At 39.5% G+C, this 72089-nt stretch overlaps 1 protein-coding gene across 1 annotated transcript; it reads left to right on the top strand.

The window, feature by feature from the left end:
* The first annotated feature begins 21512 nt into the window (after nt 1–21512).
* MMP2 (matrix metallopeptidase 2) lies at nt 21513–50835 on the top strand. The gene is made up of 13 exons (XM_010396599.3): nt 21513–21840; nt 25292–25518; nt 26939–27087; nt 29215–29343; nt 30909–31082; nt 34957–35130; nt 36996–37169; nt 38260–38415; nt 40188–40335; nt 44251–44387; nt 46186–46345; nt 48961–49070; nt 49817–50835. Exons 1-13 carry the CDS (start codon nt 21697–21699, stop codon nt 49918–49920), a joined length of 1986 nt encoding a protein of 661 aa, XP_010394901.1. The 5' UTR covers nt 21513–21696; the 3' UTR covers nt 49921–50835.
* The last annotated feature ends 21254 nt before the right edge of the window (nt 50836–72089 follow it).

Here is a 72089-nt window from a genome sequence, read left to right as displayed (position 1 = left end):
TGCACTGTAAGAATTGTTCCATTTCTCCAGAGAACTACATAGCAAAAGAAGGCATGGAAATTTTAAGTACATCTCACCCCCCATACTGAAGGCTAAGGACGCATTGTAGACACCACAACAGAATGTTCTAGGAGATACAGAGCCTCTGTATTGCTTCTGGGAAGTTCCCTGGTCCGGTTTTATGCACCTTGCCAAAATTCATTGCTAGGAATGCAGCTGCCCTAGGCTTCCTATGATAGAAGTGACTCTAAAAGTGTTTGGTTTGCTCCATCAAATGGCCCTGCTGTCCCTTACTCTGAAAATAATTTTCTTGTTTTCTTAAATGAAGCTCAAAACACCTAGATGGTTTTTATGTTTATATGAAACCCTACAAATAAAACTAACACAAAAGATGCTTTGTTACTTTTCAATAAACAAGACATCTGAGGCTGAGTGATCTGTTCTGCCTGCAATTATCCTGATGTAAATGAAGAAGTTGGGGTATTTGTATGACATGACTAAATGTTAGCCTTGATCTGATCAGATGTAACTGAAAACAGAATTTGGCCTACAGCTACAAAGTGTTCAAGTTTAAAACCTAGCTTTATCCTCCCAGGCAGTCTGCACTGCACAGACAAATGCAGTAACATGTAGATTTGGCAAACAATGTACTGCTGCAGAGGGAAACGTCCCACAGCAGCCCGCAATAACAAGTTGTCACTGTTCAGGCTAATAAGAACAAGCACTTAACAAAGTTGACATGGAGAACTAGACTGATCTTTACATGGTAGCAGGTGACAGCAACGACAGAGACGTTTATGGAATTTGGAACAGTACATGGAACAAGGGGACCGCTGTTCCTGCCACTGTGACAGTGCCTTAGGCTGTACACAGAAGCATCAGGCTTTAATCTCCTCCATATTGCTCAGAACTGAGACCATAATCAGTATTAGATAAAGAGGTATTTTCAAATTTATTTACATTCTGGATGGCAGAGAAACACATGCCATCATTTGAAGCCTTAGAAATCAGATGTACTGGGGGTTTTGTGCATGTGTCACCAAGCATTAAAGAAAAGTATCTCTCATTAATTTGCTAAAAGCTATGCTAGGCAGTTATAAAACAACTTTATAATCATCTGTTTGTGGTGACTGCTCCTTTTCTCTTTGATGTTGCATCCCAGATAGTACCCGACAGCACAATACCTAGTGGGATCATCACGCTGCTGCATACCTAGAGTTCACCTGCTTGCTCTTCTCTCACAACCAGCAAGCCAAGTCTTAGCTTCACCCATTTCTTACGCATGCTGTCCATTAATTTCACTGATCTTACACAGCAGAACAGAAGAGTCAGAAAAAAACTTTCTTACCACAGAAGACCTGAAAAGACCATCACTCCTTAATGTCTGAATGAGAAGTTGAAAAAGGATAAGGATGAGAATGAGGGATGGGGGAGGAATGTTTTGTTCATGGTTAGACAAGCACAAATGGAATGGCTAGAGGTTATAAATGTTTGCATTTTTTACATGGTGCTTAAAGGCATTTTGAAGAGAAATGCAGACAAAAAACGCATGCTTTGAGGAGCTCAAAATCTAAACATTCAATTTTGGGCAACTGTTCAGGATACTGTTGGACTGTCCTTTGCATTTTGCTGGAATAAAAAGATCCTTCTTAACAACTGCTAGTATGTCCAAAAATTAGGAGTTGTCCTCTTGTGTTGCCCCTCTGACCTGAGCTAGTGAGTGCAGCAGAGTTGGATATAGATGTTGTACAATGCTCTCCCTCAGTGTCTGAGGAAGCCACACAGAAATCTGGAAATCTCAGAGTTCCCTCTGAAAGGCTGACCCTGTAAGCCAGCCTGAAGGGGCCTAGTTAGTGCAGAATGCTTCTCTTGCACCAATACAGTATGGGATACCTGTCCTCTCAGGTCTGCTTCTGATTTACTGATTCATACAACAGCAAATGATCTTCATCTAAAAAGACTAGTGTGGTGGGCTTCTGCTAAGTCTGAGAAACTGAATCTCTCTCCGGAGTGATGTCACTGCCAATTACATTCTCTGGGACATACATTAAAAAGTTCCTGAATTCATGCCAACAGGCATTTCCTGTTTCTCAACCCTGGTATTCACATTTCTTCTTGGAGCAAAAGTTAAGTGTAGAGGGTGCCTTTAGCTTAAGAACATAAGAAAGGCTATAACAGTTCAAAGAAAATGTCACATCTATCTCTGTTGGGGCTGTCCCTGCAGGTCAGGAATGCATGTCTAGAGAACATAAGAGACAATAAGCCCATAGCATGATTTTTCATGTATAAACTTCACGAGCTTCTAAGAGTCAGTGGTTCAGGGGCCACCAGAGCTGGAGGATGCCTTTAGACCACTTAGACAGCAATGGATTGATCTCTGAACACAATTAGTATTAACTCAACAGGCTTAGTAGTAGGGTTAGGAACAGGTATGTATGTACATGACTGTATGCATATTAATTCCCATTAACATTTTCTACCTAATCTGTGGGCTGCAAACACCATCTGCAGAGGCTGTATTTCACTCCTTAATGCAAGTAAACAACAGACAGTTACACAGCCCATCTTGACATTGTTACTTTGAGGTTGTTCATAATCTTTCTTGCTCAAGAGTTCACAAACCTGTAGCAGAAGGGTTTTCATCACCACATGCTCTTAATGGGCAACTCAAGCACCTGAGAAAACAGAGCCTACTTGGCAGTTCTAATGAGCCATCACTCTCAGATATTCTCATGGCTCAGTGATGTGGTATTGAGCACACTCACTGTGCACACCCAGAGGAAGCACAAAGTACCAACAGAGCATTTGGGTCACAAGAGAGCTTACAAAACTGAGGGATAGTGCTAGCTGCCCTCCAGATGTGTTTCCTTCACTGTGTACAGCATCTGTATGGATTCCCATGAGTATTTCTACTGTCAGTTTAAGGGGAGTAAAGGCCATGTTTGTCTTGGTTAATTTTAAGTTTGGAACAAGGAGACAAAATTGCAATTTCCTACTTTCACGCTATTTCCCTGTGTCACAATCCCATGCCCACTTACCAAGTCTGACAACACTTAGCACGGTTCCTTTCTCCTGACACTTCAGCAAGGGAACTTTTCAGAAGAAAACCTGACACAGGTACCTCCAGAGTGGAAGCATTAATGCTGTTCACTTACACACTATCCAGGTGATGTCTTCTGCACAAGTGCCTGAAAGTCACTCACAGCTGGCTGTAGCAAACTTTGATAGATCTTAGTATCCTTTCAGACATTTGTGATGCCTTCATTAGCACTTGCTGCCTGCAGAGAGAAAACCATCTGGCACTGGTAGATACAGAAGACAAAACAGATGACAATGCCAAATCTTTAGAATGTCTCTATTTCTGCTGTTAGTTTAGATGATCTCTGAGTAAATACAAGCCTGGAAAATATATACTAACTGTAACTTTAGCCAATTCTGTTGTAAGATAACAGAGATAACCTTTTTTACTTGCCAACTTCACCCGAGTGTTGAAAGTATTTAGATGAATTTAACATTCTTGAATTATTTGGGCTCCTTTTTCTTATAAATATTTATACTCAGCGTGAATCTAAGAGAATGTCTCCATCTAAAAATAGCATTCTGATTTGCAGCTTTGCAAACATGAGATGTGAAGTCAGAGCATCGCAAACTAAATACAGCAAGTGTGTGTAATTATCCTCATTAAAACACTTTGAGTGGAAAATTTTCATTACCCTGGGATATAAGAGAAAGCAAGGCAGACATCTCCTGGATCCTGGTTGCAAGAGACTTTTATGAAGCCCATGCAATCCCGTATTTCTAGTAATTTGCTCAGGCTTTCAGGGACTTGCTTCCAGCCCTGAAGCTAGGACCTGTCCATGCAGAGCTGAGGCAGATGCATGGCCACTTCCTGAGTAAATCCCTGGAAAATTACTCCATGGGTTTCTAGGATGCTAGTGGAGAAACTCTGGTCTGGACTTCCAAGTGTCAGAGTTGGAATTTGAAAAATCCTATGCTAAAGCTCTAAGCAGGACATTTAAAGCCCTGGTGTTCCAATACTTCATTGTTTTAAAAGCAATTTGCTTGACTACAAGCTGAGTATTTGTTGTTTCCACTCAATGGATTCTGCCTGCAAGTGGGATCTGGAAGCAGAAGTATAAATGAAAACATCACCATTCCATAATTGCCATCTGTCTGATATTTGCAGCTGCCTTCAGGAGAATGGACATTTTATTCTCATTCTCCTACTGTCCAGTTTAGTGTTAAGCCTAAACCCTCAGCACACATTTTCTCTCCTGCCCATTTAGGCTTTTTCCTTTTCCCCTCCAAACACCTTCACAATGTTTCCCCGTGAACCCAGGATGTTTCTGCCCTACTGAATGAGAGGGACCACAATCCTTTTCACTTCTGCTCTGAATGAAAGCACAGCAGGAAGAACTCCTCTGGTAATGTTTATGCAGCTGTGAAACCCTTCTAGAGGAAGTAGCAGAATTGCTAACACCTGAGTCATTTTATCACCATACCCTAAGTACTGCAGAATCTATGTCCTCCACTACCAGAGTAGAGCTGATCCTGCATTGTAAAAAACTCCAAACTCATACTCCCTTGTTTGAAGAATGTAAAATAAAATACAAATTTTTTAAAAAATAGAAGTTGTGCATCAATTCTTCTTACTAGGCAATAAATGCTTTGTTAAGCTTCTGATTCTTGTCCTTTTCCAATCCGTGTTACATGGAAATGTGCTCAGTTTGTCTCTCCTCTTGATAAGGTGACTGTCCATCTATTGATGGATACTCTGGAGTACACATACTTAAGGAATGTCTCAGGATAATTAAGTGACTGCAGTTTAACAGCTTTAATCCTACAGCACACTTCCCCTTTAAGTACTTAGTTACAAACCTATTCTTCTTGGTAAACTACTCCACTTTCAGGATGTCAGACCAGTGTTCAACACTTCTACTCATTTCACTGGCGCATATCTGTATCCACAGGAAGCAAGGCACATACAGTGGAAGCAACCATAGTCCTAATACATGTTTACTGTAGTGCTTCTGCTGTACCATAATGCTTTGGTGTGGAGCAGAAGTAGAGATAAAAGATGGGAGATAAGGAATCCAATTCACATGGCTCTACAATGCCCCTTGCCTAACATTTTCTCATGTTCTCACCCATTCTCCACACATGCATGACAGTAATCCAGAGGAGGGTGCACTTACTGACTAGTCAACCTTTGAAAGTGTTACTGGTCCTGTTACTGGATTGCTAGCACTGCAGTGGCACATTTTAATGTAAATCTTTTTAAGTCATTTCATGTTGCTGTGAATGCAGAACATTTATATTATCTCTGGGGTTTTTTTCAGGTTGAATCTTCAGAGTAAGAAACATCACCCCATTCTGCACTTGCTGAACCAATTCAGGCTCCAAACGGTTAAACTCTTACAGGAAAAAAAAAAAAAAAAAGGGCATTTTTCCTTCTGGGCTTCCTCACTATAGTTGAAACTGAAAACAGAAAGGCCAGAATACCACAATAAAGGCTGCTCTTACCGTATTTTTGAACTGACTAGAAGAGACAGGAAGATCAAGAAATCCTGTGAGAGATAATAAAAGACAAGCACTCGAAAACTGAATTGTGATGTGGCCACCAGAAATACCACTCCAAGAAACAAAAATACTTGCAAGTGTATCCCTAGAGGATGCACTGCCAAGCCCTGGCTCAGCAGCTCTACTGTTTTTTTAAGACAGATTATGCAAGAATCTTCTGTGAGCACATGGAAGGGAAAAGCAGCAGTGGATTTTGTCAAGCATCAAGCTATCATGAAAATCTACGAATTACCATATTAGATTAGGCTATGCCTCCTATCAAATTCCTCTTAGTAGTCATTAGCCCCAGATGCTCCAGAAGAAACAGACAGTTCTAGCATATCATATCACCCAGGAGACCTTCCAGCCCTGTTTCTCATAGTCAGTGTTTGGATAAAGCACTGAAGCATCAGATGAGGACTGCCTCTCTCTGTGCTCCAAAGAGCTCCGAGGAAATGCATGTAACTTGGCCCCTAACTGGTAGGTCTCTGGATCTTTTCAGAGTAATTCAGGGTTAGCTCTAGTCCAAAGAACATTTCATTCGTAAATGTTTTCAATAAAGCAGTGGAAGCCACCCACACCCTGCTGGGCAAGTATGGGTTTGTGTTTCTGAGATCTTGAACGATTTCAGAAAAAAATGATGCACACCAGAGTCCCTTTAAATGTCATATCAGGCAGTAAGTGACATTTGGCATGGTGAACTAATTAAGTTTTTAATAAAAAGGAGTTATCCAACTAGATTCTTTCTATGAACACACAACAGTAGCCCCAGCTGAAATGTTTATGCAGGATAAGTACACAGCCCAATTTTTTCCCTATTACCTTTTAAGAGGCAGCAAGGCAGCCTCAGGCAGGCCTCTGTCTCCTTGGGAACATCACTAGGGAGCTGTACCACTTCAGACTCCTTCAATAGGAAAGCATTTCAAAACCAACCACACACTTTAATTACTGGCAATTAGAAATTCCTGGGTTTGTGTATTTACAGCTGAAAAATGTTAATGTGTGCCAGTTGTGTCAGAAAGTTTGATTAAGCTCTTTAAACTGAATTTGAAAAACTTAAAACACTCCAAAGACTCTGATCAGAGTATCTTGGGGGGCTTTCCAAAGTGACATGTAGAAATCAGAACTGCTTTAATAGTCTCCTCACTGGTCCCAGTGGACCACAGCTTGCCTTCCAAAGACACACACCCAACATACTTGGCAGGAGAGGTTTCTATCTGGCAGTTTCACAAAGACTAAGCAGCATCTTAATCATATCTAGGATCATCTATCTGAACGGCAAACTGGAGTTACAACTGAGGTTCCAAAGACTATATTTGAGTGGGGTTTCATATGAGCAGCTATGAAATGAGATAAAGGTGAGTAAAATCCACGCATTCCACTGTAGGGGTTAGCTGCTTTTTCAGCATACAGCAGAGCTGTGTTAGTAGTTTTCTTAGAAACTTAAAAGACTGCAATAAACACCAACAACAATGGTGATGTTAGACCAAGTTCACAGGTTAACTACAAAGAGAACAAAAGGTACTTTCTCCTGGCCTAACAGAGATGATATTTCCATAGACACATAAGGCTGATGACAAATTCCTGCTACAGAGCTCTCCATGTGTCATAAAATATGAGCAATAAAATAAAGTCAAAGAATTGAAAAGACAAAAGCCTCTATGCATCATTAATGAACGATGAGGATAGAAAGGCAGAAGATAACCCTCCATGCATATAATGATGTCTTTGACTGGTGCTGCTTCTCTATGCCTGCACGTCTAATAAGATGTGTTAGAATTAAAAATTTAAAAATCAAGTCCATGTGCTCCATAAAATATGAGGAAAGAAGCAACTCTAGCCTAAGTTAAGATCTTAGCATTGTACATCCTATTAAAGAAGGAGATGTGTTGATTTATGCAAATACTCATAAATGAAGCATGACAGTATTCTAATTCTGATAACAAACCAAGTCATACAGTCAGTAATCTCATGTCTCATCAAAGGAAGAATTTTGATACTTAGCAAAGAGTTGAAAGTCCACAGGAAACCATCTGTTATTGTATCAAGTAACCTTTCTTCAGCTGCTTTATACCCAAAGTTGCTACAGACCCCAGGCTGACTAGTGGGGTTCTGTATTTTTTCCTGAATAACATGCATTAGTGAGAAGACACTAGGAGTTCATGTTTTTCTCATGACACTGTCCATTGCAAAAGAACTGAACACACTATTTAATGAGAGCAAACCTACATTCTCCAGACCTCTCAGTAGGACAGGTACTTTCTAGTGGAGAAATGAAAGTTCTACATGACAACCTTTTTTTTTTTTTTCACATCTTTAGGAAGTGTCCTTATGCTGGGCTCTCTATTACAGTGGAATATAACCTAATGCTATCCAATCCAACATGCCTTTACCTGAGGTCAAAGCTGTATTTCAAACTTTTTCCAGGATTATTGACATAACAGGATTAATAAGTGTTGAACTCAATAATCTTAAAGGTCTTTTCCAACACAAACGAGTCCATGCTTCTATGATCCATTATGTTCCCAAAGGCATCCTCAGCCAAACATACACAAAAGAGTTTTCCAGTTATAAATATTTAGGGGGCTTCTGAAAACTAAGCCTTAAAAGGGAGATGTCAAAGACCTGGAGGAGTGGCAGTGATGATGGGGTGGAGCTGAAGTCCTGGAGAAGAGGCACATCATGTAACAGGCAACAGAGGAAGATCATGTAACAGCTTTTAAAAAGAAAGACCCACAAGCCATCATGATATCTCCATACCTTGACACATTTTTTTCTACAAACACCATTAACAACTCTCCTTGCTCCCCACAAACTTTGTTTGAAGTTAAAAGTAAGGAAAATGTGCTTTAACGAACCATTAGTGTCTCTCAATATCTTCCAGGCTAAGTCTACTCAATTTATGAGGCAAGAGATTTTCTTTTCTCCTTTTTTTTTTTCTTTCTTTTTCCATGCTGTCAGCTGTGCAAATGCAACCTGGAATCAGAAGTCTGATGCTCAGGGCTCAAATGCCATCACCAATAATAAAAACCAGTAACTGAGATTTACCTGAGTGATGCTGTTAATATGCCAGACAGAGCAGAAAACCAGCTCACTTTCCCACAACTACACTGTCTCTTACTTGCTAGCAATAATAAAAGCTCAGTTCTGTTAAGTAAGCAGATATGTCAGACATATGGGGAGCAGGTCTAGGGGGCAAGTGCCATTGTTTTATAGTCATTTCCCTCACTGTAATGGCATTTAAGAAGAAGTTATTTGCAGCATGTAAAGTAGAAGATGTGCATGTGGGCATTGTGTGAGAGACAGATGGACTAAGAAAAGCATCTGGCTTCTATACAATAGAAATATTAAACCTTAAAGCAATCAAAGATCTTTAAAGTAAGGAACCCTATCTTGTTCCCAGCAAAGTGAATGACCAACATTCTACAAAGGTCTACAAGAGGAAGAATCCACCATCAAAACTTCCAGGAGTAAAGCACCAGCTATTTGTTTTTTACTGCACTTGAAAAGTTCTTGGTCAAAACACATAGGTTGTAAACAACTCATAATTTTAAGGTTCTTAGGCAATTTTCCATAGGATCTAGAGATTCCAGTTTGCAACATAATGAGAAGAAAATTAGTGTTACATTCTATGCAACAAGATTGTAAATGATTCATTCTCATGACTCTCAACTGTCAGAAGAGACCTGCAGGGGCTGGGAGAGAGAGAAGTATCCTGAGTTGTGTGATAAAAAGTTTCTGCCCATGCTTCAGGAGAGTACATTACATGTCTTCTAAATGTACATTGCTGCACAGCTCTCCCAATGAGAAGCAAATAACAGACTTCACATTTATGATATGCCTGTAAGTGGGAAACAACTTTTCCACAAAGACCTGCCTATTCTCACTTTTATTACAGCAGTGTCCTAACCCTGGATAAATTGACTTGGCCAGCTCAAACTTTTTGTTTGGTGGAAGTGAAAAGCAGAATGAATGCAGTAAACTTTAAATCCAAGTCTTGGTGTCATGGGAGACAAAAAGGCAAACTTCTAATAAAAGGATCTTGGAGAATGGTGAGCAAGAGCTGTACTGAAATAATATTTTTAAATTATTTTTATCCAGTTGAATGACAGAGCTTGTCATTTCTATGTAGTATAAATGACTGAATACTTCATATGAGCAATAATACTATGGCAGACTGAGGCAAGCCAATATTTGATTCTTAGCTCTGCTACCAATTCATGCAGATAAATCATTCAAAGTCTTTGTGCTTTGACTTTCCCATCTGAGAAAGGAGATATTCAGCTTAGTTCACAGAAGTGTTGAAATGTTGATCATTTTTATGCACACAGCAATGTGAACTCATTGGGTGAAAGGTGCTTTGGAAGTATTAAATATTCTTCTTGCTATTATGCCTGCTTTCCTCTTCATACTGTTTATGAGTAGTGCTATTCTTTTCACTGAACTTCAGCCCATTAGAATTTGACAGTATAGAATTTACATTCTTTGCAATGATAAATGAATTTAATTTTCTTCAACAAAATACATTCCAATCCAGCATTTAAGCATAAGACTAATTTCTTTTGTTTCACATGACTATTGAGTAAAAACAAGTGCTCAAGTGCTCTGTCAAATTGAGGCCATAGGAGTTTTTGCAAGAATAAGCAGCAACTGGCAGTTGAAGTCTGTGATTTGAAAAAAGTTCTCTTCCAAATCTTGGAGAAACTATCAATAGCTTGGTTGCTATCCCACCAAAATCAATGTGGTATCGATACACACAGGTTAAAAAAATTCAAACAAATAAGAAAAAAATATATTCATTTCCCATCATAGACTCAATTCTTCCTCTAGAACTTCAATATTCCCTGTTACACCTTGTTCTGACTTTGGAGGGGAAAGCAACACTAATTGCAAGTCTAAGAAGTTTGAGGGAACAGGAATATTCTTCCCTTCACCTTCATCACAGGGACCAGGTTTTCTTCTGCAGTTTTATCAATTGTGGTGCATTCCCTGCATCTACAAGAATCTAATATACCAACAACGTCTCTGGCCATTTCTGCTGTCTTCCTGTTTTACTCATCACTAGTAATTATATTTCTTATATAGTCAGGAAATTGATCCAGGACTTAAGGAGGTTTGTGCAGCCTGTGAGCTACAACTCATGAATTCCTCTGGAGTGCACACAGTGTATCCATATTTCATTGATTCTGATCTGAATGTTCACCTTAATAACAAACAACTGCTATAAATCAGTTCTCATGCTATCTGCAATAAACCAGAATGTAACATAAACTGAACTCACTTAGACTGGTTTTCCTGAGATGGTGCATTAGGTCAGAGACTCACTGTGAGAGGGCTGCAGTTTGTAATCTGCAATGTTACAGGTTATTGGGATTTCATCTGACTTCAAAGGCAGAGGATTATCTTCCCTTCTGCATATGGTATCAGGGAAGTTCCTGGAATGATCTCGCCAGCTTTACTGTAAAGACAGACCTGATGAACTTCAATGAAACAAATGATAATGGAAGTTTCTGTGCAAAGGAGGTAATGTACCTATGAAACAGCCTGGCACATAGTAAGATTGAATTAACAATCAACATACTTGCAAATATTTCTTGAAATGGTGAATTCTGAGTGGCAAATCCAGGGCTTTTCTGTCTGGAGCAGAAAACTGGAAGAGCGAATGTATAAAAATCTCCAGTGGACATGCAATGCAAATCCTAATAAAGCTGAGACACCTGGAGAGCCCTCCTTCCCTGAAACTTAGGTATTATTAAGCAAAAATTAATTTCTGCCAAGAGGAAAGGTATTGGATCTGTTCTTGTAGAAATCTATTTAAGATTAACTTGCAGTTGGCAGCAGCAAATGCTGAGTGTTACTATGCTCAAAAAAGAGGTGCCAGAGAGGTAGGACTGGATCTTGGACCAAGAGTGTGCAAAGGCTTCTTTTCTTAATTTATGAGATCTCTGAATTAAACAGATAAGAAATCACATATTTAATTCCCCAAAGAAGACTAAATGTCCTACCTCCCCCTTAGGGAACTCAGAGGGTTGGGGATTTTAAGGCTACAGATTTCTGCTCTGTGAATTACCTGAGAAAGATTTGTAGACTGCAGGTACAAGCATCAGAGTGGACAAACTCTCAATAAAAGCAGCATTCAGAATAAAAGCACTGTTCTGGGTAAAACATCATCTCAGGTAACATGAGGACTGACATTCCCAAAGCTACTAAGGAGATCAAGCAGGAAAACACAATTAGCTACAAGTGTGAGGTTGTAAGGCTCCAAAAACTCCCAGTGTGAAGAGCTGAAAGCAAGACAACTTGATGCATTTTAAAGTATGTCTCTTCCTGGAATAGGAAGATGACTCCATCACAGATGGTAATGCTAAAAAAAATACAATAAGGTAAACTTAGTAATACTGTACAGGTGCTGCAGCTCCACAGAAGATGCCATGTTTTCAGTAATGCCTGTTAATCCATCATTTTACACAGAAGTTCCCCCTGCTTATCTTACTATCATCAGAAAAACATGTATTGATCTGCTTATGATCATAATTCCCAATTCAAATCTTTGTATATTACATCACAGCAGATTGGGAAGGCAGGGAGGCTAGGAAGTACAGAGATAAAATCAAAATAAATCTTCATTTAAATTTCAGAGTAAAACCTTAAGCACTTTATTCTTTGAGACAGAGAAAAAAATATATGATCCAGATTTTGTGTGCAGCAGCACACATATTTTTTAATATCATCTTGAAATCAGGAATAAAACCCAGTATAAACTTGTGCAAATGGCCCTCGAATCAGTCTTCCTGACAGGAAAATGTAGATGTGCTGTATGGTCCATCAGGATACCTCTGGAAGTAGTTTAGCCATTTATTTGCCCTGTATTAACAATGGTCAAGTATGAAAGAAATTAAGGGCTCATAAAAAGCATAGGAAGAGTAATAAAAACATTGAAAAGCAAAAAGTTGGAATTTAATCCCTTTAGAGAAACATTCTCCCTGCCCATTAAAATGCTGCCTTTATTCAGTCATTACAATTAACAAGAAACTCAGCCTGCTGGAGGACAGGCAGGTGGTGCCTCTCCTTCAGGTTTCCAGCTAATGGAAGTTTCCCTTTGAACTCGACACCACCGCAGAAGCACTGCGGGTCTGTAGGCTTTCCTCACTTCTCCCCTTTGGGATTTCCATGGAGCCCTTAGATTTTTCTCCTTTTTGGCATCTTTGAGGTTGTGATTCTGTTCCTGAGATCTCTGTGATGAACCGATAACCTGGTATGACTTGTTAAAGGAAAAGAAGCTGACCTCAATACCTAATTATACCAGCAGGGAAGTCACGAGTCTGAGTCCCTGAACAGCCTTGCTCCAGCAGCTCCTGCCCCATGAGCAGTGCCAGGAACAGTCTCATCAGGCTTGGTATAGACCCTGAGCATCCTTCTGCATACTGCAGATGGAAAATCAGCCAAAGCTCTTCCAGCATGATGCCACAAAATACTGCTCAACCAGAGAAGAGTCTGCAATTCTATGACATTTACTTTGGTTTAGCATTCTGAAAGCTGAGCCTCCGCTGCCCTAATGATGGTTAGATCTGCAGAAACAGCCCAGTGCTATTAAGACTCACATATAAATATATCTGCCAGCCAAACAGCCTTAAATAATCCAGTATGAGTAACACTTTGCTGTAGCAAATTGACAGTAAAAACAAAAGAAAAAAACTTCAACTAAAAATCCCCCATGGTTGTGCTCAGGAATTCTATTTTGACAGTTCACAAATTGTAGTTTTAGCAGTTGGTTAAAGTACTACATGAAAAGTTAGTAATATGAAACAAGTGAACTTTTTGCAACATTACCAAGAGCAACCACTGAAGAAATCCTTTCCTCCTTTCCAGGAGAAATTATTGCTACTGTAAAGATGGTAACTATAGATGGCTGAATTATGTCCAATATTTAGCAAAGACATTTTTAATCATATTTTCCTACTGTTAAACCATTTCTATAGCTACTAAATAAGACATTTCTGATTTTTTAACAGCTTGCAGTGACTAATTTATTCAAATGCAATTTTTTCGATTATTCATCTCCCTCTCATGGCAATCTTTTGAAATATCTTGACATGACTTATTGACCAGTTTCCCTTAGCTCTATTAAATAGTAAATTTTGTTTAATTTATTAGCTTTTGTATATGTAACAGATAGTTATTCTTGTTGGTTGGTTTTGTTTGTTTGTTTGTTTGTTGGTTTCTGATGGTAAGATCATAGATCCATACATGTTGTGGTGAGCCACAGCTCCCGCCAGGGTGTGCTGGACCCCATGGGACAAAAGGTCCAATGGTTTAACCCCCCAGGGGCCCAGGAACCATGAAATGGCTGCCTGCCTTGACATGGCCGCCCTCAGGCAGCCCTCAGGCAGTTTGGCGGGAAAAGCCGTTGGCCCTGGCGGGAAAGATGTGACAGCTTGCGTGTCTGCAATGGCCGCCAGCCTCTCCTCCCCTGGTTATGTCATTGCTTTTTAATTGGCCCTGGTTCACCCTCCCTGCCTATCCCGTCTCCCATCGGTCTTGCTGTATATTTCCCTCCCTCGGTTCCTCCCCTTTGCCATGTACCTGTTGGTTACTTCTGTGTGTTCCGCCTCTGTCAGGGGCTCCATGGGGCTTTTTTGGAGTTTTCCTTCGACCCTCAATAAAACTGCTTCTGTTTCCCAGAAAAGCCTCCCTCACCTCCTTCTTCTCCCCAGCACCTTGGTCAACAGTGATTGAAGCGAGCCTCACCGCAGTTCTCACCCAGCCTCCCGCTCCTTTGTCGAAGAGTGTCCTTTGCTGCAGCAGCTGACAAAGACTTGCCCAGAGCTCGACCTCAGAGCTAGCCACTCGGTGAGCGTCTGCGGCACATACACGCACAACAGGGAAACTTGGCAACCTCAGACAATCAACTAATCCCACAGAAAAGAAGACCCATCCCTTAGTAGAACAGATGAGATAATAAAATTTAAAATACAACTCAAAATTGTAAAATCAAAGCCACAAATATCTTCTATTTACTCTCAGTAAGCAGAGTAACCAGCAAGACCATGAAATCCATTCAAAGAATGCCATGGAAGTCACTGCAGTAGTGGGATAGCAGTATAAGTATGCTAGGAAAAAAAACATGTTTTGTAAGAAATTTAGGTGAACCCAGTTAGACAGTAAGGCTAAATAAAGTGAAATAAATTCAACTGTCATAAGAAAATCAGGCTCCCTGGCACATTTAACCTACAGCAATGATTCTGCTACATATTTGCTTAAGTTCAGTTATCCCAACATGGGCCAGAAAGACGTGTACTCGATCAGTGAACCAGGCTGAACTCTTCAAAATTCCATTAACTTCTCCTGCATTGTCCAAGTGAAAGCACTGCCTCAGTTTCCCTTTATGTGAAGTAAGAATCCTCCTACTGCTTTGACAAGAGTCCTGGAGTGAGTACCTGAACCATGCACAGCATTTTTACACACCACCTCTAAAAATAATAAATAAGCATCACACAGAATTGTGTCCTTTTTTTTTCCTTACCAATACAGACATTTAAAATACATGAGGATTCTAGAGGAGGAAATGGGGGTAGGAGAGGGAATCAAATCTACAGGCCTCTTGACCTTACCATTTTTTCAGTCTATAACAACAGAGACCTCTCTGTTTCAAAGAAAAAAAAAAAGCCCATTCTGTTCTGAATCTCCTGTGATGAAATGGAATTTGCATTCAGCATCCATCACCAGTGGTCAGAGGAAATCACTGTCTCCATCGAAGATTGTGCACTTTAAATCCTCTGCTAGTTCAACTGCTATATATTTGATTTTAATTAAAGTTCTGTCATGAATTATAAAAGACCATATCTTCAAAGTCATTAATTAAGGCCCCTTGGTGTCTGAATACCAACACTATAATGACAAGTGAGGTGTACAGTGACTAGCAACAAGCGGCTGCCCAGCAGCAGCAGCAAAGCAAGCAGAACTATTATTCTGACATATTCAGGATTGCACTTGCCCATTGTTACAGCGAAGAGATCTCCCATGAATACAAACAGAACAGCAGTGGGGAATAGTCAGGCTTTGGTGTGGCCCTATTTGTAAGTAATGTGCCTCTTCATACAATTTGAGAAATGGGTCATTCAGTGCAGTATTCCTTAGGATCTGTCTGAAATCTGAACAGCAGAAATGCCGTAGCTCTGTTCTATGGGCTTAGGAGCTGATCATGCCATCACATCAGTTTAGCTCTTGCTCTTACTATGGGGGTAGGGGTGGCTACCTGGCTAGAAAAGGGCTTGGTCCCATCATCTTTACTCACATTTTACACTGCAAGGTGCCTCATGGAGCTCAACAGGCCCATTCACAACATATGGCACAAGGCAACACCGATGTGGATGGCAGGATCCATTCCCAGTGCTACTGAGGATCATGCTGAGTTTACCAAGCTTAACCAAATACAGCAGCATCAGGACTTCTTCTGAACTACCAGTATGTGGAAGCACCAGTATGGAACCACCAGCATGTTAGTTCTGCACATTGTATCCACAACGTCCAGTTCATTATTGAATTTTAAAAAATTCATTTCTAATTTAGTAGCAAGCTAACAAATCATATCTATGTGTCAGCAGAACTTCACATCCTTAGAACCTAATTTCCTAAAACAGAAAGGATGAGAGAAACAAAAGGAAAAATATAATTGCTACCTTAAATGCTGAAAACCATATCTGGTACCAACTGTTGACCCGTTGTACATTGTCCCACTCTCACCCCTCCGTGCACACACACACACATACTGATTTCCAACAGTTTAAAGACTCCCTCATGTGGTGGTCAGATATGGTGAATTTGATCACTGAAGCCTGAGCCAGCTGCTGAGCAGATAGAGAGCACATCCAGATAATAAATGATGTGGATGTTTAAACCTTACGTTCTGTTAGGATCAACCCTTCAACATACAGGGCTTAGATGAGCTCACTTGCCTGCAATATAAATGAGTTCTTGCTGAAGTTATTAATCCTTTTAAACTCATTGGGGACTGCTGTGACTAACGATTGCTTCCTAGAGACAACCTTACTAAAACAAATAAACTGCTAGTATCATGCCTTCCTCTGTTCCTACAGGGGCACACATCTTCAGCCAGCTGCAGCAGGCGCTCACTATTTCTGTTACAGGCACTGAAAGGCAGGTACTTGGAGCTTAGTGACTTGCCAGTGTCAAACCCCAGAAACAATGTAGTCCCTTAGTATGTCACTACTGTTACTCATATAGATGGTCCATCTTCAGCACAGGTACCACTAAGAAAAAGCAGTGAGTGAATGATTCCTACACACCTCAAGCTCAGGGGGGGCTCAGTCTGGCAACACACTAGTGGCCTTGCTACTTTCTACCACAGTGCCCTACAAGTCAGACATGTGGCAAAAGGCATCAAAATCTTGTTTTTAGCATTGTCCAGTCCCATGCTTTCTTCTGTAAGCTCTTTGGTTTCCTGGTACTTATAAACTTTTCTTCCCCAGACAAGAAGAAAGAAGGCTCTGGAATGCTGATCCAGGAGAAATTGCAAAATGGGATCTCTGAAAAGAGAATGAGTCACAAGGCAACCCTGGAAAACCAAAAACTAGCCAAGGTCTGGCTAAACTAGACCTTGGGATAATTTCATTGGCACTTTTCCTGAAGTTCAGGCAAACTTTTCCATCACCAAGCTTTGGGTTTTCCAGTTCTGTTTGAAACACTCTGACAACACCATATTAGCTCTAAGAACTTTAATTGGTTCTTTCTTTTCCACAAATCCTGCTAAAATCAATGCATGCATCTGCGTTAATTGAACTTGTTTTGCTTCCTAAACCAGACACTATAAACTGACAGCACATGACCTAGAAAACACATAAGAGGTTATATACACATACTGAAATAGTTTACTTGCAGACACACATCGCACTGTACCCAGTTAGAACCAGCTGAGTTGGTAATCAGAGAATCAGCTGTTTTCTTAAGACCTTAATTGTCCTGATGATTATTTACTTCTTCAGCCTAGCAACAGGTTTCAATTTAAAACATGAAACTCCACCAGGAATAAATCCATCATCCTCCCATGGCCTGTGCTCAGGACACTCTGCCTGACATACTCCTCTGGAACCACAAGGAAATCATCAGCTTTTGATAAAATTTTGGAATTAGTGACAATAGGAATTGCTACAGTACATTTCTGGAGGGATGACTACTCTGTGAGCAAATTACCCAGGACACCATTTGAAGTCTAATCTTGAAACTGCTGAGTGCTTCTGAATCATTTCAAAAATCATTTTCTGAAACAGAAAAATCCTTTGATAAAAACAGCATGTTAATGCCTGCTCGTGTTTCTCTTACCACAGTCAGATCTACTGAGAGATGTAGCTTACAGCTCAAAAGACATCATGATTCCCTTGTTACTGTTATTATTGAAGTATGCCCTCAAAAGAGGTATTTGCCCTCTCAGACTGTGTGGTGTCTGCCATACAGTAACTATTAATGCATGAAAGTAGACATTTAAAAAGTAAATTTGGTATCTTACTCACAAAGTAGATAGTTTAAAATTTTCAATATGGAGTTGTTCTGACCTGAAACAAACTCAGTAACTATAGAGGAGCTTTTTATGATTAAGGAGAGATAAAGCAATGTGTATATCATAAAAATACCTAATCTAGAAATTATATGCAACAGGGAAATTAATTTTTCCACAAATACATAAAGGCAATAATAGGAGATATAACTGTTCCTTTTCTGTAGCTAATCCAGAGGTAGCATCTGTTTACATAGACAAAATATCTTATGGAGGATTATGGTAAGAGAAAGGAAAGCTAGGTTATTGCTTCAGCTCTTCCATAAAGTTGGTAGATGGCCTTGGATTCTCTTCTCAGCAGGGCCTTTTCTTCTTTCCCTTCATTTTGTATTGCCTCTTTGCTTAACGTTTAACTTCTAGGGAGTCTACCCAGAATTAATTATTTAATTATTTAATCTAATTAATTACTGTCAGAAGTAATCTCTTCAGGGTATGGAGGGCTGAGGAATGTTTATGCACTAAACACTAACACCAGTTAATCTGTCAATGTCAGAATATGTCACTTCAGTTGCTTCAGAGTCTGTCTCCCTGATTTAACCTTACCTAGTCTGAGATAAGAAAACACATCATAATGTCTTCAAACTCAGCAAGAGTGGCAGGGTGACGGGGTAATTTGGGCTGTAACTGACCTCAAGAGTCATTTAGCCCAACCTCTGAGTCAAAGCAGAGGCCAGCCAGCAGCCAAATGTCCCTACTGCCAGGACTGAACACCACTGCATTCCCAGCCTGTAAAAGCAGCACCTCTGTAGCACACTAAGAACAGGATGATGGCTTAGAGCTTAAAGACATAGAGCTTAAAGACAAATACAAGGAGATAAGAAACATTTTACCCCAAATTTAGTCTCAATACAATAGGACTTCTACTCTCACAAAGTGTCATCAGCATTTATTTTGCATTGCCAATCTGAAAGAGGGGCAGCTCAGCCAGGATTTCTGATGTCATGTGCTAATGAAAGAGAATGCTTTTCACTGACTGCTCAGAAACTCAATCTATTGCTTCACCCAGTACCCATAAATCCAATATTCCATTATGTATTATGTTTCCTAATTGAACATAACTTGCTTAACTGCTCACTCACTGAAGTAGTATCAGCAAAAATGCAAACAAAGGTGAGAAACAATGCTTCACTGCAGGTCTGCGTGGTTTCTGTTGCTTTGCCAGTTTCTTTTACAAAGTGTATTTAAAAGGTGACCTCAACCTACTCTCACTGCCAGCAAAGATAAGAAACAAAATACAGTGAGATTTTCAAACTGCACAGACCTCACAGTCCATTCAAAAGTTTCCTCATCCATTTCTGATCCAATATTCATTAGGACAGAGGGAGAACAGAGCATTCATTAGTTTTCAATGAGGTGTATGAGTGCCACTGAATGTGCCAGGACACATTTGGCTTTAAACGGCTTCACCACAGTACCCTTCTAAATGAAAACTGCTAAGCTGTCATAAATTACATTAAAATTCTTATGAAAATGGCGTGGTTCTCATGACTTAGGATTTATGTCAGCCCTTGACCTAACATGGAGCACAGAAATAACTGCAGAATTTGCAACATGATACCTAATATTTTTACTTGCTTAATTAAGGAGACCTAAGACTAACTTGGCACACATAGTGAAGCCTTAGCCTTTGTTCTCTTACAGTGTCACATGGCCAGATACAAATATGAGCTGTCATCACAAACAAAGCAGAAGAGTCATTCCCCACAACCAAGTACTGGGCACTGGAAAACCTGGATCATATTTCCAGAACTGCTGTTTATTACAGCAACACTTTAAATGACCATGGATTTTTTGCTGATGGGGAAATGCTACAAAAGAATGTGTCATTTCAAAGTTGAACCATTAGGGGAAAGTTGTTCACTCTAACTCAAGTCACATTGGATTCGTTCCTGAAAGGATGAGCAGGGATAAATACAAAACCACTTGCTGACAAAGACAGCTCCATTCATGCACAAAGTTCCCGTAACTCCTCTTTCTCTCCTGAGCGTCAAGTGACATTTCCCATGGCTGATTCACCCAGCAGCCCTGCATATAGTTGCTGTGTTGGGCTCTCATTCGAAGTATATGGGCAGCACAAGCCCCTGAAAATGCTTTCTCCCTGAGCCCTCAGCCCCTCCTTTGAAATCCTTGCCTTTATGTAAGACTATTCTCTTCATGGATGATGGGGCACAGTTAGCAAAATAGCTTGATATTAACATAAATCAAACAACTGCCAATATTAACTATTTGCAATCTATTATCAAATATCATCAGTAAATTCCAAACACCTGCAAAGTACCTTCTTTTCATTAACAGCCCTATTTGTTAACAGGGGTCATATCTGGAAAACTTTTCATTTAGCATTCATTGGAAAGCCGTGGCAATCTTTATGGTGACATACAGGTCAGAGGAACTTTCATAGCTGGACTTGTGTTTAGTAGAAACTGTAGACCCTTGGCTGGCCAGAACACAGTTTGCAATCATGCAGAATTACCAGCCTCCCATCTTGAAATGTGATGAGCAAAACCCCCAGATTAGGGATATTCAGCTAAAATAATATTTCACTTGTAATAGCACCTCAAACCTGGCAATATTATGAATGACACAATAAATGGACTGTCCATGACAATGGCCATATTTACACCAAAATTTCAGATTAAGGCAGCTGCACCAGGTGGTCAAACCCCCCTTACAAGCAAACACTGAATTTTGTACAATTTCCCTGACATCAGTTATTAAAGTTAATTTCTACTGCTGAATCTGCCTAATTGTATTTTACCCTGTAGGGGTAAGGTGACACGCTGTGTCTGTTGGTGGCAAAGCCTCAAGCTGGGTCTGAACCCAAGGAGCCGCAATAATCTTACTGAGAGTTCTGCAGGTTGTGCAGAGAGCAGGGAGGGAGTGAGGCTCACACAGAGCACGCTGAGCCCTGAGTACAGACCCACACTCTGTGTAGTCTCAGCAGGAGGGGGACAAGAAGCCTCACTCAGCTGCACTGCCCTGTGCAGGGTCTGTCTCAAAATCCATAATCAAAATGTTTGCTGCAAGGCACTGTGTGGAAGCGTAACCACATGACTAAAGCATATCATTATGTCTGTGACATAAAAATAGGCTAAAAAATAGTAAAAATTCCTAGCCAGGAAAATAATGTTTAGTAATTTCTTTCTCTCTCTTTTTTTTTTTTTTTTAAATAAATGTGGGACACTTTGTCTTCAAGATTGTCAGGTTTTGTTTTTTCTTCCTCTCTGGCATAAATAAATGCTTTCATATATACAAATGAGGAGAAAATGTGGCCTCTTTCAGCAATAATAACTATCTGCCTGTTGCTACCTTAAAATCACAGCAATCACATCTGGTAACTGCCCTTTTCTCATGTTTCCACTAGTTTTCAGACTTCCTCTTGTGGTAGCTTGAGACTGCGCATCTGGATGTTTTAAACATACAAAGGAATTGCTAGAGCAAGCAAAAGGGAAAACGGTGCTGAGAGTTAAGATGTGCAGATAAGCAACTGGTGCACTGCAGCTAAAGTAACGGAGAGGCAGTGGGCAAAAGCTTTTTCCAAAGAGGAGAGTGCAAGTTTAGGCAGCATGAAGACTCACATTGGCTGTGGCTTCATTTTTAAAGTACTATTCATCCAAGTATATCTTTTTAACAAAACTTTAGCCGCACCGTCACCAATCATTAAGTTTCCTGGAGACAGCACTCCCAAAACAGACAAAGAACTAGCAGTGGTAAGTGTTGGTTTCATCTTTGCTTCAGATTTATATTGTTGTTTCATAAGCAGATGTTTCTTTCTTGTTTCAGCTGAGGCTAAGGAATGAGTGTAGCATTCTTTCCCTAGAGTCTCTGGAAGTGCTAGCTAGCTAGCAAAGGTATCAGCTTTCAAAAGTTAAAACTGGAGCCAAGTAATGTTTCCTCTCTTAAAATTTTTAAAGCCAGCAAAGAAAGTCAGTTTTTTGGGTTTTTTTTTCCTTAGGTCTCAAGATACAAAATATTTTTAGTAAATCATCACAACTATAATCAAAAGATTGCAATGGTAAGAGGGGAGAAGGGCAAATAAGAGACATGTAATTCTTTTTACTTAAATCAAGTAGACGTGAGGGCAGTCGAGACTCTCTTAATGCATGTATCACAGCTTTCAGAAGTGTGTTTTCCAGATTGTTTACCATGCATTGCATAAACACAGCTTTAAGGGACACTACAACTGAAAGCTGGCTCGAATTTCAGAAGCCATTGTGACTAGTTTTGACTTTGGAAAACAATCTCATCAAAGGTTTAAAGACATTTTTTTCCCAAATCCAATCTGGAACAAAAAAAAAGAGTTTGGATTTCTGTGATATGAGCAAATTATAGCTATAACTCTACAGCATTTTATTCTAACCTTTTTTTAGCCCCATGGACCTTCATAAAAGTGACATTATGTGGAAGTCCATTTAAAGGGAGATTGAGACAGATTATCCTTATTTAGCATGTAAATTATAGACATTTCTCTTCTTCAGCAGTAAATCCATTTTAAGGAGGATTGAGATAAATTACTCTTATTTTAGGACATAGAGATTTGAAAGTTGGTCACTTCTCTTTAGGAGTATGCATCTTGGGAAAGCTTCCCAGGTTAAAGAAGGTCTGGGGGAGGGTAGAGAGAGAATTTCCAGTTGGGAGCTGTGTTGGAAAGTTTAGGAAAAACAGACAAACTGACCCAAAAAGGGCATTCCTCAGTCGTTAACAAAACAAATTCACCCACAGTTTTGCCCTAACAGCACAGTAGCCAAGGGCTGGGGGCAGGGGCAGTGCATTTGGGAGAGGAGAGAGGGGTCCCACATGTCTAACAGCAATTTAACCACTCTTAGAGAATCTATTTTCTTAGACACAGCCAGGCTTTTATTTAATAACTGCAATCCACATCTCCCCTCATCTCTGTTTCTTTCAAACAACCTATTTATTATGTGTACTCAGAGGAAAATTACAAGCTGGTTTAACTCTGCACCACTTCTTTGTCTTTCTTGGGGTATTCTTGGGCAATGCTTACTGGCTGCATTTCCTCACACCCTCCATCAGAACAGCCCCAACACTCAGCATCAGAACACAAATTGCTATGTTGCAGCTGGACCCTGTTTCATTAATGGGCTGGATCAAAATTCCAGATCACCACAGCTCCCTGCTGACTCTGGGGAAACAGCGTTTCACAGCCTAGGCCAAGATGTGGTTTGCATAGACATTACATTTCTTCAAGATTCTCTCCTCATAGAACAGCTGATCATGGTCATTTGTCATCTTCAATAAAATCTCCATTTTAGGAAAAACTGAAAGGGGTTAGCTTTTTATTTAGAATTCTATCAAGTAAAATTCTTTATCATGCCACAGATTATATTTTTGGTTGTATAGCTTGCTCCCAAACCTAAAATGGCAAGAGCAGCAGCCTGTTTCTTCAGTAAACTTCAATCCTGATATACAGTCTATATTATACTATGGTACATCATTGGGGGATGCAAGCAGAGGCATAAGAAAATCCATCGAACTACATGAAAGTGAAAATCAGGATAAGAACCAAACTGGCTTGTTTGATTATGTTCTTAATGCATTTCACATCATTTCCACCAGGCCCCATTAACTATGTGTAGACAGCAGCTCAGTGGAAGCTAAGATGAAACCACTCTGTGTTCCTTATTTGCCAGTGCCACAGTCTCCACTGGAGAAATACCACATCAGAAGTCCATTACAAAAATCACAAAAACTAGCCACAGTCTGTGCTTAATCATGATGAATGGAGGACCTTCTGAAGGAAATGGTGTAACATCTTGATTAAATCCTTTTCTGAGTAAGCCCTGAACCATTTCCTATGCTGGGCAGATGAGGTTAGCCTGGACTTTGTGAGGAGAGTGGTGAAATCTAGGCTTGACCAACAGCAGGTATCAAATATCCTCTGCTTTATATTCCTGATGTTGTGGTAATATCCCCAGTCTCCTGGGTGTATTTCAGCAATTAATTAGACACATGAAACAAGGTTTCTCTTGGGAATACTTGCTGGCGCAAGAACTTAAATGTGCAGTCTTTTTGGCAGGCTTCTTGTAATCCTCAGTTTGAAATAGTTCTCCCTGATATTCCTCGTGTATTTTTGGCAAATAGACCTTTACCTTATTCAGGTGTTTTCCTCCCTTGGACTTGTAGTTAATATTTGGGATACAATACCTGAAGGGTTTTTCTTCCTCAGCTGCAGATTGTTTTTACCAGGAAAATCAGTAACTTGCAACCTTCCTGTCTCACAGCACCATTGGCATCTCTCAGCTCTGGGCAGTGCCAAGCACCCATTTGGGTGCAGTTTGGGAGTAGCTGCCATTTCACACAGCTGAAGCTTTTCTTTCACAGAGAGGCATAAAATACTGTAAACTCATCCTTAAGAGAAGGGGAAGAGACTTTGGTGGGTATTATTTTAGGTAGGAGATGAAAATAATGGGATTTTTGCCATCTTTTGGATCTCTTATGATCACTCTTTTTTAATGAGAAAGAACTGTATGAATTGCCATCATGGCTGTATCAGAAACATCAGTCTGGCCATAATGTGCTGGAGCATTCAGTGGAGTTTTAAGTATGCAAATATTGATTGGCTGCAGTGTCCAAGCAACTGAAATGTTACCAAATACTTTCTTCTTCAGTTCTTTGCAATGTTTGGCTCAAAAACAAACACATACAACATTCAAACAACTCTGTGTGGTTTGAATAAAGAATGGGGTTTTTCTTTGCAATCAATGCGGTCTCATTTGTGGGGTTGCTTTGATTTCTTGAGAAGTTTCTCAATAATCCAGATTCTTCCAACACCAATTACACAAAGTCTAAAACTGTAAGCAGATTTATACATCATAAAGAAAACAAAAAAAGACAAACCCATTTTTACTTTGTAGCTCTACATTGAAGTTCTATGCTCTAATAACTAAAAGCAATTCATTAAGTAAAGGTGATAGCTAATAGTGGAAATGACTGTTTAATTAGCAACATCATGTGATCAAGGATGCTTTGTGTCAATTAAGATGATTCTGCTGGTCCCTCACTTACTAATAATAGTAATTTTGAAAACTTAAAAATTACAGGTAGAAAGCTAACATGGAATTACAGTATTTATTTCTTTACAATGATTAACTATTTATTTTATGAATTTTAAATTCTTTGTTCTGTGCTTTTTTTCCCAAGCAATACCTGAATAAATACTATGGGTGCCCAAAAGACAGTTGCAATTTATTTGTCCTGAAAGATACGCTGAAGAAAATGCAGAAATTTTTTGGGCTGCCTGAAACAGGAGATTTGGATCAAAACACTATTGAGACAATGAAGAAACCTCGTTGTGGTAACCCTGATGTAGCCAATTACAACTTCTTTGCAAGAAAGCCAAAATGGGAAAAGAATCATATAACATACAGGTACTGACTGGTACTGACTGGTAATGCTGGGTTCTGTTCACATATAACCATAGCACTTCCAAGACCCAAAGGCTAGACAAGACTCCTTGAATTAGAATCCCCTGGTGTTTGGATAACTACCAGATGCTTTAACAAATACCTCTGTGATTTCAAACTGTAATGTATCAGGAAGAATCATCTCGACATCAACTTTCTGGTTGAAACTAAAGAGATTTTGGGTTTACTCTTTGATCTGCAGCAAGCATCCTAAGGGAGTTGGAGCAGGAGTATCTCACCTGCCCACCTGCTCCAGGAGGATCACAGTATTTATTGATTGCAGAGGCCAAACTCCTCTTCATCCTGCAGTCCTAAAAAGGAGATGATTAAATAAATTTTAAAATCAAGCAATTGTATTTCAGCTATATACAAATACAAGTTATAACAAGCCTATTGCAATAAGTTTGGCATGTTCTAATTTCATATTCTTCTGAAGAGTTAGGGACCAATACAGCTCTCATTGTAGTAAAAAACTCATTACCTTAGGTGGTCCATGAGCAATCATTTACCACCAATGAGAAAAACCAGCAGATTTGTCTTAGGTGCTTGACTTAGTCTGCTGTTCCCTCACACGTTTGGACTCCAAGCGTTCGTTGGGCTGTGACTAACCTAATAAACGCTGAAAAAACCCGTGGCAGCTGCTCTTGCAGCCCCTACTTGCTGATGTGCTCCCTCTGATTCTTCCTCACTCTCCTTAGGCACAAAATAGTTTCCCTCACTATGCACAGTCACAGCAGCAAAGAATTGGAAACTTGTCTTTAGTCTTTACATGGCAGATAGGCTATAATATAAGGCAGTAAGAAGTCCAATTAAAATATATGAAGAAGAAGAAAGCAACATACTAGAGAGTTTGTCCCTTTCTCAGGTCAGGCCTGCAGCTTTATCTTACATGCTTTTTCTTCCTGTTTCCCTGTGTATCCTATTGCCAATGTATCCCACACACAGGTAAAGGATTAGCATTCCACAGGGATGAAACAATATACAGTTAGAGACACAGGTGAGGGAGAAGGGCTGCTTTTCTGCTCTTATTGAAGGGCAAAACAATCCACACTTGAAACTTCCGGAATGTTACTGAGCTCCTTTTCTGGTCTCAGTGCTAATGCAAAACTCAAAATGTTTTGTGCAAGGCTCACTGCCATCCAGGCTTTACAGCCTCTGGATTTATAATTTTCTTCTTGCTGCTGCATCAATTCCAAAAGAAAATAAACAGTAAGTGCAACATCTAAACACATCTCTGAATCAAAGGAAGTTGTTTAGATCTCATGTGCAGCAGTGTTACCTCTTAGCTGGTTTCACTGCTGAGTCTACTCAGCATGTTGAGCAGTAAACAACTAATACAGGGAGCATGTTTGTGTGTTACTTAACTGTTGCTTTTACCTCTAAGGATTATAGGCTATACCCCAGATTTGGATCCTGAGACAGTAGATGATGCCTTTGCTCGAGCCTTTCAAGTCTGGAGTGATGTCACACCGCTGAGATTTAACCGAATAAATGATGGAGAAGCAGACATTATGATTAATTTTGGCCGATGGGGTATATTTTTCTATTTTTACTTATGTTTTTGGTTTTGTTCCTTTCATTAATCCTCAGTATTAGAATGATCCACCCTCATGAGCCTTTCTGGCAAACCTTGTCCTAGTTCACACTTGGCTCATACAAGCTAAGATCTAATTTCACTAAGACTTTCTTTTACATGAGAGAGAGAGAGGGAAGTATTTATACAATATCCTTACACTATATTTATCTTTCCAAAAGAGAATTGCTAGGGGCAACATTTTATTTTTAAATTTACAAATCAGAAATAGAACTGAGACATATTGGTATAGATCTTCAGATGATGTGAGCTGGCTTCCTGCCACAGAAGAGAACGGAATAGCATCATACCACTTATTTATAGCTTTGTATGCTGTTTTCCAGTGATAGTGGTGAGAGTTCTAACATACTGGAGAGCTTAAAAATGGATTCGTGCCTTCCAATTTTGACTCCATAGCTGGTTTCCATTCTTTAGCATGGCAGAATGCAAGCTTTCAATGCATTCTTTGGTCTTGAAGAATTTAAAAATATGGATCATGAGCAGAACTATGGTTTGGGTGCAGCTGATGATGGGTGACTTGATTCATTTTCATTGTGCATGCCTTCTCAATTAATTTTGGTTTCCCCTGAAAAAATATTTATGGCTTTCCAGTGTAAACATGGGGGGTTTTAACTTCTGGACAGTCACAGAATTTTTAATACCAATAAAGATATTTGTGCAGCCAATTACTTGGGAGGTAGACTTTGGAAGTTAAGTGAAGAGTTCAAAGAATAACTGAACTCTTTGTAAAAGCCTTCATTTCAAGCTGGTTTTCATTGCTTTAGCTACTGATGAGTTGACCTCAAAAGCTGCAGAGATTCTGTACACTCAGGACTTCAGATCCTCATCCAGACTGGCTCGGTTTGCAAAAAAAAAAAAAAAAAAAAAAAATTCTTACAAAAGCAGAAGTGTTTCTGCTGGTTTTAGTACTTGCTGGCTATAGCCAGCTCAGATACTGTGGGCAAAGAGCTGCTTCCACAATTCAGTCATTCCTATCACTTTACTGCATATCAGATTCACAGGGGCTGAGACAGCTGTGAGGTTTCTTCATTTTTAACCTTTCTCTTAAGCAAAGGATCTACTTTGAAATAAATGGGAGTAAAGCACCTGATATATGTCAAAATCTTTTTCTTAACAACTGACACACTAGTCTCCTGAAGGGAATGAACTGAACTAGTATTAAGAGTGACACCAGCCTGAAATCAGTGTAGCAGAGGAGAGAATCAGGCCTGTGTATTTAGGGCTTCTGTTAAATGGCAAGACATCAGACCAAAAGACCAGGAATGATGCAACTGGAGATGCTGGCAGCCAGCTTTGATGCACAGGTCAGTGTGGTGGGAGAGCTATGAATACCAGGGCTATGCCCGTGCCAGCCTGCCTTACCCACAAGTGGTGTACTTCCAAGAAAAGCCTACAGTGTGTTAACATGAGAGCTGCTTAACCTGCTGCTGCCCTGTGAGCTGCCTGGCTCTCGGAGTGCTTCAAGTGGATGAGGGATACTCTCCTTCAGGGCTCAGAGAAGCAAGAGCAAGCTGGCTTTCCAGAGCTCACTGCTGACACCCAGCTTTGCTTTCCTACTGGGGTAGTGAGTATCCTGCACAAAGCAAAGAGCACAGCAGTGTGAGGTGCAGAAGAAAAGAGCAGCCTGCAAAGTGAAATCTGCCTTTACTTTCTAATCTCTGTGTTGGAGAGTGATACGAGTTACCTGAAAATATCCCTCATCTACAATGTTTACTTTAAAATTCCCTATCAGCTTTTATTGAGAAATAGCACTGTGTATACAGTCATACATCACATGTACAATTCTTCACTGTTCTTCACAATTTTTGCTTTCTTTCCACAATACTTATGAGATATAAAATACCATGCTGTGACAACTGCAGTACTGACTCTTAATGTTCTTTGTAAGAACTGGCTGCTTCTCTTCTGGTTCAATCTTTCCAGCACAACCCAAAACAATAAATTCACTCACTAGACTATTCTGCTGCTGTCTTGGATGGGAAAGTACACATGATAATCATCATTCATGTACAGACTCTGCCTGAGGTCATTAGAAACTGCTCTTTTTTGTCTGCTTGCTCCTGCAGAACATGGTGATGGATACCCCTTTGATGGCAAAGACGGTCTCCTGGCTCATGCCTTTGCACCAGGGCCAGGAATTGGAGGAGACTCCCATTTTGATGATGATGAACTGTGGACTCTTGGAGAGGGACAAGGTACCAGACTTTTTCATGTTTCAGAACATATGGCCTGCTGGCTGCTCTGTTTTAATACTGTTTCAGGCACTGCATTAAATTCTTTCACTGACTGACAGTAAATATTAGGAGGTGAAAATTCATTTATACAATTTAAAATGTTTTCTACAACATGTTTATGTAATTCCTAATGAAATAGGATTTCCCTTTCTGTTCCTCCACTATTACCCCATGAAAAACTGAATTAACAGTAGGCCTGATGCTGCATAACCTTCAGGAATTCTGTGAAAGTACAAAGCCATGGCTACAATTTTGAATGCTTCAGTTCTCAGGGGTTCAAACTACAATACCTTTAAGTTTATTTTCAAGAGGCAGACTGGTCAGCGTTTTTCTGCTCACATGATGATTTAAGATGATTTAAGCTGCAGCTCCAGTTGCTAAAAGTAGAAGCATCCACTTGAACAGGTTTTTAAATACTCATAGTATCTTATAAACATGTGGAATAGAAATCACTCATGCTGGTGACCAAAACAAAATTAACATCAAACAGCAGATTAAGAGCATCTTCAAGAATCTTTCACAGGCACTTTGCCATACCCTTAGAAGAAAAGATCTAGATAATATCACCTGAACTAGGCAAAAAAGGCCTAGTAGTTTGTAACCTGCTTTTTCTGCTTGAACTTTGCCACAATCATACATACTGATTATCATCTTGTCCTGTAAAATAATTTGGAACACTTAAAATAAGAATATAAACTCACATTTGTGTTTCATTTCAAATTCTAGCTTTCTCATCTGTCTTCCCATCAAAAAAATAATTGAACTTTAATACCAAAATAGTCATCTTCCTTCTGTTGGGCTTTCTTTCACCTTCAGAAGAAGCACCAGCTGGTAACTGTACTAAGTGGACTGGTTCCCTGCCTCAGAGGCAGGAGGAAACTGTTTTCCCTATAAGTGAAAATACTGCACAAGCAACCAGTTAGTTACTGCCATTAAAAGAAATGCAATGAATAAGTGACTTATCTATGCATTAACATATATTCCAGCACCAATACTGTATTCATAAGACTACATGTGTGTACAAACTGAAATAAACCCCAGGATCTGGGTGTGTCTGTGTTCCTTACCCTGTCCCCCCGTGCCACAGATGTCACACAAGTCCCACTGGAAATACCAAAGTGGTTTATGAGGCACAAGGCATGTTCAGCTCATTTTCAGCTGCTGCCTGGAACCTTTGAAACTATACTGAACATTTTAGACCGTATTACTAAAGAAACTAAATTACTAAATGTATTAACAGCATGTTTATAACTTTGCCTTGCCATAGTAACAACATATATATTTTTCTGGGCTGATTCTAACACTTCACCATGAGTAATATCCATGTAATTCTTTTAAAATTACCAGTTTATATTTCAGCTATGATCATCTTGCCAATAGAGAGACCAGCAGTATATTGAATTTCAAAATGGAAATTCAGACTGCATTTCTATATCAGTATCTTCCAGGAAAATAAGATGTCCAGAAATTGTATTTTTTGTATCAGTTGGTGGCTAGTTTCACCACTGCATTTGTTCTCTTTGTAGTGGTCAGAGTGAAGTATGGAAATGCAGATGGTGAATACTGCAAATTTCCCTTCTGGTTCAATGGCAAGGAATACAACAGCTGCACAGATGCAGGACGCAGCGATGGATTCCTCTGGTGTTCCACAACCAAAGACTTCGATGCAGATGGGAAATATGGCTTTTGTCCCCATGAGTGTAAGCAGACCAATGTTTCTAGTGATTTTTCTCCTGGCAGACTGTTCCTTTCTTCTTTGCTCATCCACTTCTTGTGTTTTTCCCACTTCCTTTCCTTTTAGATAAAGGAATGAATGTCTTTCAGAAATCATAACATGCCAGTATCTGTACTAAATTATTAGAGGGTCTAGGAAAGCTAAGATTGTACTTTAATTCTACCTTTTGGAAGATGACCAGAACTGTTTCACAAGGATTTTATTTCATATTTGGAAACATTCATCTACAGATTAGATAACGAGTATAATGCCTTTGTGTAGCCATAACTTTTTAAAATCATACACAATATAATTTTTATTATTATTATCTTTCAAATGAATTTATAACAATATGTTTCCTTTAAAAACAATAGGAACACATATTTCTGTGCTTGAAAATTTTGATGAGCCTTTACATCTTGAGGATATAACATTTCAGACTATTTATTGGTATGAGTGTTAATTTCATCTCCTGTACATCACACAGTAGGAAACCTTTAGAGAAGCAATTAATTGGCTGTAGCCTACTGAGGTAATTTATCAGCAGTGAGAAGAGTAGAGACGGTAAGGTGCTTTCAGCCACTCGTTCCACGTCCTGTTTGCCAGTTCCTGGCACATACATTAACAGACATTCCCAGTACTGCAGTTTCCCACACTCATTTATTTCCCTTTGTACATAACTGACTATTAGCTTTGGGCAGCAGGGAGTGTTTCATCACTCTTTTTACCTTTCATATCAAGCACTGGGTCAGTAAAAGTCCTGCCTACTACTCCTGGGTCATAAAAAAAAATAAGAAAGTTTTGAAGGAGAGCAAACCAGAAAGAAATGGTGCTTTTTTCATATTCATGCTAATCCTGCTTGAAACAATAGTACTGAACTTATTTATAATGTTATGGCTACATGCAGTCAGTACAAGGAAAGAGAATCCAGATTGCTGAAAGAAGATCAGTGATGCTTAAGCCTCAAGCTACCAAAATATGTTCAGGGGTTTGCCAGCCCAAGAATGCACAAGTAGAGCCCAACATGTCCCAGCACACAAGTACTGCCACACATGTACATGTATTCATATGTACATGTCTGAAAAGAAATGCATTTTTCAAAATTTTGCAGGTATGTGTACATAGAAAAAGTTCAAAATAGGATTCTCTGGAATCCTGTTGTAGCCAAACACTAAATGGATTCCTGCTTGACAAGTTTTGGGGTTTTTTCAAGCTCATTTGCAAGACTATACAGTTTCAAATACAAGATTACAGATTTTCTGCCTCAGGATGGCAGTGGTTTCCAAAGATTATCTGTTGTAGAACATATCAGTCTTGAGCCCTAATGCAGTAAAAAGTTATTCTTTAATTTCCAGACCCCTAATTGCCTGGTATAGATCACATATAGAGCTGGGATCTACCCTGGTGACAGCTATTAATACAAGTACAGAGGATGAACAAGCAGGAGTATGAACTTTACACAGATTACAAAAAATTTTAAAAATCTATTGTTAGTGGTATGACTTTCAGAATATTTACTTCAGCAGACTGTAAGTGTGCACATGCACATAACTGCATAATCTTTTTTTTGGGGAAATTTTGACATCTCCTTTATTTCCCACCTTTCCCCAAATCGCCTCTTCCTTGGATTAATTCTTTCAGCCACAAAAGAGAAAAATTTGGCTCATTTCTTTAAAATACTGCAAGCACTCAGATGCAGTCAGAATGAAGCCATGATTATAGGCAGCTGGAGAAATGGAGATCCACATACCCTGACTGATACACCTTTGTAAGATCCTAAAGTCATGCAAGGCTGAAAATGTAAGCAGTGGAGCACTGTCAGGGAGAGTTGGTTCTGAAAGTGAGATTCCTGGAAATGCCAGTGTCAGGGTTTCTGAAATGGAACAGAAGGGTTTCAGCCTTTTGTTTCTGATGTAATTGTTTTGCAAGATCCATGAACAGTTATTCACAGATGTTTCTTATTAAATGCAGAGTGGCATTGTTCACTCATTATTCCAAGGCACCATTTGCTAAACCCCAGCTAATAAATTCAGATAGGGTAGGATTTATATCAGACAGTCTGTGTTGGCGGCAACATTCCTGGTTGTTGGCCTTTGTTTCTCTCATGTTTAACTCACTGAAGTTAGTTTGAATTCTTCTCATTATAGAGCCACAGTGCATATATGGAAACATGTCTAAAGCTGTGGTGCTGCACCAGGCTTTTCTAAAGTTAGTCCCAGATCTGTACCCTAATTTTGTAAACTGATTGAACTATTGTTTGTCAAAGCTGGAGGTAAAGCAGAAAGTTATCTACCTACTACGCAAATCTTACACAGGTGTGCTGAACTTCTCCTTTGCCATATGGGATCAAGGCATCTTGATATCTCTCATTTCCAAACTCCACTGACACTACAGGCAGTTTAGGCTCCTAACATTGGTCCTCCTGTATATAACAATCTGTTCTCTGCCTGTACCTCCCTCACACTGGTCACAGTTCTTGTAGGCTGCTGCCTGACTGCTCTCCCAGGCACAACCCTCGTGAAGCTGCACCTACCTCCACCATGGATCTGTGCCACAGCGGTTTGCAGCCTTCCAGCCTGAGGTTTCCTGACATCACAACTGGTTAATTTTTCTAGGAAGAGCTAAAAGTGAAGTTCACATATTAGTAATGTCCAGTCTGAATCTGCTCTCACTTCAGTGTGTCTTTACCAGTAAATTGCTGAGCTTACCATGATGCAGAACAAGGCCCTTTAAGATCCCCTTACAAGTAAATTTGGCTTTTCTTTTGGGGAAACTGCCCCAGTCTCTAACTTTCATTTACATTAACGCAATTTTATTGTTAAGGGGGGAGAGGGGGGGAGTTGAAAACTTAATAAACCATTGTTGTTACCATCACATGATGTAGCCTCAAGCAAAATGAAAAACTGCATTCTGACTGCGGCTCAGAAAGGCAGCATGCAAAGTAAGAGACTGACTTTCCATATGGTTTTTGCAACTTAGCCACATATAAACCAATATAAAAAAGGCTATTAAAATGCAGAGTTTGCCAGACCTAGAGCTGGAAGCAGCTCATGGTGAGTGAGTCATCTAAACAACTCAGTTTAACTATGCTCTCCAATTCTATCACTACTTTTTTAAAAAAATAAAGTCCTTCTCCAATCACAATAGCCACAGCCCTAGTTAATGCACCTTTCCTATCTTAGTACAGCACCTGAAACAAAACCCAACATTTGGGGAAGCACAGGGTGTGTTGCAGACAGGACCCCTGTGTGGCTGTTTCCATGTCCAGGATGTAGAAGGATAGAATCACTCTCTCAGGCAGATCAGAAGTTCAGCAAACTTGTGTGTGTGAGCCAGGCCTGCAAAGCTCCAAATCCTCTCATTAGTAGGACTTCTTTAACTTACTGGTTCATGTCCCTGATGCTGTAGCCAATTACTGGTTTAAGTGTAAAAGGCAAAATGGACCATCTGTGTCACAATACTCCATTGTTAGAACCCTTTCCCAGTCACCCTTAAGCCAGAAGAGGCCTGGGGGGTTTATTTAGTGCTACTGTAAAAAGAAGCACACACATAAACAATGCCTCTTCCCACTGATGGATCAGCCTAAGCAAAGGCAAACCTCCTCAAATCCTACACATAGACTGAGGCTGTAATGGCTGTTTAGTCAATCAAAACCAACAGCAAAGTTAGAAGTAACCTGCCAAGCCTTCCCACATACACATTTGGGTTTTAGCTGCAGCTTTAAACTGCGTGAGAGAAGGGGGGGAAAAGGTGCCCTTGGGCATCTTAAAAAGGGCCAAATCATGGATGCTTTACACTGTGATTCCTTGTTGATACTGAGCCTTGTGTTCTGACATTTTCCTCTCTCGTTCCCCCTACAGCACTTTTTACAATGGGTGGCAATGGTGATGGGCAGCCATGCAAATTTCCCTTCAAATTCCAAGGCCAGTCCTATGACCAGTGCACAACAGAAGGCAGAACAGATGGATACCGATGGTGTGGAACCACTGAAGACTATGACAGAGATAAGAAATATGGATTCTGTCCAGAGACTGGTACGAGGAATGTTGCTTGCATAACACAGTCTAATTGGTCATTGTTTTAACAAGTCTTCTTTGGCATACTTTCACCAGAGCACACAGAAGTTGATGAGTTAGACACAATTTCAACAGAGGTGGCCAAGGATGTAACTGGAACAGGAGCAATCTGTATAAACAAGGTGGTCACAGCACAGGTTTGTCAGGAATACACAAATGGCATTGAACGTACATGGCTACCACTGCAGGATAATTACAAGCAGATTACGGTTTGTTAATGGCCCTGGAAGAGAAGTCTCATGTGACAGAAGAAAGTATGAATAATATTTTAGCTTAATACTCACCATTTACACTTGTAAAAAGAAATCCTGTTTAGTATGTTAAGCTTGTGTTAATAGATCTTTTCAGCAATTCAAAAGAACTAAGTGAAATGGTTTAGCCACAAAAATAGATTTCAGCTTTCTTCACAATTTTTTATACTTTTTAACTTGAGTTTTACTACATAAAGGAACAAAAATTAATTTAGAGCCCTGAATAGCTTGGCAGGTGTTCATTCTTAGGATTCATGCTACAGCCATAAGCATAGAGACTAAGTTAACCATGGCAGTTCTAAAATCTCTGGCTTTTAACAGAGCCAAGGGGAAGCTACATTCAAACCTACATGCATCCTGCTTTTTGATTTTTGGGGGTCTTCTGAAAATGGCCCAACCATTAGCAATACAGCTTTGAGGTACTGGTATTTGGCTTTCTGTTACTTTTGATTACCAGGTGTAACCCTTCCATTTCACATTATAGATGTCCAAAAAAAAAAAATAAAGGTATCAAATTCATTATACCCTGCTACATGGTTAAGAAGAGAAAATTCTAAAGATCTTTCAACAGACAAAAGAACCAATATATCTAGAATCAATGTAGTCAAAGTCTTAGGTAACACAGTCGCTATCAGTGGAACAAAGAAATACACTTAGTTTAAGCTTTCTTTCAGCATAAAATGCTATTAATAAATAGTAATGAATGAGAAATAAATACTAATAAATAATTAGGGACACAACCAGCTTTGCCTCTGTATTGCTCTCATGTACCTTCCCAGAAGACAGGCCATAATTTGAAAGGAACTGTCATTGTCAGGTAGAAGTATAAATGAATTTAAATGACTTTTATATTATTTTCCTATTCTGTTCATGATACCTACTTTAAACTGTTATTTTAAATGCAGTTGCATTCTCTTCCCTCTAGAAATCCTTGTACCTGCACATACAAATGTTATTTCTTATATATTACTGCCATATACTACATAGATGAGAACACAGGGGAAAATTTTTCAAGTTTTTGCAGAACTACTGGTTAAAAAAAAAAGTTTTCTACATATAATATATCCTTCTCTTTAGAAAATGTTTTAAATCATATAATTTTAAACTGTACCCTGCTGTCAGGGTATATAAAGCTTATTCTTGAGTGAGACACCTACCAGCCAGGTGGATATTCAATAGCTCTTTAACCTTTCTGACACTAACCATACCTTCCACCTAAATACTTTAAAACACTTTAAAATAACACCAGGAGTGAGCATTAAAAGATACTTGCTGGACAATCACCTTCCACAAAACACTGTTAAACTGCTGCTTTCCCAGAGCTGTGAACATGAGTCCAGGGCTCCTTCTCACCCCCACCTAAACTATTGGCAAGTTCATTGCAATGGCAATGTCTAGACTTCTTCCTTTTTAATTCTGTCAGAGTCTTTTCAAATATTACTTTTAATCTTACTCTTCACATTCCTAGAAGCATTGCAGTGTTTCTGCTTCCTTTCTGGCTTTAGCGCGTAGTTTAGGAGAAGAAGCAAAAGGGATCCCCTTCTCACTGTGTTTTCCTGTCATTTTCCACAGCTATGTCAACAGTTGGTGGAAATTCCGAGGGAGCTCCTTGTGTATTCCCCTTCATCTTCCTCGGGAATAAATACGAGTCGTGCACAAGTGCAGGGCGCAACGATGGCAAGCTCTGGTGTGCCTCCACCAGCAGCTACGACGACGACCGCAAGTGGGGCTTTTGTCCAGATCAAGGTAACACCCCTTGTCAGGGCAACGCAAGGGTGACTGGGCAGTGCCCACACCGATGGCATCACATGTGCAGTGATTTCATTCTCATCATCCCTGCTGGTTACAGCACTTCTCCCCAGCCTGAAATCTGAGCAAAGTCCCTACACTGAAATGTGAGACTACAGCTAGAGTCACTCCCAGAGCTCATCTGTCTGAAATATTCAGATTTCCTAAAGTTATAATGATGCACGATCCTTTTAAAATACAAAACCATGAAATAAATTAATAAATAAATAGATGTTTTTCTTCCCACCAGTGTTTCTTTCCAAGACTAAAAGCCAGAAGTACTATGGGATTTCACTAGTATGCAATAAATTGTACACTGATACAAATTAGGAACAAACACTAAATGTAAAAAATTAATACATTTGTGACTGATATTGCAAAGGATGAAAAACATGTTTAAAAAATGAGTGAGACAATATAAAGTCTATGTGGTGAATATCACAATTTAAAATTATTTTGGTTAATATTTGTCCATCTTTTAACATGGGCAAAAGGCTTTTTACGTATTTACAAATAAATGCTATATTTGGGCGGGGGGGGAAGGGGGGATGTATTTTAGGAAGAAAAAAACCTGCCAAATTTCAGGGACTGTTTGGGCATAATCGATGATATGTTATCCTATGATAAAAGGTTATTTTTAATCTAACAATATTTGGTACACCAGTACCAATTCAGAGTCTGTTCTCAGAGACACAGATTTACAGACCTGTTTATCACTTACAAGCCTTTTTGTGGTGAAGATTTGATATCTAGATTGCAAGTTTAATTCTGTACCTAAAAGGGATGTCCAATGTTATTTGCTACACTTCCTTTTCTCACACAAGTATTAACACTTGGTCAGAGTCACTTGCATGGGAGACAGCAGCAAAAATCACCTACAAAAGAGGGTTTTAGAATCTCTCCAGTGAAATGTCATTATTGGCAAATAGGTGTGATGTTCACCATTGGAGGCGTTAAATATTAATCATTATTATTTATTGTGAATAGCCTGTGTGGTACAATTCTATTTAAATGCAAGCAGCTAACACTGTCTTACTGTGCTATTTAGGGTACAGTCTCTTCCTGGTTGCTGCCCATGAATTTGGTCATGCTATGGGATTAGAGCACTCTGAGGACCCCGGAGCTCTCATGGCCCCTATCTACACCTACACCAAGAACTTTCGGCTTTCTCAGGATGATATTAAAGGGATCCAGGAGCTATATGGTAAAGTCCTCCCCCATCAGCAGAACTCATCAGGAAAGCAAGCAACACAGGTTGAAATCTGGGACTCAGAATTTGCAGTAAATTATGAACTGCACAATCCCACGAATGCCAGAAACATCCTCTGCTCCTTTCTCCCTGCTTTCTTCATATTACCAGGCCTTCTACTTCAATTAAATATCACAACTTAAGGATGAGGGGTCACTAAAGTTACTGAATGAAAAGGAGCGTCAAAGCACCCCATAAGCACACCTTTAGGTGAAAATTTCTAGTGCTTTTACGGGACAATGAAATGCCATGTTTGTCTCTAGCTTGAAATACCTGATGTGCATGGGTTTGGATGTTATTTTCTACAACACTCTGAGCTTCCCAGATTGTGACCCTTGGCAAAAGGGGAAGGACATTGTTTCCTGTGTCCCAGCTTGGAAACAGTTCACATTGCCTTCCCACAGTTCAGGCTGTACCACCACAGTAACATTTGCAGAAAGCGTGGGAGCTGAAACTTCAATGTAAATGTATTTGGCAGTCTCCTAGAGAAAAAGTCGATTTAAGTATTTTTATGTAGTTACATCTTTAACATTTGTTATTTTCTCCACAGTCTTAGTAAAATGCATATGTAGTATCATGATTAAAATTCCTTTCATGCACACATTTTCTACCTTGCAGAGGCACAAGTATACTACAGTCAATTAAGTAGACATTCCCATATTCCATTTCTCTTTCTGTGCTTTTCATTTTTCTACTGAGAGATCTTTTTAACTCTGACTATATTCTACAGTTTTCCACACCTTAGAAATTTTAATAAGAATATATCAAAATTATTATCACATGAGACAAAAATCTGATTTGGATCTTCATTATTCCTTGTTCTGCTTTAATTAAGAATGGGAATTGAGACATGGTCAAGGTTTGTAAGTGAGTTTTCTGAGCTCATACTGTGTATCTTTGATAAGAGCTCAGAACTTAACCCAATTTTCTTAAAGCATGCTTCAAGATCTGAGACAAAACTATCTTTCTTCCTTTTTAACTGATATAACCCTTTACAAACTGTTTTCTATGTAAAACAAGTATTCAAAAAAACCTTGTTTTCTCCCATTATTATTATCATCACAAATCAGCTACACTCCATTTTTTTTCTCATACAGTAAATTAACCCAATGTCTGAGAAAAAAATAGCAAATGCCTCAAGACAAGCAGCAGCGAAATAATAAAACCAAATAAAATAAACCAGATGGCAAAGTGCATGTTCTGAAAAGCACAATTTGATTCTTGGTGAGGGCAGAAAGATCATACAAATGGCTCAAAATGCATCTTTGTAACTTGCCAGATATTGGCACTTCTTTAAAAAAGAGAAATCCACTTTGACATCTTTCTCAGCAGAGCTGCAGATAATTCTGAGTACAAGGACTTTGAAATTTATTTAACTTCTTTTTAGAAGCCAGCAAAATAAGAATTGGGATGTTCACTTCTGAACCCAGTACAGTCACTTCTAATTATCTCTCAGGTTAAACAGGCAGCTCAGCCCAGACAGACACACACAGGCACCATGTCTCCAATGAGGCCACACAGAGGATCAAGGCAGGACTGGAAGTCAAGGCTTCCTCAGCTGTGCTCAACCATCCTCCTTCTGAAGCAATTTTATTATCAGTTTTTCCTACTTCAAGAACTCACTCCAAATGATTACCCTTTTAGAACCCATGGCAGCTCATGTTCTCCACGTAACCTGTGCAGTATTTCATTTCAGTGTAACAGAATATCTCTGTTCACCATCACAGAGGTGTCACCCGATGTCGAACCTGGACCAGGGCCAGGACCAGGTCCACGTCCGACCCTTGGACCTGTCACTCCAGAGCTCTGCAAGCATGAGATTGTATTTGATGGAGTCGCACAAATTAGAGGAGAAACGTTTTTCTTCAAAGATAGGTAAGTGAGACAAATTGCTTACTAAGAGAGCCTGAAGTGAAGGAATCTGCAAGACCTATTCACCAAAATCTACAAATTTATCATCAGGCACAACATCCAGCCTTTGTTTTGTGTGCTCAGAAATGGCAAAGTGCCCTAATCAACTCCTCAGGGAAATAGTTTAATTCAGGTTGAGTCCAAAGTCATTAAATAACAGCACTATGTGACTCATGGCTGCTGTTATAACACATCAAGGGCACTGGTGATTGGGATAGGTTACATGTGTGCAAAGCCTCTAAGACAGAAGGCACCAAAGGCATTTTTTGTGCAAAAGCAGAGACATTCCTATTAAAATGAGGTGGCTGCACCGCTGCAGCTCCCACTGCCTTTGCCAGGGCCTGTATTACCCAGCCACTCAGCAATGAAGAGCATCTCCTATGGACTATGGGACTTGGCAGCACCATTGTGAGAGATACTAAAGCTCCTTTTTTCCCTGTCATAAATCAATGCCAAATTTGGAATCATTTATCCTCACTTACCCTGAACATTTTCCCAACACCACTGAAGATATGGGTCCACACACATTCAATGAGTGTGCCTAAATCAAACACTGTCTCCTATCATATAAAAACATATACAAGAATCTGAAGCTAAGGGAAGTATTGCAACTCAGCTGTTCATTGCTCCTTGCCAGTTGTCAGTAGAAATTTAAAAGGAAACAGGAACCAACATACAAGTTCCCCTCACAAAATAGCAATTTAAAAATTATTAGTATCTCCTGGTGATATACCTGAGTCCAGACATCTACTCCAGCTTCAAATTTTCAGCTAGATATATGAAGTTTTATTAATATGCTGCATGGTTTAACTCTACTCACCAGCTTTTAGTAACAAAAAAACATAGTCAGGTGATTTTAAAGGGTAAATACAATAATTTCTTCAGTGCATTTCCTTCTAGATCCAATCTATATGATACCCAGAATAATGGTTCTTTAGGTTTGAAGTTGGACTTAATCTTTATCACAGGCTTTGTGTTTTAGCAATGCAGAAATGGAATTTAAACCTTCTGATTGTAAGAACATATTATTCCCTATTTATATTACAGCTGCTTGTGGCAAAAAGGGTTCATTTCATCTGGTCTGTGGGGATACCTCTGCCACCTTTTGTACTCTTCTTCTTGGCCCTGTCAGCAGCAGGCTAAGATTCCAGTGATCCCTACTGGCAAGGAACAGTCATTCCTTGGCCACCAAACAGCCCCACAGTAACAAGAGATCAGCCTCACAAAGCCACACAGGGCTGGCCCCATGAACCCAGAACAAGTTTGTCAAAACCAGTGCCCAGTTTTGCTAACTTAGTCATAAGAGAGCTGAAGTAGTCACCTGAGCTCAGCACCTTCAGAGGAAAAACATTCTCAGAGCAGTAAAACCCCTACCAAGTTCCACACTATTCCCAGCTACTGCTCCTCTTCTGCTCACTTGTGGGCCTTGGTTTTCAGCCAGATCTCCACCTTGCTTCTGCTCTTCTAAACTAGTAGTCACACAAAGTAACAATGTAAAATCTACTCCTAAACCAGCAGAGTGATCCAGTATTCTGTATAATCCAAACAAAATAGAAGTATTTTGCATTTAGATACAGTTGGACTAAGAACTATGCAAATACCAAAACAATCTGTTCAGACTGGCTCAGCCTTTATCTAGCATGCAGCAAAAGCAGACAACTGTTGAATTGTTTTGCTCTGGAAGGGCTTTGCCTGTCAGTCTTGCAGCTTTCCAAGTATCAAGCAAACAGCATTGTGACTCACTTTTGGCATTCAAGAAACCACTGTCTATCATGTGTCGTGTGACTTTTATGATTCATGAAAATGACCATAGAATCCAACTGTCACATGGCACAGGCAAAGAGTAAACAGCAAAAAGGAGGTCAGATATGATTACTTCTTTAAAAAAAAAAAAAAAAGTATTTTTCCTCCCCCCTCAAATCAAGGAAAGGAAATTACTGGGAAAAGGGAATTACTGAAGGTGCTGTTAGCCATAGAGAACAGTTGAGCTTTTCCACTGGGCACAGAATGCCCAAGAACAGCATTTCCATAGATGGTTTTGTTCTGAGAGTGAAGAAAAGTTCACACTTTGAAATTTATCAGGACACTAAAAAAGACCCACTGATTTGGGTCCTTTTGATAACTGCATATAATAATAATCATCATCATGGCAAATATTGATTATGTTAAAAGATGATGTAAAATACTTACTGTAACTAAATTATTAAAACCCTCTAGAAATGTAATATTAAGATTTAATAGGGATGAGTTAAAACATTTTATTGTGTTCAAACTGAAATTAGAAAGCCAAATAATTAATTTCACCATTTCCTCAGTAAGATGTGTAGAAATAAAAATACCTTCTACCCAATTCAAAAACAAAATAAAATTCAGCTTTGAAAAAGTTTCCCTTTCCAAAAGAAAACCTCACCAATTTAACAAGTCCCTTGAAATGTGTGGTTTATTAAAAACCTGGTGTTAAGTCTCTGTTGGCCCTGGATAGTTTGAAATTCATGCAGATAGCAATTACTGGAGCTGATTCAGCCATAAATCAGGTTCAAACTTGACTGAGAATTCTGTAACTCGGGTTTTTAAAGGAACTACTTTTATGAATGCAGTGTTATAAGGACTTTCTATATGAATTTCCATTCCATATCATATTGGATCTGCTTTTCTGTCTAAAAAGAGATGCATGAAACAAATGGTATTACCTATTACAGGATTTCATATGTATTTTAACATTTTCAAGAGCAGTAATTAGTCAAGTGGCTTATTCTTTGCCTCTTTTTTGTAAATGAAAATTATGAGTCATGCTCAGAGATATTTTTGTACATGTTATATATATATACATCTATGTATCCACAACAAGGATACGATAATATATTATTATCTTCGTTTTTGATAAAAATACAGCAATTTGTTAAATTAATTTAGGACTGCTCCTCCAAATTTTAGGCAAAACAAAAATGCAGTTTAAGATCCTGGGCTTCTCAAAGGTATAAGTGTTATAGGCAGGAATGGATAATGACAATTTATACTCTGCAAAAAATAAAATGCCAGTAGCACCTTGAGCTTCAGAAACATATTAATGGTAAAAGCAGTTTGACCTCAGAATTTAATGACTATAGCTTGGTGCAAGAGCAATTCCACCAGCCTGCTGATTTTTCATTTTATGACCATATTAAAACTTTTGTTCTGTTGGGGAAAAAAGTTCTTCATTCTATGGAGGAGGAAATAGCAGTGCTATTTTTAATACCAAAAGCCCTCAGCACAAAGCTCTGCCATTTAAAGATAATTAGAGCTTTTTAAGGCTTAAATCAAATGATCATCCTACTTATACATAAAATAGCCAATAAATTACCCTTTGCATTTCTCTAATGAACGTTTTTAGTGCTAGCAGTTTCTTTTACAGCCAAACTCACTTCCAAGCACTGTGATGTACTGCTATTAAATTTGAACTTTAAGTCACTACAATAGTAATTGCAAGAGCAGTTCATGGAATACAAAACTCTGCTTGTGTCAAATGCTCATCCATCTGCTCCATACACAGCAGCAGGAGGGCTCTAACAGTTTAAATGCTGTGTAAATGAGTTTATTTGTATACTCAAAGCACAGGATAAATTTTTCCCTGATGCAAAAAGCAACAGGAAGCAATCAGTGCAACAATTTCACCAGCAGTCCAGCATGCAGCTTATGGTGCAGCTCCTCTAGCAACATGCCTCTAAATAAATGAGTTTGCTTTTCAGTCAGTGAAGAGTTCCAAGTGTGTGTTGCTGCTAATTTGTGTGTGCGCATGTGTGTGTGTGCGTGCTCATACGGCCTGTGCCAGAAGTGATGAGAAACAGATGTGCTGCTGAATTAGTTCATTGTAGATCTTGTACAATTTTCTGTTCTGCTCAGATTCATGTGGAGGACTGTAAACCCCCGAGGAAAACCCACAGGTCCTCTTCTTGTTGCTACATTCTGGCCTGATCTGCCAGAGAAAATTGATGCTGTCTATGAGGCCCCTCAGGACGAGAAGGCTGTATTTTTTTCAGGTATTGGTTTTAAAGGCTATATTTTTTTTACAGGTATGGGTTTTAAGTTTCAAAGTGTAAGTATCCATTTGCATAATGTTGCATTCAAGCTCACTTTCCTCTGAGTTGTACCTGGGACAGGGAACAGCCTAAGAGCCAGCAGAGCCAACAGGTAGGGTGAGACATCTCCCTCTTCCCATGCTCAGGATTTTAGGACAAAGGCTGGATCTGAAAGACTCTAAACAGCATTCAGCCTCCAGTACAACAAAAGGAGAGCTGTAACCACCTAGAAAGAGACACTCAACAATAAGCAAAGCCAAACAAGAATCGTTATTTAAAATGCAATGCAACAACAGTGGGAGCTCTCTTTCCTCAGTCGCTGCTCTGTTTTTCTTCTATTTCTTTCCATCTTAAGCTATTATCTCAGCACATGTTGCTTGAGAGGACTACTTTTTTCTTTTTCCTCATGCCTTTCCTTGTCTCCTTCTCTTTTGCCAAAGACTGACTTCCACTTTGGCTTCCAAGCATCTTCCTTGGTGGCTCATCAGGCAGAGGATACAGGCAGCCGTGCAAGCTGCCTCCATGGGAGAGGAGGAGGACAGGAAGCTCTGCTCTGTCTGTCACACATATGGTTCAGCTGTAGTGGCCAAATGAGCAGAGCTGTGAGACTGTTTTCAACATGAAGAACTGAGCCAGCAAAAATGAGGCTCCAATATCTACTAAAAACATGACTAAACATCTCCAGTCATGTAAAAACCATATGGCAAAAGCTGCTGTACATTTCTATACAGGAGAGAAAAAAGTAATGATAATCTATTCCACATGGCTCAGAGGCCATTTGCTTTAGTTTGCATCGAGGGGGGGGAAAAACTTAAAGAATTCAGGCAAACCAAAACACTTCAAATATTGCATATATTATATATAATTCTATCACATCTAAACCTCTCCCTTTCTTTAAAAATGCCAGGAAAACGCAGCTAACCTGCTTTTTAAAAAAATAAATAAGAACTATCAAAAAACAAAGATTGGTTTGAAAATAACACAACTGTCTTAAAATACTTACTAGTTAGTCCCACACTTTACTCCTGAATGGTGAATCAATAACTTCCAAGAATCTCAAATGCTGCACTTTATACTTTTCTAACATTAATACTTTACTTACTTTCTTTCCCACTAGCATAGAATCAAAGAAATGTCCTTTCATGAACAAATCTTTCCATGGCTTTCAGTGAATCCAGTAAGGGTATTTACTAAGCAAATTACGATTCCATGTAAAGAGCACAGAGCCACTACTACATAGTCCACTAGTACGTATCTGGGGAGACACTAGAAAATGTTGTGTGACAAAGGACAACAGGAATTCTGAGCAAAAACTTCCTATTAATCACTCAATAAAATTGGTCAAGAAAACAAATAAAGGGCGAACATGAGCTTCTGCATTTTAATATCAGGTGCCCCTGCCCAGTTTCAGACAATTTTCATCATACAAAAAATTTCCTGTATAAACTACTTGTTTTAGCATAACCCAAATTTACCCACAACAGTGTCTGCCTCAAAGTAAGTCAGCTAAGAAGGTAGGAAGCAAGAGAAAAGAGATGATCTCTTTTTTTGAGGCAAGGAGCACTTCAATAGCAAAAGCAGTGGTAATCACAGTCCACTTGCATTGTAATCTAGTGCTTCACAGATGGCAAAATACTAGAAAGACCAGTGGTACAGTTAGTGCAATAAAAAGTCACATGGCAAAGCAAAAAAGAAGAAATACCCTTTTGTTAGGGATTATTAAACAGTGTTTCTTTGCTTTGTTTTCTCCCCTACTTAGGAAATGAGTACTGGGTTTATTCAGCCAGCAACTTGGACAGAGGCTATCCAAAGAAACTCACCAGCCTGGGACTGCCCCCTGATGTGCAGCGTGTCGATGCAGCTTTTAACTGGGGCAGAAACAAGAGGACATACATTTTTGCTGGAGACAGATACTGGAAGTAAGATGCACTAAGTGGCGGTGGGATGCCGTTAGCCGAGCTGTCTCTAGGGCTGAAAGCACGCTGAGCTTCAGGAGGCAGGGACCAAACACAGGGGGTCATCCTCCAGGAATGTAAAACAAGGGCTGCCAGGACAGTGCTGACAGCAGCAGGAAACTAGCACGTATCTCAGAAAACAGCCTCAAAAACAGCAATGGAAGAGGTCTGGGAGTGTGTGTCAGGCTGGCCACCACTAACAACTCATCCCTCTGCCCCCATGTACCAGCACCTGCCCCACATCAGTCCCTGGCTTTTAAGAGAGGCAAGTTGTCCGTACTGTCAGCTCACAAATACTGAGGGAAAACTCTGCAAAGAATTCCTTATAAATGCACTGATCTCCAATCACTTGAATCCAAAGACTGACCAGATTGCCTAAGAAATTCTTTCACTAAGCCATCAGGTTTAGAGGCACTGGCTTTAAAGGAAAGAGCAGTGTGACTACCAAAGTATGCTGGGGATGACTGTAAATCCTTTCAGCAGCTGATCTACCATCAGTTACACCTTTGCTCTACTAATACAGTTGGCACTGAGGAAATCTGAACAAACCACAAGTTTATCTGTAAGTACTTTGAGAAAAATCTTAGCTTCAATTCATTTTGACAGTCTTTCAATCCTTTTCATGTTTACAGTGAAACCCAGGTGACCTGCTACCATGCTCTTATCTTCCTAGATTAAGTATGCCCTTAAAATGTCTCAAGGCTATTACTGTGGTAGAAATAAATATCCCACAGTACACCTGAAGAGTATACTAATTGTATAGTTGTATTTAATAGAATTTCATTATCATAATTGCCAGGAAGATCTGGCACAAAAGACCATCTTAAAAAGCAGAGGAGGAACTTTGTGAGTTACCTCTGTGCTATCAAAATGGCATCAGAACAAAGCAAAGGCACTGACTCCTGCAGTCACTGTCAGAGGCCTGTTCCAGGAACAGGACTTTACTTCAGGAACGCAGACATTACACAACAGGCTGAAAGTGGACCCATTCATTAACTGACAATTTAGAGGAAAGTTAAACATCAGAAATAACCACCAGAAATCTAAAAGATTCTCCAACCTGTAAGGGTTCCTTCTGAGAGATGTTCTATATAAGATATCAAAAGAGGTCTCAGAATAATTGAGTCCATTTTATGTGAACATTAATTTCATGTTATGATTAAACTGAATTACTTACTTTATTATATCCTAACGACTGTGGATTCCTGTAAGTAAATAAAATACCCTTTCACAATTGCCACTTGATCATAACTTTCAATTACTTTAAGGACAGTAATCTTCTCAATTATCTAAAGAAAAAAAGAACTAAAAAGCTAAAGAACGATATTCATTCTTTAATGTCTTATTGTGAAGACCATTTAAACATTTACAAGTAGTAGTTCTAATACAGCCATCTGCAACACTTCAGACTCCTACTAAAACCTACAGGCTATGAGTTAAAAAGCTGCTGGTCTCCTCTGCACCGGCTATTGTTTTGATTAACTGTTCTGCAGGGCCTCCAAGTAATTCATCACTCTAATCACAGACAGTATTTCCATCGAAGTACCTTATCAAGTGCAGTCACTGCAGAATGCATAATTTATTGTTAAGGAAACAAAATAGGATTAAGTGATTTCTATCTGTGTAAAGAAGAAAGCAAGCAGTTGACAAATATTTCAGAAAGAAAAAAATGCAACTCCATCGAACAGACTCTATAACCCTTAAGTATGTGGCTGTTACATTTTATACAAGGACTCTGTCAATGGAATCAAAGTAGTTACATACCATAGTCCTTCCTGTGCCATTATCACACTTACTTTAAATGCATTTTTTGGAAGCCTTCTCTCTCCTTCATTCCAGCCACAAGCTATTTTAGTGTTATTATAACAAGACTGTTGAGCATAGCAAAGTTTTGTGAGGGAGGGGAAAAGGAGCTGGCTCAGATTCCACAGCTGAAGTTTTAAAGCTACCCAGCAAGGTACTAGATTTTCTTTAAATAGCCCAGAAAAAAAAATAGTAAGGAATTTAAATGAATCATTTAAATTGCTTTTGACCAACCTACTGCTAGTTAGTACTGGTGTAACTTTGGGTATAATCCAAGTAGTTCCATAGAGCAATGAGGGAAGGCAACCTGAGATCCCTATGGACATGGACAAATAGAAAATGGGAACATAATTGCTTTTCTCCCTCCAGTACTAATCAAAGACAACCTCTCTGAAGTCTCCTGCTCCTGAAGAGGTGCTTGAGCACCTGAAGGGTCATTGGTTCAAACTATATCCCATGTCACTGCTGCTCAGTACGCCTCCACTCCTCCCGCTCAGCACCGATTCCCATCCAAATTACATTTCTGGAAAGAATTTTCCTTAGAAATTGTATTTTCAATTCAGCAATAATTGCATTTTCAAAGGAAAGATGTAAAATTTCACAAGATTTAAAAGGAATCAGGAATAATTATAATGAAATAGAAACTATGTTACGATCTCAGTTATTATATTTCTGTTTGTTTTATGTAGTCACATTTGCTGAGGACTCTCTGAAAAATTATATTACAATTTAAGATTAAATGCAGATTTGTAATGTAGAGATATAATTTCCTTCAGGTACAATGAAGAAAAGAAGAAAATGGAGCTTGCCTCCCCTAAATTCATTGCTGACTCTTGGAATGGTGTTCCAGATAACCTCGATGCTGTCCTGGGCCTCGGGGACAGTGGTAAGCTGTAATTCTCATTTAAGTCACTAACAAGTTCTCTTATTTGTTTGCTGCAAAACTTGTTGGAGACTAGTTTCTTGTGGTCCATGAGTAGGAGCCAAATGGAGCCACCCAATGCCTGATGCACAGGCATCAGGATGTCCTAACCCCAGGATGCATGACTGAGCCAGTCCTTGTGACTTGGACATTTCCCAGCTCCTTGATCCTCCCCAGGTTCCTCCACACCAGCACACAGTCCCAGCACCATTTCAGCACCATCCTGCTCTAGCACAACCAGAACTCAAGTATGACAATCTCCCTGATCACAGGCATGAATGGGTTTTATGTCACAGTTTTTCTTAACTTCCTATCAACTCCAGCTGAGATCCTGGCCCATGGTTTTAACGGGCCTTAAATTTTGCACAGATATGCACTAAAGTCTGAAAGCAGCACTGGTGTCACATGAGTCTTGACTCAGTCACGTTTTCAACATCTATTTTGCCAGCAAACATTTCATCCCAGAAAATTCTGGCTCACAAACTAGTAATCTTATTAAGGCTCAATTTAACAAGAGCCCTCTTCTACAGGATGGGAATTTTAATGTCTTTTAAAATACATCTTTTTAATAATACAAATACACATTAATATTTTGGGAAAATAAGTCATGTGGTTCATTAAGCTTCATGAAATCACAAAGACAAAAAAATCTTTGATCAAGAATTATGTGCTCCATAATCTGAGCGTGCTTTTTTAATTTATTTTAACAGGATATACCTACTTTTTCAAAGATCAGTACTATCTACAAATGGAAGACAAGAGTTTGAAGATTGTTAAAATTGGCAAGATAAGTTCTGACTGGTTGGGTTGCTGAACTATATGAGATATTAATAACCAAATATTTACTTTTTTGTTATATGCCTTATCTGTAATTAGAAATAGATCTGAATGCTAATTACTGGACCAGTCTGGTACTGGCACCAAAACACTAAGTACCAGTACTGTACACATCAGATAATTTAAGAGTGTTTGCCTCCTCAGTATACAAAAGATGTTTACGTATATATTCTGGTACAATTTTCCCGTTGTCATGCTAGTCAGAGTAGTGCTATGAACAGAACAGCCATCATTCTTTATTCCCTTGGTGCTTAAACAAAGCAATGGAACCTTTGGAGACTGGATCATGCCCCTCTGTTATTCACATACCAGATAGGCTCAAGTGAGATGTACCAGCAGTGCACTTTGATTTTTATTTTTTTTAAATACAACTCTGTTATAAATGGATGGTTTGTCTTGATGTTTTTCACCCTCTTATGAGTTTGAACATTACTTCCATTTATTTACATATTAATACAGAAAGACTGTCAAAGGCACAGGTTGCCTCAGGATCTGCTTTGTGTTGATGCATGATAGAATCATGGCAAAAAACTGTGTTAAAGTATTGTTTTAAAGTACTTTTTATTTTAATACATTAGTTAAATTTAGCAATTTGCTTCATGCACTTTGTTACTACTATATAACTTGTTTATATGGATGGAAACTACTCCGATTTTTGAAGACAATGCGTTATACATAAAAGTCAAGTATTGTTTAACATGGGGGTTTTTTCTGTTCTTTATAATATTGGGGGGTTTGTTCAATTAGGCTTTTTGCTTATGCATTGGGCAACAGAAAATGTTCTTTTCACAATCTGATAGAATGTTTCTCATTAAAAAATAAACCAGAAAAGAATGTTCCACACATGAAGTGCCAACAATACCAATAAAATCAAATTACACTGTCAACACTACTCATGGCCAGGCTTCCTTGTATCACTTGAAATTATAAATTCAGTAGTATGTTTCAGTGCAGTACCTGTCAAAGGAAAAAACATTACCCCAGTATATAAGTGCATAGGGGGTTTATTTAGAAACCTAGGTTATTTTCTCTGTTGGTTCTAAGGTGCAACTGCAGCAATTTAATTGAAGAGATGATACAGCTCCACGTCTGTGTCAAAGCCCACTACTCTCCCTGAACAGTTTACACTCCTGTTTGTCATCCACACTCTTTATCACAGGCTGCCTCACCACAGCCCAGGCAGGAAGGGAGGATGTAAGCTTGAGAAACAGAGATGCAAACCCTTATCCTGCCCATAAGATCAGACACTATCTGGCCAAGGCTCTTATCCAGCTCCATGCACATGAAACACTTCAAAATCCTCTATGGACTGCATGAGGCAAGGTTCTTCTGAAAAACATCTCTCACTTTGAGTCCATGATTCACAGAACTGACCAGTAACTACCTGAGCCCATGATCCATTGGTTTCTTCTCAAGTCCTCTACAACTTCATGTTTGTTTCCACTCAGCACTTTCCTGTTCTAAGCAGAGGTTTTCTTACTGTGATATTCTGAAAATATACTTCTTCTAAAATGGCTGCATTTGCCAAATCACCTTTCAATTGCAACCATCCAGATCTAACTCCACTTTAGGAAGCTGTCAATTACTACAGACAATCCTCACCTAGATAGGCCAGCACTATTTTTACTTATGCCAAAAGAAAAGATGGCTTATCTCCTCCTCAGAATACTCATTCTCTTTAGAAATCATTAATCGCCCTCACAATTAGTCTTGCACCAGACCCAACAAAATAAAGCACAAAACAAAGTAGCTGTAATTGCAAAATGTTAGTATTGCAGTTTTTACAAACACCTGGCAACCTTCCCACCATAGCAGGATCCATTTCAGGGATGTATGACCTGTCCTGATCATAAACATCTTCCTGCACTAGTGCTAAAAATATTCTCTAGCTTTAATGACTGCCAGGCATTCATTTTGAGCACTACAATAATTTAAGCTCTGTTTTAAGAATCCCCAATAACCATCCCCTGAAGATTTTTATGTTCTTATGTCAGTACTCCCCCAGCATGCCTACCCTAGCATCTGTATTTAATATGGAAAGGGTTTGAAACATAGATATAGTAGAACATTTGCAATGGGCCTTACAGCTCTGAACTTGCTAAATCACATTTCTACTGATTACTGAAATAGTTTCCTTTTCCTCTACAACTTACACATGTTTTGCAACATTGGCAAATCTACCATCTTACGTTCTGTAGTAATAACACCATAGTCCTACAAAACTCTGCACATCTGGTGGGTTTAAGGAGCTCTGCTCAGCTTCTCCTTTTGTTCTTGCCTATGTAAACCCATTCTCCAATGACTAAATCACTGGCAGAAAACCAGAAATAAATTTTCTATCCTTAAACCAATGCTCACTTCTTTCAGTTCAGTTTCAGACTGGCGACTTTAAGATTAACACGGGTCATTTATAAACACATCTGTTTCTGTTCATCAACTGTAACATTTGCCAGGTTATCACTTACGTATGTCAGACAAGCTGGAAGAGTACACTGACCTTCTCATTAGCCTTTCACATCTGACCTGGGAAACACTAAGTTACAAAACGTGTCCTGAAAATGTCTTTGGGTCTAATTCCACTTATTGAGAGCCACTTCTAAAACCTCCCTCTTCTTTCCTGTTTGTAATGAGTTAACCATGAGATGGAAAGTCCTGCAGCTCAGCATATACCTGGCCATGTCCCATGCAAATCTGTCCCACTCACTTGCTTCCCTGTTTAACTCTAGATCTGTCCCAACACTATGGACTTTTTTGATGATCCCTAGACCCTTGGCTGAACTGGATTACCCTTCCTAGGCCTCTCTTTTCACCTCTCTTGGGCACTTTGAGACTGTGCCCTTGTCAAAAAGGACACCACCCTTGCCTTTCCTGCCCTCAACACATTTCTCCCAAGACATTTTCAGAACAGAACCAAAAGTCTTTACCTACCTTCTTTAAAGAGGAAAAAACAAAGGGGAAAAGCATAAGAGTTTATCTCAAAGCCATACAAACCCCAGTACAAATCAAACCTTTATTGAGCTTGTTTTACTTCTTTACTTTTATTAAACTGAAATCTGGTTCACATAGGACTTTTTGGTGTCAGGGTAGAGTTGCACACATGCTGCACTGGAGCTTGTTGCAACATGGAGACAGTTCAGACACTCTTGCTCCTTGAGTTGAAGGAAATCTTCTACCAGTTATGAGCAGGATGGGCTGCAGGCCCCCAGCAGGGCAGCTCCAGCCCAGTAGAGCAAAGGGCAGTGGTTTAGCAACTGCTCCATCACAATACAGAAAAAGCAGCCAAGGCTATAATGAAATGCCACAGCTTAACCACTCAATAGACAGAGCAGCCTGAACTGTGAATCATGCTCAACAGTTTGTGTTTCACTAACACTTTGTATTTGCTAAAAATACATTTTCTTCCTGCTACTCTGTCTTGATTTTACAAAGCAGCAGTTACTCATAAACTTATGCAATTGATTGTAACTGTGCTGTTCTTAAAATCGGGAAGAAGTAGGTCCTTTGGGTCCATTTTGGACAAATTATTTCTATTCACAAACTTGTACATGCATGTTTTTAGCAGCAAAGACTAAGTGAATGAACATACTTCTGCTTTGGGGAGAGCTGAAGTCAGCAAACAAGCAGGCATTGGGCTCTGTGGAATCACAGAGATCGATACGTGCAAGGGGAAACACTTGTTACAGACCGGTTATGTAAAACACTCAAGTATTAAGGTATTTCCAGGTAGGGAACTGTAGTAAGAACAAAAACAAAATCAGAAAAAACCCTCAAAACAACAACAAAGCCAACAACTATGTCTTCAGAACAAGATTCCTTACCTTTTCAGAGAATATCCTTCATCAGACATGTTATTTCTGGTGTTTTTTGGGAAAACAAATTCCCGGTCTGGACCAAGCGGGAATGGATTAAGCGAACCAATAGTCTCTTCTAGGCTTGAACTGCCTTAGGCCATGAAATTATTTTATATAATTTAAGAAGTATATATAACAGCTTTTTTCTAAATTACATATTAAATATATGCCTGTATGTGTACATGCATATGCACACACACAAAAATAGCTCAAGGCCATATTAGAATATCTTATTTAATATAGATGTCAGAATAGAATATTTGGGCTTTAAGGGACCTATGACAATCATCTAGTCCAAGTGTCTGAAGACTAATTGGCCTAAACCTGCTTAGCACATAACACTATTTGTTTCCTTCTCCAGAAAAGATATCACAGTCTGAGCAAAGAAAAACACAGTGAGATAAAATACAAATGTTCAAGCCTGCAGTGGTGTTCTTCCCTGGTAGCACTACTGGAGATAACAGCCAAGAAATCCAAGATTATCAGTAGTTCATTTGTTTTATTGCTCAAGCACTTTCTCCAGAGCTGCAATAGCTTCATGAGGCCACACCAGCACTTGCAGGTTGGTCAGCCTAACCAACACTGGGAAAGCTGTATCCACACTGCCTGCTTATGTTATCGCTGGATCATTCTTTCACCTCATTTTGCAAATCCCCAAACTCCCAGGATGCTTCTAAAGTTCAGCTTCAGCCAGATTCCCCATACTCATGCTCAGAATCTTCCAGACAACCAACGAGCCAGCCTGGAAGAGGGACACAAGAATAAAAGGCCCCATGACACTACAGGTCTGCATTTCCCTTGCAAACCCTGCTGCAGATGCTCTGCACAATGAGCCAGGGGGTGACAAAACAGAATCTGTTGAAATTTCAGCTGTCTTTTACTGCCCAGTCCTTTCCTCTGGGACTTCTCAGAATTACTCCCAAATGACTGACTGACTTACTTTGCTGTTAAGAATTTGTTAGCATTGCCAAAATAAACTAAAGCTGTAAGAGGATAATTGTTTTAATTTAGATTAGCCTGGCGTTTGGTGGTCTGTCTCTGGAATTATGTGGAGGTGGTCTCAGGAATTCACAATATTAAGCTATCCAAGTGGGCTTATTTTCCACGTCTCTTACCACTGCTTCAACCTTGGACTGCTTCATACCTTTATTCTGCCTTGCCTATGCCTATTACAGCACAATACTGCTGCCAAAAGGGCTGAAGCTTGAAAGCAGCTTCACAATCTGCAGTTGGGTGCCAAGCAACGATGCCGACCCAGCACCTCCGCTGTGCAAATTTTCTAATTACCACTAGCCAAGGAATTGGGAAATTCAACCACAGGTCTCCTATCCAGTGTCACATCATACAGTTACTTCAGCCATGGAGACATTTCTACTGTGGTTGCACCTAAACAATTCCAGCCAAGGCCTCTCTCCACTGCTCTCCTTTTCAACTCCCTGAATCTGACTTAGTGGAACCCCCCCACAGCAGAGTTCACTGCCTCAGGACAGCAGCAGAGGAGTGAACAGGGCAAACCAAGTAGAAGCACTTTACCAGAGGCAACTCCTGCATACAAAAGGAAGACAAGGGCTCTGCTTCCTCTCTGTGGTCAATGCACTGACTGTTGAACCCAGGCCTCGAAAGAAAGTGATTTCTCACTAGCTGAAGACAGGGCAAGGCTCATTAAATCCTAGAATTTTCATGCTTTTCTTTTCCATTAAGAAAATGTATTTTTCAAGGCCACTAACAATTCTATTCCTCAGCAGCTCAAAAGAATGGAGTAGGAGGACCTACACTGAAAATCCTTTTGCTGTTGTTTCCCATATTGTCAAAGGGGCTTCTAAAGTCCTCATCTGTGGGACTTTCATCCATTCTTACATCTAGATGCCTTCCTGTGTAGCACTGCACAGCATTGTCTCAGTCCTCAAGCTCTTGTCTTGTATCACTGGTTATGTGTGTAGAATTATGGCTTGATGCTCAGATAGGTAAATTCCAGTTCCTCTCACTTTCATGCAGTATTCTTCAAACTGTGAACATCTTGAAGCTAAAAGGGAGTAAGTATCCAACCCAAAAGGTAGGGCACCTGCCTACACAGATCTTCAGCTTTTACGTTTTGCTTCGGCTTTTGCTTCAGGCAAGTCCTTTGAGAAAATGCATAATATATCAAAGCGCTCATGGCCTTTACAGGTTTGTCTCGGTTTCAACTCCACTTTTATCACCTCTTCTCTCGTTTGTTCTTTCAGCTTTGTTTTTTACATAAACAACTAGACACTTGGATCAAAACAAAAGAAATCAGAAGAGAGGAGTTAGTCATCACCTGTAAAGGGTCAGGTCAAAACTACTCCAGGAAACAAGAACTTTCCCCCTTCAAATATTTTTTCTATAGACACTCTTCATTTTTGCATGCAAATTCTGTACTATGGACAGAAAAATTGGGAAATATCAGACACCAGAAGTTTCAAACAGATCCTGTACTTAATTTATTGTGGTTTTCTTAGTGAAACCATGAGCTTAAATAGAGCTTTTCCATTTAAATCACAGCATCTCCTTGGAAGTTACACATTTGCTACACAGACTTTTCATTTCTACTTTTGATTTCAAGTTTAGAAAAAGCTTAAAAATACTAATGTCCCAGCATACTTTACACAAGGGTGACCAAATCCACTGGAGACACTGTGTTACAGACAACGTTCAATAAAAAAATATTTGCACCCTCTAAGTAAGTTCAGAGAACTTATTTGCAGTAATTGACAGAATGGATGACTCCAGCCTGAATTCAGTCAGGGAAAAATCCCATAACTAGATTCACAAATGTGAGAAGTACCCAAAAACACAGGAAAGAATACTGCTAAAATTGAAAGCTGTGTGGATGCTGAAACCTCACAGGGACTCTGGGTGTGAAAAATTAAAATATTTTTTTAAATTATTCTAGTCCATGAAAAATTCTGCTCCATAAATTCTAGCTAAGCAAAACTCAGTGTGGTCTCTGAAAATTAAAACTAACATCACATAAATATTGCTAACATATACTCTGTTTCTATGGCACACTGGCAGCTTTAAGTATTCCTGAAAAATTTGTGTCTATTCAAAGGTTATTACACACTGGTAGTGAAGTCCTGAATTTATGGGGAATTTTTCTTTTATGAAGTTGAAGTGGTCTAATGTCAAGGGAACACATCCTTTCTCAGATTTTTTAACTTTACAGGTAAACACCAAGCTCAATTCATCTTCTTCATCTCTCTTGGGAATATTTCATTCCTCCTCATTAGTATTTTAATCACTCCTGGCAAAGGCTATGCTCTATGGAACCTCAAGGGCTTAAGAACACAAATTACAACATCCATTTAGTTGCTCATTTTTGAAATTAACTTGAGCTTTCTTCATGTGTTGAACTGGCCTTGGTTTCTCTACTGACAAAATTAAAGATAATGATTGGCATTTTGTCTGCAACTTTACCATGAATCCTAACTACATATTTTGCTATGTAAGTGCCAATATCTCTCAAAGCCATAAAAGAATCCAAACTCCCAATTCTAAATGCCCTCTTCAGCACACCACAACCCCATAGGAGAACCTACCTTCCTACATTTCCCAATCAAAATTTTATGAGACTATAGGTCCTCTTGGGTTTCACACTCTTTGTGGGAATACATTTGAGTTTTTCAAAAGTGAAAAATCACACTAAATAGACCAATGGGAAATGCACTGTTGGTTTGGGGTAAATCTGGAATGTTATGATTAGAAAATTATTCAGAATTTCTACTCCATTTTCTTGGAGAGAGATACGATAAAATTAACTGCAGCAGAGAAAGCTCCTTGAAACAAAAACCAGTGTTTCAATACCTCTATCTCCATATAAGACTGTTTGCCAAAGCTAAAATTCTTAGGAATGATATTTAAATAATGGAGTATAATCTGAATAACTGTGACATGAGCTGAGCTGATGTAGACACTACAGGGCACACTGTGAAAAGGCAAAAGGACTCTGCAAAAATTATAGTGGAAATAATACAGCCAAAGTTCGTGAGCCTTACTTTCTCCTAAGTTTGGAATTAGGCTCACTAGCCCTACATACAGTCCCAAAGTAGGCTAATTCAGAAGAACATTCATGAAATGTGGATGTAAACTAGAACCATTCCTGGAGTTCAAGGGGATAAAAGCCTCTGAGCCAAGTGGCTTTACAATAACTGAAGGCTTTAAGGCAAACCGAGGGAGAGTTATTGCCGTTGACACAGCATTGCTTCCAGTTGGATTTTCCTTCCAGACTCAGCAGGCAAACATTGGGAAAGGGGGGTTATTTTGAAGCTCCCCGCTGTCGGTGCGTTCCGCGCTGCCCGGGCTCAGAGCGGCCCCTGCGGGCAGCGCGGCCGCACCGCACCCGCCCCGCGGAGCGCCGGCCCCGGACCGGGACAAGGCTTCCCCGAGCCCAAAGACACTCGCTCCGCCCTCCCAGCACGGCTCCAAAACAACTCCTGCACCAAAGGCAGCACAGAAAACCGCTGCTTCCCTCTGCGTCCTCGATTGTAAGAGACTGCCAAGCAGGAGGCTTGAAGGATTTTGTTCTCTTTATGCCCGTAATTTTGGGGTAGTACCAAGCTATTAAAAAAGATAAAGGGTGTTTAAACATCAAAAGGAAAGCATGTTTCGTTGGGAATAAGTGTGAAAATTCTTTTACAGAAGCATTTCTGTAAAGAGAGGGAGAACTGTTGAATCATGTCCCACACCTCTCATACCCACTGCCATATATACACTCCGTATTCCTTTAGGGGAAGCTTTTTCCCTGAGTTTGTCTGTCTCTCCCTCCTCATGACCCTCAGGCTCGACATTTTAGTCACCATCCCTTAAAGCCAAAGGAGGAAAGTCTTCCAAAGCCGCACAGCCTTCAGCCAGGACAGGGCAGGAAACGATTGAGCCAGGTTCAAGGAATTTCCTCATTGAAGGAGGTAAGTCCCCCACAGCAATTCCTGCCAGTCTGAAGAGCAAATATTGTCTTTAGAGCAGCACAATGTGCTGCCAGTAGACCTCTGGCCACATCTCAGCGCTATCTCAACCACGCACTATGGGTATTCCAACCTATTATCTGTATTTTTTCCAGACTTGTTAAAGTCTTTGTTCTTTAAACTGATACCACCTGAACGTAATTTTAACAGGTCACCTTAGTGCAGTTCTCTGGTATAATTCAACACCTGAAATGGTTTGTTTAACTCTAAAATTTTCTTTAAAAAGTAATTTTTTTGAGCTCTTGGCATGTGACAAGTACATCAACTTCCCCGCTCAGAGAATGGGAAATTAGGCAGGCCTTGCCTCTATGGATAAAACGTATGGCACAACTATGGCGTCACAGTGAAAATATAGCCTGAAATATCTTGGTGTGCTTGAGAACACAGGAGATGAGTGAGAAACCTTGCTAATTAGGAGTGATGACTGCTGCACACTAACACCCCTAACACACAGCTTTGGGAGAGTGAACAAGGAGGATGGGCAGTGCCACCCAGTCTCACATTAACAGTGCAAATACAGAGCTACCAGCCAGTAACTCCACAGGATTAACCCAAATGTGAGAATGGCCACAGCAAAAGAGCAAGGGTAGTGGTAAATGAGTAGGTAAGTAGCCACATGGTTCATCTTCACAGGGATTATGGCTCTGTTTCACCCTTGGGAAGCCAGCACTGGCCTCACCTCTGCTGTGCCATACCACCTGAACATCACTCAGCACTCACTGTTGGAGAGGCAGCAACACAAAGCTACACTCTGAGTCCAAAAATTATTCTTCTTAACCAGACAGCTGTTACAGCTGCTACTGCTCTTAGGCAGATACCAAAACTTCAGGCATCATGGAAATATTAATGATGTATTGACAGTACAAAATAAATATGCAAGCAGCTCAAAACTCTGAGATGAACTACCTTGTCATTAGAGAAGCAAAGCAGAGGTTTTCCTTCTGCTATTATTTACAGGGGGGAAGGGGAGGGATCACTAGAAGAGGAATAATCATAAGCAAGGTAACAGATAAATTATTACTAAAGACAGAACTACTGAACTACTGAATTCCATTCCAGCACCTGGGCATGTTTCACACAACTATGGAGAGTTATCAGTATATAAAATCAATTCAAAACATAGACCATGCTCCTGGCAGGCTCTTTACTGCAGCAGATGTCAATAAACAGAAATTTAACTGTACCTCGATGGCATTTCATTATCTGGAGCTGAAGAACACTACTAAATACTTCACATTTATACAGATTAATCTATTCTCACTTACTGTCTATTATCCATCACAATCTAATCTACGTTGGCAAGACCTCTTCATTTCCCTGATGGGATGGGTGTGTACCACTAACATGAACAGGTTTTATCTGTATCATAGTACTGATGGCTATTCATAAACACACTTTCAGTTTATCAAAACATGAGGAGGAGGAGGAGTAGTAGTAGTACTAGTAGCAAAAAACATTGACCTGGAGATAAACACAACAGCTTTGTATTGTGGATAAAGAAGGAATGTTCTTTTCTTCCTATTTGCAAGGCACTTTAAAACAGCTCAGCATTCATGCTGTTTGGGGAAGGAAGGGTTAAAGTGAAGGCCCCTCCTCCCCCCTCAGAGTGTTTTAGAATAATAGATACTCTTTTCAACATAAACATGGTACCTAAAATTCTGATTTTGCATGTGCTCAGTAGTGCTTTTGTAGCTTTTACTTTTGAAGGAGCATTGTGATAATTTAGCCTCTTCTCCTTAAACGTCCCCTCAGATTCCAACCACTGATTACTACATTGATCCCCGTCACTTTTACCCTTGATTTAAGGGCTATAAACAACGGAAAATTTACCACATTCAATGACTGTCTCCTTAAGTAGTTCCGTTTCCACAATGCCATGAATGACAGCTTATTTTTCATCCAACATGAAGGATATGAGGAAACCACAGGACATGACTGGGTTCCAAATCATGCTGTTTACCAACTATGTGCAAACATACAAACCCTGGTATCCAAGTGTCTCTCCAAAGCCCTGTATCAGACCTCCAGAGCCCAGGAATGGCACTGTTTATACATATGCATAAGAATTTCATATCCAGTATAGAATATGCTTTCAACGAATTTGTCCAAAACACTCTTTACTCTTCAAGATTATTGACTGCAGATGTGTTTTTGAAAACATGCTTCAGGTTTGTTCATTGATGGAAACTTTGTTTTATAATATTCACTAACTCAGGCTAACTCTAGTGCCCTAAGCAGAAGCTAGAACTACTTGGTCCTAGAAGCAAAGTATTTAAGAAGGTTAAATTCCCATTTTCAGAAGTTAAATTAGAATAAATTAAGTAACACAGCTATTAATTTTTTTTTTTTTTAAGTGTATCCATGATATTACTGTGTCCATCTTTTCAGGACACGTTTGTGGTCTGGACTTGTTAAGTTCCAGTAAGACTCAGAGCCAATTAAAGGACTCCTCATTAGAGGAAGAAGGAAAAAGCTCTTGTTTTCATCAACTTGCAGTGTTGCATGTGATCCACAGACAGTGAAATGCAGAACTTTAAAACAGACAGACTATGAATTACTCCATAGTAACACACGTTCATTTTACCAGTTACATCATTTGCCCACAGCAAAAACTACTTCTAACCTGTCCAAGGCTTCTGACACAAAGCAATGCAATAAACTTACATATAAGTTGATTTATACTTCCTTTTTCTTAGAATTATTTGTGAAGGCAGCAGCATTTTTTTTCCCAAGTTTCTGTACCACATTTACTCTAAAAAACAACAAAAACCGTTTTCATTAAGCACATTATAGCCAAGCAACAGAGACAGACAAGGAATTTCCTGAAGAGCTAAGCAAAAATACAAATACAGCCTATTGGCACAGGCTTCCTCAGTCTAAATATTTTCAGTCAAAGCAGTGCTGTATGCAATTAAAAGTAAAATCAGAATAAATCTAAATATTTTAATGTCAGGCAACTTCCATTCTAAATTTTAAAAAAATATTTTAAAATTATATGTTCTTAAAAGTCAACTTAATGGTAACAGGAAACCATGAAGAAAAAGTCACTGGAATTCAGAAAATGGGATTATTATTCTCAGGATACACATTTTTTGCAATTAAAACTCTTCTATCTCTTTATCAAGAGGTTGTTCAAGAGTTTTAAGTAATAATAACAACACTTTCTACATCAAGATATGCTATACACATGAACTAATTAACCTATGGGACACTTCTGTAAGCTGAGGAGTTTGTTGTGGAGCTGGGGAGTCAGCTGGCATAGGAAGAGGCACCAGATTCAGAACGTCACCTTCTCTGAAGAACTGCAGAGCAACCACAGGCATCTGCTAATCCCTCCCCCTTGGAAGATTTGTATGGCCAACAACAGGCAGGGCAGAGTAAAAGAAAGCATGACTGTACTCATAATTATGGAGCTTCTTCATTTTGGTGTAATTATGGACTGCTAGTAGTACACTCCTAGTGCCAGCCCAAAAGCCAGCAGCACCAAAGAATCTCACTGGGGTCCTGACTGCCTTTGTAGGAGGTGTAGGAATAACAGAATACAGCCTCCCTTTCAGAAAGACAAGATCAGAGTACCCAGTATACGGCATTACTGACAGAAATTACACAATTATTTATGGGACTTCTATCCAGAAAACATGATAAGAACTTCTGCACCTGTGGCAGTATGTTTTACCCTATTACATAAGGCATTCCCAAATGGGTAAGCCAATCAACCCAGAGTGCAACTGTGCGGCCCAAAACAGCAATTAGCTTTTTCTGGATTTCAATAAGACTTCAGCACTTGCTGTACCAAAGCTCTGCCCAGTGGCATTTGATTAGACCATGTCACAGGACATCAGTAATCCTTTACATTGCTTTAATGAAGCACAACAGGCTTCATGCACAACTGTGCATGCTAAAATCCCCAGCCTTTTATCTCAAAGTTCTTTAAACATGTTTATTCTCCCCTCAGGTACTTTTAAACTCAGCCACAAACTTTGTGCTCAACCATGCTATGACAGTCTGTTTGTTTTAAGCTATCTAAGGATATTCAGAGGCCTTGACATCCAATTCAGTTTACTTGTGCAAAGACAGAACATTTACTTTGGGACAGAGAACAGGAAGATAAAATCTCAAAAAAAGCAAAGAGTTCTCCAATGTTTCCATTCTTCCACCATTAAACTACTTTCTTCCATGACATTATCTCCATGGGAGATGTGCCCTAGCTCTGTGTTAAAGCAAGCAACTTTGCTTTCATGGGTAGGCATTTCAGTTTCAGCCAGAGAGAAATGTACCTAAACCCGCTTGAGAACAAATCCAACCTCACCAAATAAACCGTAAGCAGATTTAAGAGCACTGCAAACTTCAGCCTTCTTCTAGTGCATGCAAAGCTAAACAATCACATCACTTAATGTAATTCAGGTAGCACTACTGTTACTGTACAAGTCCCTTGCAGCGATCCTCTTGAGAAAAAAGGAGAAGAGAAAGAGAAAGCTCTGCATGACAGATAAAGTTCTCTTGCCTGAAAAAACTATGCAAAAGCTCTCCAGTGACGTGGAAAAGAGCAGTACAAAAGCGTAAGCAGAATATAAAACTGGAGACTCTGCCTTTCATTCTGAAAATAGTCAAGGGGTATTTCTGCATAGGATGGAGTCACAAACTAGTCCTGTTACAATCTACCCTTTTCACTTGCTTCCTGCTTGGTTCCTAAACTGGCCCCTAAGAGATGCAAAGGAAACTTGCTGAAATGACTACTCAGGAAAATCAGTAATATTTGCAGACATTTGTAAAAACAGTTACAGATACATCTTCAAACTTTCAAGACTTTAAGCCTGATATCTTGGGAAGCTAAAAGTGGTGACTGGGAGAGTTGGTAGAATTACTGAGGAAGACTTCAGTCAAGGACAGTGCTGGTCTGGCATTAAGGTAAGGAAGTCCTTTGACATAAGAGACAGCAGCTCTGAAACACAACTGCCAGCAAAGCATTAACACCTCCAACAGCCAACTTTAATGCATTAATGGTTACACTAACCCCTGCCAACCTCTGAGCAGCCTTCTAAGGTATACCTCAGGGTAAGGTAAGTGGATAAAAATGCTATCAAGGAAGATACAACTAGAAAGCATTCTTATGGAAAAACGTAAATGCCTTCTACTAAAGAGTGGTAAGCGCTCAGAAATAAATCCTGTGCCCTACCATCTCTGTTGAGAGTGAAGCTATAAAATCTGGGGCAAGGCATAAAACAACGAAGAGGCAAAATGAGCTTATTAGCACCCTTTCATGGGTTTTGGCTTCCTCCCTTCTCTCTTATTTTCAAAACTTGAACATACATAAAAACATAGTGAAAATCAGTTCTCTAAGGCACTCTTGCTGGATGGCCACAACTGGCAACCCAGCAAGCACAGAGAGAAGTTTCAGAGATTTTATTCCGTATCTCATGGCCTAAACTGTGTTTTAGTTTGCTTGTAGGATTTACTACTGCAGTGGAAAACAGTTTTTAAAGAAAAGGCAAACACTGCTATTTACATGGAAAACACATCTCTCTGCCTACTGAAGCACAAGCTCTTAAGAAAAGTGTTTATTGAAATTTAAATACAATAAAAGCAGTGGTTCAGTAGATTTCAGATATTCATGGCAGTACATTTTCTTTCAGAGGTTCTTGGTTTTGCTTTATCATTCCTGACATTTCATACAGCACGTTATAAGCTTTTGCAGGGGAACAGCACTTTTATCAGAGCAGCAAATTGCACAGGTGGAAGAGGTTGATGCTAAACATTATTAAAAGAACTTCCTTTCCAAAACAAGAAATGAATGCAAAAGCATAAAATCATGTGGGAGCACAAATTCTTTAGAAAAACATCAGAAATAAATATGGGATATTCTGGTTTTTAATAAGAAAGTCACCTGTGCATCTGCCTGTTAACTCTGCTTACTATACATGTCTTCAATGGTCAGATGAAACACTGCACTGTGATTTAACAAGACAGTACATGTAGTTTAGAAAACTTCCCAGATTTCTGTCATTTATATGTCAAAAGACTCCAACTGACATGACTACAGCACAATTTTCCAAGACCATTTCCAAGGAGTTCTAAGGCCCCATAATAAAATCAAAATCAGATTTTATTTAAAATACAGACATTAATATTCACTTTTGTAACAACACTGAGATTACCACTACTTCTAAATTCTGATAATGGCAGTTTCTGGAAATGATTTGTTGCTCTGCCTCTCCAGCCCATTTGGTGACTGCTTTGATATATAAATTGTTTGCAGAACTATACATACTGAAATTCTTCAGAGAAAATGCCATCCTTCTTGTTTAAGTTCATAACTGTCACAGGCATCTCCCAAATATCAATACATTTTCAACTATTTACATTGGGGTAAATCTCCACAAGGTTTTTTTTTAGTTTGTGTTTGTGGAGATTTTTCTATTTCTTTTTCTGTTGGTTTCTCCCCATCTATTGTAACTTTTCAGTTTCCACAACAGTGGTGCACTGTGTTTATTTCTAAGTTCTTTCATGGGCTATATGAACTATTTTACTGGCACACATCCTTTTGAATTACTGTCCTCTGTTAAATTAACACATTTTAGTGTTCACTTTCTGCCAAAATGCCTAGGGTATACAAACCTTCTTCACTCTACATGTTTTGTTTGCAGACAGCAATGAAGCTAGCAGTTTCCTTAAAATTTCAAGTTAATAAATCTCTGAGTAATTAACTGACAAAATGTCTACACTATACAGTTGGACTACCAAGGCGAGGACTGGCACTGCACAATTTAGCTTTCCAAAAATCCCAGATCCTTAGTCTTGGAAAGCCTTGTGTTTACCTAATGCCTCTTGATAAAGCAGCCTGATCCTCTTCCTGCTGAAATCAGTGATGGACTTGCCAGTGACCTCAATAAGAACAAGGTTCCAACACCACTACCCCAAGGCTTTATTATTTCCAATTGTCTCGGTACACATCACAGGCATTAAGAAATGTGTCTCCACCTCAAAAGTAAATCCTTTGGGTGTGCAGCAGTAGATAAAGCCACTTTGCACTGAGATAGCACTTTCTGTTTCAATACATTTTACAACTGATTATGCCTTTCAATCCCTTCAGTAAGATAACCACTTCATATTACAGACTGGAAAACCAGCACGGAGTTGCTGTCGTTTGCCCAGTGAAGCGTGGGTGAAATTCCAACACCCAGCCCCTTCGGGTCCATGCCCCTCTGCTGCTGGGAAGGAAGCTCACAAGTCTCTGTAACTAATCACCATTTCTCTTTATGAGAACTGAGCTACAGCTCCATAATCCTTTGTTAACATCCACATCTGTGATCTGATTCCACAGAAGAAAAAGAGGTTATTTTTACTGTTTAAGGGCCCAATCTCAGTTTGTTGAGCCTGTCTCACATATCAGTGTCCAAAAGCTTCTCCAAGCCAGCTGGGTAGACCTTAGGCAGTGTTTCTAACCCCACAGCACATTTCCAGACTCAAACCTTCTTTGAAATATGGAATGAAAAGCTTGGGCAAAGCACCTGCAATCAGCATCTGAAATGTCCCTGTTACACGCACACACTTCCTCAGAGCTTCCTCTGCCTTTTGGCTGGCCACAGACTTTGGCTACAGTCAGCAGAAAAAGCAGAATGTTTATTCTTCAGGCACAACTAGCAGCACATCTCTGAAAACTGCCAAGTTATAGTATTCGCTCCTTTTTTTTTTGCAAGACTCATTGTTTCCATCCTTCCTGCCCTTTTTCTCTAGAAAAATATTTCTTTTAACCTGTACTCCAAAGCTCATAATAAATCTCTGCTTTGGGCTTCATAGCAAATTTCTAGGCTGGTCTCTATGTCAGATCAACCTTATTTTATGAGTACCTGTGCAGAAGAGACACTGCTGTGGTGTTCAAGGGTCCTGACTGCTAAACAGCAGGAATACTTAGTCTTGCTTTAAATTACCCAGTATCCTCACCTTCAACATTTGAAAATGCAGTGTGGCTCAGGGCAGATTATATTAGCATTAACTGAGCTCACACACCTGAATTTTCCTGCTCTCTTTAACAATCTTGCAGCCACACCTGTCATATTAATAGCATTGGGACGGCTTCAGTGTTAGCACTTAAAAAAGCAGAAACAGATTTGAATAAAGCACATACCTGTTACCACTACAGAAGGAATAGGTAGGAGAAATCTTCCTCCAGTTGCTAAATAAAAAAGGCTTATGGCATGCCTTCCACTCCCCCCTTAATTCTAGTTACCAAGTTCTTACTCTCATCAGATACCTCAGCTGAGTCACAGTTAGTGGGTTGGTTGGAAATGCCTCATTTACTCTTGCTTGTTCACTTTCAAGTCCTCTTTATTTCTTGAAATTATATAAAAAAAGAATTGACCCACCTGCATACTTACTCTCCTACTATTGTGGTGTACTTAAAACTTTAAATAATATGACAAAAATATGACTTAAGTATCTTTCTGACATATGGATGGAGTTCTGGAGGGCACATTTTTGTGGTAAGAAGAGTTTGTTTTCCTTAGCTGGAAACACACGAGTTATACATTAGCGTAAGGCAGATTATATTTACAATTGAATGTGCCCTGTTAAGATTCTCATACCCCCAGATGCACAGCAGAGCCAGGGCTGCATCTGCCAAAGCAGTCAGGAGACACTAATGAAGCACACAGAACTCTGCTGCTGTCCGGAGGAAAGCTGAGAGTAAACCAACAGACACAGTCACATGGGCTTGTTATATAATTTTGGTCTTTACTAAAATAGCCAAAATGCCTGGCTGTACTGAGAGAATATCTGTGAAGGAGCTTGTGTTTACAATGGCGCTCCCAACCTGGGAACTGCTGACTGTAAGACACCCATTAAAACACCCTGGTTTTGGAGTTGATTTAAAAAAACAGTGAAGAGGCCATAAACCTCATCTGGTGATTAGGAAAGGGACGGGGCAGACTCTTAATTTCTTAAGCAGGGCAAATTTTTCTTCCCAAAGCTCCTATCTTCATCTCTCCCCAGCTGTGCCTGTTACCCAGTCCTGCTCCTGTTTGCATCACAGTTGCCAGAGCACACAGCCAGTGCTGTGCTCAAGGACAGCTCTGCCCTTGTGCTGGTGCAGCCCCTGCAGGCATCACTGGAGGAGGGGTGGAGGTGAATTGTGAAGGTTGCTACAGGCAAGATAATATCAAAATAAATAAGCTATCAGTAGCCCTGATTTCTAACAGCTCCTTCGTACTGCAGGCCTGAGGTAATCAACAACCGGGCAAGTGGCCAGGCAAGACTGAGTCTCTGCAACCAAAGACAGCTGAAGTTGTTGAAAGACAATATAAAGGTGTTTTTGTCTCAGGTATCTGAGACAGCCCCAGAACTCCACTGAGATTGCAGAAGGAACCTCAAGAGTCATGGACTTGTCTTATTATTTGAAGATGTCACAGTAGTTGATGCTCTTAAACTCAGTTGGATGCTGTACTAACACACTGAGCAAATGCCTCAGTGCGTTACTAGAGACTTTCGGCATTTATTTATTTTTCATATTAAGATACAGAGTGAAAGCATTCTTCAGAGGCCATACTACCCTGTAAATTATTAAGAATTTGTTCTAATACTGACAGCTTAAAAATTGCATGGGCTGGGTCATGGAGCTTTAGAGCTGAAAGAAATCCAGTTCCTTCAAACACAGGAGCTGGAATGAACTCAGATAACATCAAGAGAGACATAAAATTTAGTACACTGAACCAGTTGTTCTTTTTTCTTACTCCTTATTCCATGTAAGGCTCCTGAAATCATTCTTATTATACAATCTGAAACAGATCTATTTAAAAGAGATAGTGGATATGAAAGTGAAGAAATATAAATATTGGAAATGTAATAGCATGTTAATAAACTACAAAACTGTCAACGCAAATAGAGAAATCACAGTTCTTACGGCAGCTCTCCATAGTGATATTATCACCACAAAAAGGCTTGTATTTAAATGAAATAACATTGTATTTAAAGGGGAGGTTCAAGACAATAGATACTTCAATTCAAGAGAAAGATTAAAGTTAAGAAACGGAAGGTTCTGGTTACCAAATAAAGTTTCATTATGAGGAAAAAATAAACATACAGAATGTTTAGGCTATGGGAAATTCTCCTGAATGCTGTGTTCAAAATCACTTTTTTATTCTGTGCTTGACATTTGTCTGAATTTAATACCTGTATGTGTACCATGAAGAAAATACTGGGGGGGGAGAGATATTATAAATAACTTTTCGACACCTAGTTTCTACTCATGGTAGGATCTGCAGTGGCATGAAATAAACAGAGCATAGCTTAAACTTCCCATAAACCAAAACAAAAGACATCACAATATTTTATACAGATCATATACATATATATCAGTTTTCTGACAGCAAGCTGGTCTTTATGACATTTTGCAGTGAGGTACTGAACACTTACTAGAGGCTGCATAAAGATGACTGGGGATTTATCGCCCTCTTGTGAATAGAGGAAAAGTTACAATCTTCCTGAAAGTGAACGTGCAGTTGTTGCTGCTACTAAACAATCCTGTAGTAAAAACAAAGCTGTATAATTAGAAAACAGAAATTCAGATTACTAAAAAGATAGGACCGCTGGTTACTGCAATAATGTATAATAATTTTATCAGAAAAGGATAAATTGCAAAATTAAAAATAATTCTAATTCAAATCAGAACAAGCAAGATATTTTTCTATGTAAGCAGGAAGACAGTAATCTAAATTCCACAAAATCACTGCCTAAAGCACTGATGTCAGATGCACAGACTAGCTCAAAGGTGTGTTAACGCTCCCTGATTGCAACCCCAAAACATCCTTCAATTTCAAATGGAGCAGGAGGATGAAAACACCTATTTTTGCCATGCAGAAGATGAGGCCTTTTAACTACAAAGAATAACCGTGGGTGTAAATCCAAATTTGTTTGCAGAGGCCAGTGATGTTTGCAGTCAGGAGCAGGTGTGTTTTGGTCCAGCACTCCACAGCAGTTCCAAAGAAAACAGGCTAACTCAACACTGGGAAGCCATCACACTTCTACTGAGTTATTTTTACAGAACTTCCTCTTTGTGGTACTCCTTTCTTCCCTGTTGCTCTGCACCCACTCAGGGTGTCACTGCTCCTCTCCTTCTTCCTCTCTGTCTCCTGTCCCTCTCCTTTCCCAAGAGACCATTGCAATCATGGCAAAAGCCATAAAACATTCAGGGAAAGTCACCCCCCCCGCCCTCATCTGACAAAACTCCAAAGCCAAGGAGCTGCTGGACACCAGGGTTTCCATTTCACACCCTGCCCTAAGTATGGGCAGCTGCATCATCCCTTCCTTCTACCCTTCCCTTCTTCACTAACTAAATGCTCCAAAGGCAACCCCTCCAACCTAAACAACTCTGCGACTGCCCACTCCCACACACTTCCCTACGTTCCTCATCAGAGTGTGACCATGCCCTACCAGTTTCCTCTCAGGCTCAGCCTAGGATATAACCACATAACCACAGGCTCTCCCAGGCAGGCACGGGCCCTTCCCGAGTGCATGCACAGCACACCCTGTGTGTTAATACAAATTCATTCTGGTCTTCTGTCACCACACCTAATAACAAGATGGCTCTCTCCCGTACATCTGCAACTAAGAAACCTTACCAAAACTCTCTCCTGAGATTATTGTCAAGGCACGGTATCAAGAAGCCAAGTGTCATTTGATCACGAGTAACAGAGGACCCTCACCCTGAGAAGCAATAATAACACTGTCTTAGAGGAATCTGAGAGCTTCTGTTTGTTTGTGCTGCCTTCCCTAATTTAAAATAAAGCAAGCATAAATCCTATACAAATGAAGGCATCACCGAGTCCTACTAGCACAACATAATAACCATTTCCCTGAAAAGCTATGTATTAATACCACTTAGCATAATAAATATTTAAAATGATACTGCAGTAAAGAATATAAATTCACCTATGTCTTTCCTCTTCTTAGTAGTGACTGTTATTAAACACAGCTTTATAGCTACTATATTTAAATGCAATTAGTTCCATACATTTCCAGCTTAATAAGAAATAATACATATTCATTTCTGCTCATTAACAGTCAGTATATAACTCTTAGCTAATGAACATTCAATTATGTTCTCTGAATACATTGTGGGATAAATTCTCTTTTTGTTGCTCATATCAGTTCACTTCTATTCAGTTGCTGCTAATTAAAATTCTTTTGCCTCATGTAGACAAACCTGGGTTTTTTGGAGTCCCCAGAGACTTTTTTAAGAGTTCTGTTTTATCTTTATGTACAGTCAGCTCCCTAATTAATGCTTTAAATAGAGTAAACTTTACTGAGGCTCCTGGGTTCAGTTCAAAGGAAAAAAACCCCAACTGTTAATTTTATATCTCATTCTCACACAAATCACTGGAGTCTCTCTTTTTTCTTGTAAATCTACTTTTTTCTTTTGTTTTTTTCAAGTGAATTCAATAATCAGGGAAGGTGCCAGTTTGAGAGCACTGGGAGTTGGAGATGCCCCATCATCAGTCTAGAGCTTTCCTTACCCAGAGGAACAGAAGAGAAATTCTTGTCAAGTTGTCTAGTTCTGCAGCCAGCTCAGGTGAGGAAGGAGGATTCTCCAAGGGGACATACCCAATGGACTCCCTGAGATAATACCACCTTTATTTTCACTCAGCATCAGCAAGAGCCAATGCTATTTTTTCCTAAGTTGTTATCAGAGCTGCCTCAGCAATCTATCTGCCTGTCTAGGACCAAAAATCTAAGCAAGTCCTACCTACTCCACGCAAGCTAAGCATTTCCTCAAGTGCCTCCCTTTGCAGAGGTCATTATCAGGTATGACTTGCTAAATGAAGCTATTAAGTTCTTGCCTCTGATTTATTAGCCTTATGTCCATTAAGCATTGCAAAGAGAAGGGAATTCAGCAGAAGAAGCTTCAGGGAACTTTCAGTGTGAAGTTTTCCTCTTTGCTGCAGCACACTAGGACTCTTTTACCTGCACTTATGGGCTGGCATGATTAACACACTGGGGACAGCAACTTCTCTCTGATAAAAACAGCTAGAAACAACTCTCAAATTGAATGAAGCATTTGAAAACTTACCAAGCAAACACTGTGAATCTTATGTGCATCAATATAAGGGACATAACACAAACATAGAAAGTCTAACATTTAAGGAAGAAGGGACAGAGGCAGAGAAACGAATGTCTGTAAGAGAAAACATCTAGGAATACCCAAGAGAAAGATTAGCTTTAGGGGTGTTTCAATTCTATTTAACATTAAATGGAAACTCCAAGATACATCTATCTCTGCATATGTCTTAGAAGAAAAGAAAAGGTATGTCTGGGTTTGTGTATAT

Source organism: Corvus cornix, chromosome 11 (genome assembly GCF_000738735.6).
Source record: "Corvus cornix cornix isolate S_Up_H32 chromosome 11, ASM73873v5, whole genome shotgun sequence".
In the NCBI taxonomy this organism is placed as follows: domain Eukaryota; kingdom Metazoa; phylum Chordata; class Aves; order Passeriformes; family Corvidae; genus Corvus; species Corvus cornix.
The sequence above is the reverse complement of the archived record's forward strand: the minus strand, read 5'-3'. Positions and strand labels throughout refer to the sequence as shown.

Coding starts and splice junctions, on each gene's coding strand:
- MMP2 (XM_010396599.3), top strand. CDS start 21,697: ATGAAGACTCACATTGGCTGTGGCTTCATTTTTAAAGTACTATTCATC. Junction 27,088..29,214: donor GATTAATTTTGGCCGATGGG/GTATATTTTTCT, acceptor TTGCTCCTGCAG/AACATGGTGATGGATACCCC. Junction 29,344..30,908: donor GACTCTTGGAGAGGGACAAG/GTACCAGACTTT, acceptor TTCTCTTTGTAG/TGGTCAGAGTGAAGTATGGA.